The sequence below is a fragment of the Anabrus simplex genome, chromosome 2, assembly GCF_040414725.1.
Source record: "Anabrus simplex isolate iqAnaSimp1 chromosome 2, ASM4041472v1, whole genome shotgun sequence".
Taxonomy (NCBI): domain Eukaryota; kingdom Metazoa; phylum Arthropoda; class Insecta; order Orthoptera; family Tettigoniidae; genus Anabrus; species Anabrus simplex.
Window position 1 is genome coordinate 1,118,538,670 of NC_090266.1, and position 70,925 is coordinate 1,118,609,594.

Sequence of the window (70,925 nt, forward strand, 5' to 3'; positions counted from 1 at the left end):
CCAAGAGTGTCTTAGCATCTCCGAAAGTCACCTTTCTCGGATACGAAGTCTTCGCCACAGGGACACGACCATTGTCGGAAAGCATCACAGCTCTGCAGAATTTTCCTCTGCCAAAAACTGCACGTGATCTCAGACATTTCCTGGGAATGATCAATTTCTATCGCCGATTCCTTCCCCCGGCATCCCAGTACCAGGCTCCACTCCACGCAGCTGTATCCAGTTTACGCGGCTCTCGACAGGTACCCTGGACACCAGAAATGGAGCGCATCTTTGCCACTTGTAAGGAAAGCCTTGCTCAAGCTACCCTCCTAGCGCATCCCGATCCGCAAGCACCATTGGGATTGTTCACAGAAGCATCCAACAGCGCTATTGGAGCTAGCCTCCAGCAATACGTGGACGATGCCTGGCAGCCCCTAGCCTTCTTCTCTAGGAAACTGTCTCCGAAGTAAACCAAATGGCCAGCCTACTACCGAGAGTCGCTTGCAGTTTATGAAGCAGTGCAGTACTTCAGATACATTTTGGAAGCCCAGCAGTTCACAATCTATACAGACTACAAGTCCCTGACTTACGCCTTCCAGCAACGTCGCGACAAGCTTCCACCTGTGCAGCTGAACCACTTATCGTTCATCGCTCAGTTCACAACGGACATTCAACACATTGAAGGCTTCTCCAACGTAATGGCAGATGCACTATCTCGTATCAACAGAATTGCCAGTAGGACCTTGGACTTCAGCGTTTTGGTACGATCATAGGAAGGGGATGCAGAACTCCTTGATCTGTTGAACCGCAAATCAGCACTTCGTTTGCAGCAGGTCCGGATACCAGGAACCAACACCACTTTGTTCTGTGACAATTCAAGGCGTCGACCCAGACCATTTATCACTGCACATTTTCACAGGAAAGTTTTCTCTTCACGGTCTAAGTCATCCTGGTGTCAGAGCGACCGCCCTTTTAGCATTAGAACGCTTCGTATGGCCCCACATGCAAAAAGACTCGCATACATGGGCACGAGCCTGCCGGGCATGTCAACGCTCGAAGGTCACGCGACATAACAACGCTCCAATTGACAACTATACCCCAGCGTATGTTCGCTTCCAGCACGTCCATTTGGATATCATCGACCCACTCCCTCCTGTTGGAAATTACCGGTACTGTCTGACAGCAGTGGACCGATTCACCCGCTGGCCAGAAGTCTGGCCACTGGAACGCATCACGGCCGGAGACGTCGCCGAAGATTTTGTAGCATGCTGGATCTCTCGCTTTGGATCACCACACCGTATCACGACCGACCAAGGCAGACAGTTTGAATCTCAGTTGTTCCGAAACCTGGGGATTCTCACCAGAACCTTACGCTCCCGAACAACCAGCTGGCATCCTTGTGCCAGTGGAATGGTTGAACGTTTCCACCGTCAACTCAAGGCAGCCATCATGTGCCATCCTGATATGTCTTGGCTGCAAGCCTTACCAATTGTCTTACTTGGTATCCGAAGTGCGCATAAAGCACATCTTGCCGCGTCCTCGGCAGAGCTAGTCTAAGGAGAACCAATTCGACTTCCAGGAGAAATGCTTTGTGCCACGACAGACAACCGCCTTGAGGACACTTCAAGCTTCGTAGTCAGACTCCGCCAACAAATGAGTCGACTAGGTTCTATGCCAGCATCACGGAATGATCAACATTCCACCTTCATCTTCAGGGACTTTAACACTTTTACTCAAGTCTACCTACGTGATAACACGGTCCGCGGCGCGCTACACTCGCCATGCACTGGCCCACATCGAGTGTTAGATTGAAGTGATAGGACACTGACTGTGCATATAAGAGGTAAGCCTGTCGCGTCAGTATTGATCGCATAAAACCTGCTTTCCTCCTGGCTGATAACACACCATTACCTGGACAAAATACCACTCAGGATCATTGCATCAGCCCTGAGAACACTCTCCACAGTGACACAGCCGCAGCATCACCGGCACCTAAAAGTGCTCCACTATCCCGCGACTTGGCACCTAGAACTCGCTCCGGCCGAAGAGTTAGATTCCCGGACTATTTTCAGCCGTGACTACTTCGACTCCGTTGGGGGCTGGTGTGGCGAAACTACGGCATTCATCCGCCACAGGAACCTAGAGGGCAGCAGCAGGACTTCGACACAAGATAACGCCATTGAAATCGTGTAGACTGCCCGTCATCTTTATGATTCCCATGGCAGCATTATTGAAACAAGATATAGTAAACAAATACATCGAGTGCCTTTCTACATATTGTCATCTACGGACGGCATTGTAGGAAACGACAATGTAAAGTTCCGACAGAATAAATAGGCAGTTCTATTTAAATGTTGTGTTTACTGTAGCTGGCAAGTCAGTGAGTGTAATGTTCCCCACAAACAGATAGGGAATCTGCCACCTGGGTGACTGTTCTAAATGCAGATCAGTATTGATTGATTGATTGATTGATTGATTGATTGATTGATTGATTGATTGATTGATTGATTGATTGATTGATTGATTGATTGATTGATTGATTGATTGATTGATTGATTGATTGATTGATTGATTGATTGATTGATTGATTGATTGTATTAAATGCAAATTAGAATTTGACAAATTTTTTGTCAAATTTGACAGCCAAAGTCTGTGTATTTTCAAAATGTATATATTTATATTCCAAAAATTGGTACTTCTTGAACGTTAAACAAGGATCTTGATTTTAAAGTCATAAAACATGATATTTCCATGTATGATAACCCCGATATACGTGCATTAGGTGACGGGGGCAAGCTTATATTGGTGGATATATTTGTAAAATAATTATGAAAATTTGTACACGTATAAGTTGTCAAGATATTTTATTGTTAAATAATGATATACACTGACTGACAGAGCAAATGCAACACCAAGAAGGAGTGGTCAGAACTTTATGCCAATTGCAGGGTAGACTGATGTCACTGAGGTATGCTCATGATGTGAAATGCGCCGCTGTGCTGCGCACGTAGCGAACGATAAATTGGGACACGGCGTTGGCGAATGGCCCACTTCGTACCGTGATTTCTCAGCCGACAGTCATTGTAGAACGTGTTGTCGTGTGCCACAGGACACGTGTATAGCTAAGAATGCCAGGCCGCCGTCAACGGAGGCATTTCCAGCAGACAGACGACTTTACGAGGGGTATGGTGATCGGGCTGAGAAGGGCAGGTTGGTCGCTTCGTCAAATCGCAGCCGATACCCATAGGGATGTGTCCACAGTGCAGCGCCTGTGGCGAAGATGGTTGGCGCAGGGACATGTGGCACGTGCGAGGGGTCCAGGCGCAGCCCGAGTGACGTCAGCACGCGAGGATCGGCGCATCCGCCGCCAAGCGGTGGCAGTCCCGCACGCCACGTCAACCGCCATTCTTCAGGATGTGCAAGACACTCTGGCTGTTCCAATATCGACCAGAACAATTTCCCGTCGATTGGTTGAAGGAGGCCTGCACTCCCGGCGTACGCTCAGAAGACTACCATTGACTCCACAGCATAGACGTGCACGCCTGGCATGGTGCCGGGCTAGAGCGACTTGGATGAGGGAATGGCGGAACGTCGTGTTCTTCGATGAGTCACGCTTCTGTTCTGTCAGTGATAGTCACCGCAGACGAGTGTGGCGTCGGCGTGGAGAAAGGTCAAATCCGGCAGTAACTGTGGAGCGCCCTACCACTAGACAACGCGGCATCATGGTTTGGGGCGCTATTGCGTATGATTCCACGTCACCTCTAGTGCGTATTCAAGGTACGTTAAATGCCCACCGCTACGTGCAGCATGTGCTGCGGCCAGTGGCACTCCCGTACCATCAGGGGCTGCCCAATGCTCTGTTTCAGCAGGATAATGCCCGCCCACACACTGCTCGCATCTCCCAACAGGCTCTACGAGGTGTACAGATGCTTCCGTGGCCAGCGTACTCTCCGGATCTCTCACCAATCGAACACGTGTGGGATCTCATTGGACGCCGTTTGCAAACTCTGCCCCAGCCTCGTACGGACGACCAACTGTGGCAAATGGTTGACAGAGAATGGAGAACCATCCCTCAGGACACCATCCGCACCTCTTATTGACACTGTACCTTGACGTGTTTCTGCGTGCATCGCCGCTCGCGGTGGTCCTACATCCTACAGAGTCGATGCCGTGCGCATTGTGTAACCTGCATATCGGTTTGAAATAAACATCAATTATTCGTCCGTGCCGTCTCTGTTTTTTCCCCAACTTTCATCCCTTTCGAACCACTCCTTCTTGGTGTTGCATTTGCTCTGTCAGTCAGTGTATAACGTCAGATGTGTTAAAGCTAGAGGGCAATTATTATTTCAATATAATCGATAGGGGAGCTTTGAAATATCCATCAGATTTTTTGTTAACATTTTTTTCACCACAATTTAAATTATTTAGTGTACTTATAAGTGGCAAATTTGAATCGATGTTTTTACATGGGAATTCTCAGAGAAACATTCTGATTTTGCTTGTCAACAATGTTCTGGAAAATGGAAACGTCTAGTTTGAAGAATTAGTTTTCGTGTGGCTATTTCTAGCCGAGTGCAGCCCTTGTAAGGCAGACCCTCCGATGAAAGTGGGCGGCATCTGCCATGTGTAGGTAACTGCGTGTTATTGTGGTGGAGGATAGTGCTATGTGTGGTGTGTGAGATGCAGGGATGTTGGGGATACGACAAGGGAATTTACCTTTTAAGGTTAAAGTCTGCGACCCTCCCGGGACTCGAACCCGGGACCCTCTGGACCAAAGGCCAGCACGCTAACCGTTTAGCCATGGAGCCGGACAAAAAGACTTCGTTGACAAACTCATGGCTAAGCAGAATAAATGCTCAAAAAAGAATACCCATAAATCGGCAAAGAAAAGTAAAATTGATAAACTGAAACTTGAAGAATTGTTAGATAAGTTGTTTTTTTTTTTTTTTTTTGCTAGTTGTTTTACGTCGCACCGACACAGATAGGTCTTACGGCGACGATGGGAGAGGAAAGGGCTAGGAGTGGGAAGGAAGCGGCCGTGGCCTTAATTAAGGTACAGCCCCAGCATTTGCCTGGTGTGAAAATGGGAAACACGGAAAACCATTTTCAGGGCTGCCGACAGTGGGGTTCGAACCTACTATCTCCCGAATACTGAATACTGGCCGCACTTAAGCGACTGCAGCTATCGAGCTCGGTTAGATAAGTTTTAAGCAGAAGCCTAATTTCTAAGTAAGGTTCCAGACCATTGTTGTGAATTGCTATCATGTATTTGCCTAGTAACATTAAAACTATTTTTTATATTTATTACGGGTTTTAATCTTTTACATGAAACCGTGTTCCATTATAAATGACAGATGCCAGTTTAATATTTCATAAAGAACATAAACTGCCCCGCCACTTTGCCTCCCGCATAAAACTCGTGTAGTACAAGAGCCTACATAAAACCATAATTGAAGGCGTGTTCATTTATATCATTAAGGTTCAATAAGTCCGCCTCTGTGGTTTAGTGGTAAGCGTGACTAGCTGCCACCTCCGGAGGCCCGTGTTCGATTCCAGGCTCTGCCACGAAATTTGAAAAGGGGTACGAGGGCTGGAACGGGGTCCACTCAGCCTCGGGAGGTCAACTAAGTAGAGGTGGGTTCGATTCCCACCTCAGCCATCCTGGAAGTGGTTTTCCGTGGTTTCCCACTTCTCCTCCAGGAAAATGCCTGGTTGTACCTAACTTAAGGCCACGGCCGCTTCCTTCCCTGCCAGCCGGGCTGAGTGGCTCAGATGGTTGAGGCGCTGGCCTTCTGACCCCAACTTGGCAGGTTCGATCCTGGCTCAGTCCTGTGGTATTTGAAGGTGCTCAAATCAGCCTCGTCAGCCTCGTGTCGGTAGATTTACTGGCACGTAGAAGAACTCCTACGGGACAACATTCCGGCACTTCGGCGTCTCCGAAAACCGTTAAAGTAGTTAGTGGGACGTAAAGCAAATAACATTATTATCTTGCTTCCCTCTTCTTTCCCTGTCCCTTCCAATCTTCCCAGCCCCTGTTCAGCATAGCAGGTGAGGCCGCCTGAGCGAGGTGCTGGTCATCATCCCCAGTTGTTTCCCACGACCCAAAGTCTCACGCTCCACGACACTGCCCTTGAGGCGGTAGAGGTGGGATCCCTCGCTGAGTCCGAGGGAAAGACCTACCCTGGATGGTAAGCAGATAAAGAAGAAAAGAAGAATAACAAAGGTTCAATAATGAACAATATCATGGTGGCAGTGAGAGCGAGCCGTACACTGCCATGCTGAACGTGAGCCACTTTTTTGACGTCACGGGCCGAGCCTTGTGGCCTCTCTATCTAGTGCGGTCTTGCTCGGACTCAGCGAGGAATCCCACCTCTCCGCCTCAAGGGCAGTGACCTGGAGCGTGCGACTTTTGGTCGGAGTAATACAACTGGGAAGGAGGACCAGTACCTCGCCCAGTCGGCCACACCTGCTATGCTGAACAGGGGCCTTGTAGGGGAATGGGAAGGAAGAGAGAATGAAGCGGCAGTGGCCTTAAGTTTGGTACCATCCCGGCATTTGCCTGGAGGAGAAATTGGGAATCGAAACCGGGCCTTCGAGGATGGCAGCTAATCACACTAACCACTACAAAAGAGAGGCGGACAATTATTTATTTGTGTCTCCATAATGTGGTGAAGTTTGGCCTTCTCTTACACTTAACCAACCTAACTAACTAACCCCTTGGCACTACAGCCCTTGAAGGGCCTTGGTCTACCAAGCGACCGCTGCTCAGCCTGAAGCCCTGCAGATTACGATTTGTCGTGTGGTCAGCACGACGGATCCTCTCAGCCGTTATTCTTGGCTTTCTAGACCGGGGAAAGAATTATGTAAATAAATTCATTTCACTAGGATTTGAATAAACAAGAAAACGAATAAAGAAACAAGCAATTTTGGGCAGTTTTTATGGAATTGCATTTAGGTTGGAAATGATTTTCGAAATATTATTTTTTAGTTCGATAGAGCTCTCCAAGACTCACAATTTGTCAATTTTCGGCACAAATGGGGAAATTGTTTAATATTACGTTTTTCGTAATGTGGGTACCCCTACTTTGTCTGCTGAGAGATGTTTTCAACATTAGAAATTAAAAAGATGACTAGCGTACAAGTTAAAGAGGGAGGGATAGTCTGACCGCTCGCTGAGCACGTGACGCGCTGCAGTAGCTTGGAGGTCGCTGGCCAGGTCCGACAGTGTGTGCCTGTAGCTCGCCATGTACATCCCGCTGGTGCTGCTACTCCTGGTCAGCGATATCCGCCTCCATGCCACCCCTGTCCAAGAGAAATACGATCAGCGGCAGACGGGCGAGGTCAATGTGCAGCTCGATCTGCGGAACATTGAGGTGCTGGCCATCCTCGGGGACTATGAGGTAAGTCACACTTAATTTTTTTTTTTTTTTTTTTTTTTTGCAAATTGCCTTACGTCGCACCGGCGCAGACGGGTCTTATGGCGATGATGGGACAGGAAAGGCCTAGGAATGGGAAGGGAGCGGGTGTGGCCTTAATTAAAGTACCGTGCCAGCATTTGCGTGGTGTGAAAATTGGAAACCACGAAAAATCATCTTCAGGGCTGCCGACAGTGGGGTTCGAACCCACTATCTCCCGAATGCAAGCAATTCGGCATTTACATTGACTAGTACCGTATCACAGTAGTCTAAAATTGGGATTAATTTTAATTTAAGGATTTGAAGAAAAGCATTCTATTGATATACAGCTGCATAAATCTTTCTACGTCCGCCTCTGTGGTGCAGTTGTTAGTGTGATTAGCTGTCACCCCCGGAGGTCAGCGTTCGATTCCCGGCTCTGCCACGAAATTTGAAAAGTGGTAGAAGGGCTGGAACGGGGTCCGCTCAGCCTCGGGAAGTCAGCTGAGTAGAAGGGGGGGCGGGTTCCATTCCTTCCTCAGTCATCCACGAAGTCATTTTCCGTGGTTCACATATTCCCATCCCCTCGCAAGGCCCGTGTTCAGTATAGCAGGTGAGGTCGCTTGGCGAGGTACTGGCCCACCCACCCCCCCGCCAACAGTTGGATCACAGGACACTGCCCTTGAGGAGGTAGAGGTGCGATCTCTCGCTACGTCTGGCGGGAAAAACCAATCCTGGAGGGTTAATTAAGTAATAATAAATGAATATTTCTAAATACAAATAGTTGCATTCTCGTTGATAGAGATTCCAAGATTAATGACATGTTTACGGTACGGTACAGCAATGGCATTGATGATGATTGGAGGAGGATTGATCTCGCTTATTACGTGTAATAATTTAATTTTACAAGAGAAACATGGAACTGCTACCAGGAAGGTAATCATGAAGTAGTAGAAGTCAAGTCGGACTCTGTGGTGTAGTGATTAGCTGCCATCCCCGGAGCCCGGGTTCGATTCCCGTCTCTGCCACGAAATTTGTAAAGTGGCATGAGGGCTGGAACGGGGTCCATTCAGCCTCGGGAGGTTAACTGAGTATAGGGGGCTCGATTCCCACCTCAGCCATCCTCGAAGTGCTTTTCCGTAGTTTCCCACTTATCCTCCAGGCAAATGCCGGGATGGTACCTAACTTAAGGCCACGGCCGTTTCATTCCCTCTTCCTTGTCTATCCCTTCCAATCTTCCTATCCCCTCCACAAGGCCCCTGTTCAGCATAACAGGTGAGGCCGCCCGGGAGAGGCACTGGTCCTCCCTCCCATTTTCATCACCCTACCCAAATCTCACGTTCCAGGACACTGTCCTAGAGGCGGTAGAGGTGGGATCCCTCACTGAGTCAGAGGAAAAAACCAACACTGGAGGGTAAGCGGATTAAGAAGAATAAGAAGTAAAAGTCCATGCACCAAGGAACTACAGAAAATAAAGTCATTTCCGAACTGGATTTTACGAAATTGTGGAGATACTTCGCACATAATGTGATTTGATCTGCAGAGTACAGAGATAGGATTTTTTTTACATTGAATTAAATTATGGAACTTTATTGAAATTGAAAGGAACCAAGGCTTTTGCAAGAGGTATTGCGTGTTAAAAACATGTGTAAAATGATAGCTTTTCATGTTTAGTGCAGTGCACACCAAATGAGCTCAGTCTGTCCGGTGTTGTCGAAAGTGAGCGATGCCTAATTTGCAGAATATCTAACATAAGAATTTGAAAAACTTTCATTGTATCTAACGTAACAAAATAGTCCGATCATTTCGGTGGTCAACATACGATTTAAAACGACAGTCAAATTTCAAGCCTTACTTACATGAGGAGAAACACGTCTTGCGCAGTATGAGGTCGCAGCATGAAAGAGCGCATGGGACAAGTAAGCTACAAAAACGCATCAAACTCGATTTTGTCCATGGGGGACATAACACGGTTTACTTCGATACTCCATAAATAGTGCCAGCTGAGTGGCTCAGATAGTTGAGGCTCTGGCCTTCTGACCCTAACTTGGCACTTTCGAACCTGGCTTAGTCCGGTGGTATTTGGAGGTGCTCAAATACGTCTCGGTAGATTTATTGGCATGTTCAAGAACTCGTGCGGGATAAAATTCCTGCACCTCGGCGTCTCCGAAAACCCTAGAAATTCTGTGACTTCGTTCTAAATGCGCCAATGTCAAAAACATTTGATGTTATTTACACTCATCCTACTTGAGAACAGAGTGGCTTTAGTGTATAAACCAACAATAATTGTCGAGAGGATTCGTCGCGCTGACCACCTGTCACCTCGTTATCTGCAGGCCTTCAGGATGAGCAGTGGTCGTATGGTAGAGAAAGCCGATCAGGGCTGTTGTACCATGGGGTTTGTTTTTATTAATGTTCTTAACTGACTAAATGACAGTGTTTCAGTCACTTTTTATTGTAATCATTTCACTCTTAAACATGAACAAACCGGATGAGTTAGCTGTGCGGTTAGGGGCGCGCGGCTGTGAGCTTACATCCGGGAGGTAGTGGGTTCGAATCCCACTGTCGGCAGCCATGAATATGGTTTAACGTGGTTTACCATTTTCACACCGGGAAAATGCTGGGGCTGTACCATAATTAAGTCCACGGCGCTTCCTTCCAACTCCTAGGGCTTTCCTATCCCATCGTCGCCATAAGACCTATCTGTGTCGGTGCGACGTAAAGCCACTAGTAAAAAAACTTGAACAAATCAATTATTGCTTATTAATTTATTACATACATACATATCCCCCGTCGTGCCATCTACACGATTGGTCGGCTAACTTATTAATTATAAATGTATTATTGTCATTAATTTCATTCTCTCTCTCTCTCTTAATCTGTTTACCCTCCAAGGTTGGCTTTTCTCTCGGACTCAGTGATGACCGAGCTCGATAGCTGCAGTCGCTTAAGTGCGGCCAGTATCCAGTATTCGGGAGATAGTAGGTTCGAACCCCACTGTCGGCAGCCCTGAAAATGGTTTTCCGTGGTTTCCCCATTTTCACACCAGGCAAATGCTGGGGCTGTACCTTAATTAAGGCCACGGCCGCTTCCTTCCCACTCCTAGCCCTTCCCTTTCCCATCGTCGCCATAAGACCTATCTGTGTCGGTGCGACGTAAAGCAACTAGCCGGCCGGACTCAGTGATGGATCCCACCTCTACCGCTTCAAGGGCAGTGACCTCGAGCGTGAGACATTGGGTCGGGGGATACACCTGCTATGTTGAACAGGGGCCTTGGTGGAGGATGGGGTGATTGGAAGGGACAGACAAGGAAGAGGGAAGGAAGCGGCCGTGGCCTTAAGTTGGGTACCATCCCGCCATTTTCCTGGAGGAGAAGTGGGAAGCACGGAAAAACACTTCCAGGATGGCTGAGGTGGGAATCGAACCCACCTCTACTCAGTTGACCTCCCGAGGCTGAGCGGACCCCGTTCCAGCCCTTGTACCACTTTACAAATTTCTTGGCAGAGCCGGGAATCGAACCCGTGGCCTCCGAGGGTAGCAGCTAAGCACACTAACCACTACACCACAGAGGCGGACATTAATTTCATTCACTATCGCAATCTTCACTTTCTTCATCCCACTGCGATTCTCAATAACGAACTGAACGATTGCATTAACTTCTTTCTGGAACAGGGATGAAACGGGTGATTATTGTTGAGATATAATCTCTGAACTATTGAGCTCGTATATACAAATCCTGGCATTTCTAATAATATATCATCCATTTTTTGTTATTCGAAGTGACAGGATATCCACCTGTATCAAATTTCTTGTGCACGTATTTATTATAAAGGTGATTTTTGTTGAAGCCCTTCTACACTTACAGGCAGTTTTCTAGGAACGATGCGAATTAAATTAGCCCGCTCTCTTGGAAGTTATAGCCTACTTCAACAAATGTTGATTTTTTCGATTGCAGTATGGTACTATCTGTTTCCAAATGGGTAAATCCTGCTTCAAGGAATTGGAGATATATTCGTATTTTGTCCCATGCAAGGATCACTATACAGTTAATTTCGTAAGACTCATCCTGACCACCTCAATCAATAAATCACTACTGATCTGCATTTAGGGCAGTCGCCCATGTGGCAGATTATCTGTGTGTTGTTTTCCTAGCCTTTTCTTAAATGATTGCAAAGAAATTGGAAATTTATTGAACATCTCCCTTGGTAAGTTATTCCAGTCCCTAACTCCCCTTCTTATAAACGAATATTTGCCCCATTTTGTCCTCTTGAATTCCAGCTTTATCTTCATATTGTGATATTTCCTACTTTTAAAGACACCACTCAAACTTATTCGTCTACTAATGTTATTCCACTCCATCTCTCCATTGACAGCTCGGAAGATACCACTTACTCGAGCAGCTCGTCTTCTTTCTCCCAAGTCGTCCCACCTCAAACTTTGCAACATATTTGTAACGCTACAGTTTTGTCGGAAATCACCCAGAACAAATCGATCTGTTTTCTTTAGATTTTTCCAGTTCTTGAATCAAGTAATACTGGTGAGGGTCCCATACACTGGAACCATACTCTAGTTGGGGTCTTACCAGAGACTTATATGCCCTCTCCTTTACATCCTTACTACAACCCCTAAACACCCTCATAACCATGTGCAGAGATTTGTACCCTTTATTTACAATCCCATTTATGTGATTACCCCCATGAAGATCTTTCCGTATATTAACACCCAGATACCTACAATGATCCCCAAAAGGAACTTTCACCCCATCAACGCAGTAATTAAAACTGAGAGGACTTTTCCTATTTGTGAAACTCACAACTTGACTTTTAACCCCGTTTATCAACATACCATTGCCTGCTGTCCATCTCACAACATTTTCGAGGTCACATTGCAGTTGCTCACAATCTTGTAACTTATTTATCACTCTATAGAGAATAACATCATTCGCAAAAAGCCTTACCTCGTATTTACCCCACAAATATAATGGTTCAAAATTGGTATAATCTTGGTTTAAAGGCGAAGCATGTTTGAATATTTATATGTGTGTATTTCGAGATGCTATTCCTACTATTGAACGTTTTTGGTGTATCTATCGAAGCAAGCATTGTGGTACATTTGTGGAGTAATCTTTGTCCAACCTTGTTGCAAAATTAGTGCATATTCTTTCTCATTCACCCCTCAAAATATTGTACAAAATTGGTATAAAATTGGTAACAACAACTATAAAGTCATATTTCTCTGCTGCAGACTGACACCCCCACCCATGGCACTACAGCCCTTGAAGGGTCTTATCCTACCAAACGACCGCTGCTCAGCCCGAAGGCCTGAAGATTACGAGGTGTCGTGTGGTCAGCACGACGAATCCTTTCAGCCGTTATTCTTGGCTTTCTAGACCGGGGCGCTATCTCACCGTCAGACAGCTCCTCAATTCTAATCACGGAGGCTGAGTGGATCTCGAACCAGCCCTCAGGTCAGGTGAAAATCTCCGACCTGGCCGGGAATCGAACCCGGGGCCTCCGGTTAAGAGGCAGGCACGCTACCTGTACACCACGGGGCCGGAAGACTGACACACGCTTTACCTTAAATTGATTTGTCACTTTTTAAACAATAAAAGTTTGTATTCTTAACTGACATTTCACTTTATTTAAACTTTAATTTTTAATTCATGTTTTTGGTTTCGGGCCCCCTGCGGCCGAGACCCTGGGCATTTGCCCCCTTTGCTCCGCCCCCCTTGTCGACGGCCCTGCCTCTCGCTTGGCAGAATTACTCACATTACAAGGAAACTTGTTGATGAGTTCCTCTATTATGTGGAATTCTGTTTGAGTTTACCGCGCCAATCCTCCGTTTCTTCTCCACAATCACCCTTATTTTTTTCTGAGTCAAGCGTTCCTTTGCAGTATTTCTTGACCTCTCAACTTGTTGCTTTTCCTCATATACACTATTTACCAAGAATTGGTTTTCTGCTTCTTTTTTCAAGCACAACTAACCGACTGTAAAGAAACCTCTTTTACCTGCAACTGTCTTGCCATTTTAACTTTGCCCATTGCCGCAAGTGTGATTTCAATTATGGAGCCAAAAACCACAATGTGCATTACTGACAAACTTTAACTCTTCGCTTTATGTTTACGAGAGGCATTGGTCATTTTAATATGTTGTAAGCCGGGATAAACTGCTTTTGTATTCGTTAATAGCTTCATTTCGATTTTAAAATATGGCATGGACCCTATTAGAACCAAGTCACAGATGCCAGAAACTGAAAATTAAAATGAACTTGAATCCATATACTCCACCTCTGTGGTGTAGTCGTTAGCGTGATTAGCTGCCACCCTCGGAGGCCTGGGTTCGATTCCCGGCTCTCACACGAAAATTGAAAAGTGGTACATCGGCTGGATCGAGGTCCACTCAGCCTCGGGAGGTCAACTGAGTAGACGGGGGTTCTATTCCCATCTCAGCCATCCTCGAAGTGGTTTTCCATGGTTTCCCATTGCCATAGAAAGCAAATGACGTGGCTGTCCGTTCCTTAATTAAGGCTACGACCATTTTAGGCTTGTTCTGCCGTGTGGCCACCGAACATTTAAACGAGTTATTGTGGCGGCAAGCACATAATGGCACTCGGTATTACTGTCTTTATACTTGTTTCCTGTGGAGATCCAAGGTGCGAATAGGGTTTCTGAGAATTTTTGTCCACTTAAACTAGGCAAATGCAGGAGTAGTCCCAGTGCAATTAAAACTTACTGTCACACAAATAACCACAGACACTGCACCCTACTGAAGACCAAAGATGCTTGATGATTTCCTCTTGAGCTATTTGCTGAGAGGAGATGGTTCACTGGGAGAAAAATATCTTTCTTTCTTTCTTTCTTTCTTTCTTTCTTTCTTTATTAATTTCTTAATCCGTTTACCCCCCAGGGTTGGTTTTTCCCGCGGACTCAGCGAGGGATCCCACCTCTACCACCTCACGGGCAGTGTCCTGGAGCGTGAGAATTCGGGTCGGGTAAAACTGGGGAGGAGGACCAGTACTTCGCCCAAGCGTCCTCAACTGCTATGCTGATCAGGGGCCTTGTGGGGGATGGGAAGATTGGAGGGGACAGACAAGGAAGAGGGAAGGAAGTGGCGGTGGCCTTGAGTTAGGTACCATCCCGGAATTTGTCTGGAGGAGAAGTGGGAAAACTCGGAAAACCACTTAGAGGATAGCTGAGGTGAAAATCGAACCACCCCTCTACTCAGTTGACCTCCCGAGGCTGAGTGGACCTCGTTCCAGACTTCGTACCACTATCCAAATTTCGTGGCAGAGCAGGGAATCGAACCCGAGCCTCCGGGGGTGGCAGCTAATCATCTTTCTTCCTTTGAGAGTCTTATTTTTCTTTCTCGCTTCTTCCATTACCTCTTTACAGGAAGTGATTGTAATCTGCTGTGCTTTACAGATGTATGAAGATTACGAAGATTACCCCGAAGTCCATGTTCCACCAGATGTTTCTGGAAGTTCACCTACAACTGAAAGAGAGAATGTGACCATTTCGGTGGGTGTACAACAAAATGGTACTTCATCAACAACATCGTCTCCACCCGGCGAACCAAACACTCCTTCCAGCAAGAGACGATGTAGTGAAGGCTTTTTCAGAGACCGTCGTGGCCGCTGTAGGAAGGAGAAACCAGCTCTAAACTTCCCGTAAGTACTCTGCAGTCTCAACTTTCAAGTAACTGTGACGGAGATTTTCTTTTCCAAATTTTTGGCTTTCGGTCTTATCGCCCATGCAGCCAGCTACAATTATGTATTTTTCTTTTATTAATTATGAATTGAGCTTATACAATTGAGTCGTACACCCAGCCCGCGATGCCGACGAGGTTTAAATCCCCGTCCCGACCGGGAATCGAACACGAACCGAAGACCTCTACACCGACCATTCAGCCGAGGAGGCGGATATGCGACGGATGTACTCGGCTAAACACTTCCTAGCGAACCCGTCTTGGTGGTTCAAAATCGCGTATTTCTCTTTCAAAATTAGTTGAGCTGCGTCTGGGCCTTTCTCACACTTCTACATGATTTTTCACTCGCATCAATCAATCAATCAATCAATCAATCAATCAATCAATCAATCAATCAATCAATCAATCAATCAATCAATCAATCAATCAATCAATCAATCAATCAATCAATCAATCAATTAATCAATCAATCACCACTGATCTGCATTTAGGGCAGTCACACAGGTGGCGGATTCCCCATCTGTTGTTTACTTAGTCTTTTCTTAAATAATTGCAAAGAATTTGGAAATGTTTTGAACATCTCCCTTGGTAAATTATTACAATCCCTAAATCAACTTCCTATAAACGAATATTTGCCCCAGTTTGTCCTCTTGAATTCCAACTTTATCTTCATATTGTAATCTTTCCTACTTTTAAAAACACCACTCAAACTTATTCGTCTACTAATGTTATCCACATCATCCCTCCATGGGTAGCTCGAAACATACCACTTAGTCGATCAGCTCGTCTCCTTTCTCCCAAATGTTCACAGCCTAAACTTTGCAACATTTCCGCAACGCTACTCTTTTGTCGGAAATCACTGAATGTTGTTCTTATGCGATACTGGTTCTAGCTTGTGTCCATAGGCTATCTCTTACTTGTCATCAATGGTGGTGAGGTTAGGGCTCACATCGCTTTACAGTGAAAATTATCAACAATATTAAATATAAAATACTCATTTGTAATATATTTACGATATGCTTTAGATAAGTCTTCATTTTTAATATGAAATCGAAATAAATGCAACGTAAGAGCCCTTTTATACTAATATATAGGCTACAAATCATTAGTCAAACTACTAATATGCTCAAATTTATGAAAATAACTATGACGTTTACTCATTCATTCACTCATCACGGTTCACCTCGTTGATTTGTTCATCTAAGAGGTAATTTCTCTGTGACTCTAAGAGTGTTATTTGGAACAGAGTTCCATAATCTAGTTCCTGTCGCAATAAATGAGCGATTCCAGGCAGCTGATCTGCTAAAGGGAATCATCAAACCAAGTAAAGGAAATGTTATCGTAAGTCTAAGATTAATGTTATGATAGGGACGGGTCTATATTCTCACTGTATTATATTGTTAACTAAAATTATATTAATGACTAATGTATAAATTGAAGTCTGTCCCACGGTCTGGAGGTAGCGACCTTCCTATCACCTGGAGGCCTCTGGTTCGATTCCCGGTTATGTCAGGGATTCCTACCTGGATCTGAGCTCTCGTTTGAAGTCCACTCAGATTACGTGGTTACTAAGGTTCAGATGTTAAGGAAAATTATTTCCTTCCTGAGCTCATTTTACCCGAAATTTGAAAAATATCTGTGAATGACGGATCCCTGACACCCCGTTTAAAGCAATTTGATGTTGCATATAAATGCATATTTCGGCCATTCTTATTGCTTTGGTCATATTTTGCTCATTTAGTATTATAAGCTCATATTTAGTTATATTTTGAGCATTTTTGGATTAAATTAAGACGTCGTTTATAACAGGATACATGTTAACTGCGTCGAGTTTCAAGCACAGGATTTCAAAATACTGTAGTACAACATTGTCGTTGGGACGTGTCTACACATCAATATATATTAGACATTTTGAACTTTATCTATACCGCTCAGAAAGCAGCTCACGAAGTACATCTCCTATGGATCGAAGGCCACGCTTGTATAACAATGACCGAGACAAGAGACCAGCTTGTGAAAGAAGACACAACTTGTGAACTCCGCCTTGAAAGGAAATGGCGTATGGCTTTTAGTGCCGGGAGTGTCCGAGGACATGTTCGCCTCGCCAGGTGCAGGTCTTTCGATTTGACGCCCGTAGCCGACCCGCGCGTCGTGATGAGGATGAAATGATGATGAAGACTACATATACACCCAGCCCCCGTGCCAGAGAAATTAACAAATGATCGTTAAAAATTCCCGACCCTGCCGGGAATCTAACCCGGGACCCTTGTGACCAAAGGCCAGCACGCTAACCATTTAGCCATAGTTCGGGCAACTCCACCGTTACAAACGGTTACAATATTGTGATTTCCTGTCCATAATTAAACAAGAGGTCTACAGGGAATGGTCTGAGTACTGGAAAATGTCACTGCTTACAAGACGATGAAAGCACTGTGCTAAAATTAAGCCCACCATTCCAACGAAACAAACAGCCGACTTAAACCACATCATACTGTCATGTAAGAAGTACTCCCAACAACAGAACCATCTGTACTCTTATTTAGTGAAGTTAAATACCCCACTGCCAATTTCAGTTGCCATCCTGTTATCAAAACTAACTCCATAATTATGCGCTGTGATATTAATTAGTAATAATAACAGTAATGTTATTGGCTTTACGTCCCAGTAACTACTTTTACGGCTTTCGGAGACGCCGAGGTGCCGGAATTTAGTCCCGCAGGAGTTCTTTTACGTCCCAGTAAATCTGCCGACACGAGGCTGACGTATTTGAGCACCTTCAAATACCACCGGACTGAGCCCGGATCGAACCTGCCAAGTTGGCGTCAGAAGGCAAGAGCCATTCAGCCCGGCATATAATTTAGTATTAATTTAAAGGATATGACGTTTGTTACAACCTCGAAATGTATAGGTACACACACCATAAATGTATGCTTACTCTGTAAATACTGGCCGCATGGTCTTCCGAGGCCTAACGCCGTTAGTAGTATTTAAAAAATACTGTAATAGATGTATTTTTCTTTTGTTTCGCGAAACATATAGGTAACAAGTTTAGAAGACGTGATGCTGTACGAACTGACGCCGATAGATACCAAAAAGCATGCTAATACTTCGTTTTCTTGGTTACTTTTTAGGAAACCAGAGTGAGAACTGCACCTCAGGGCTATGACATACCTATTTTTTTTTGCTTAGTTGCTTTACGTCGCACCGGCACAGATAGGTCTTATGGCGACGATAGGACAGGAAAGGCCTAGGAGTTGGAAAGAAGTGGCCGTGGCCTTAACTAAGGTACAGCCCCAGCATTTGCCCGGTGTGAAAATGGGAAACCACGGAAAACCATCTTCAGGGCTGCCGACAGTGGCATTCGAACCCACTATCTCCCGGATGCAAGCTCACAGCCACGTGCCCCTAACCGCAAGGCCAACTCGCCCGGTGACATACCTATTGTAGCTCTGTCAGTTTGTGTCAATCGCTAATCACTTTAGGGCACGTTCAGTTATTTAATTATTAGATACAACCTATGGAGGACCATTTTACACTGCTAATAATCTTCTTCTTCTTAAGCTGTTTACCCTCCAGGGTCGGTTTTTCCCTCGGACTCAGCGAGATATCCCACCTCTACGCTTCAAGGGCAGTGTCCTGGAGTTTCAGACTTTTGGGTCGGGGGATACAAATGGGGAGTATGACGAGTACCTCCATCAGGCGGCCTCATCTGCTATGCTGAACAGGGGCCTTGTGGAGGGATGGGAAGATTGAAAAGGATAGACAAGGAATAGGGAAGGAAGCGGCCGTGGCCTTAAGTTAGGTACCATCCCGGCATTTGCCTGGAGGGGAAGTGGGAAACCACGAAAAACCACTTCCAGGATGGCTGAGGTGGGAATCGAACCCACCTCTACTCAGTTGACCTCCCAAGGCTGAGTGGACCGCTTTCCAGCCCTCGTACCACTTTTCCAAATTTCGTGGCAGAGCCGGGAATCGAGCTCGGACCTCCGGGGGTGGCAGTTAATCACACTAACCACTACACTACAGAGGCGGGCACTAATAATTATCACATATTTAAATGATGATGATGATGATGATGATGATGATGATGATGATGATGATGATGATGATGATGCTTGTTGTTTTAAGGGGCCTAACATGGAAGGTCATCGGCCCCTAAATAAGTATAAAAGAAAACAATCGGTACAAATAACAATATCAAGTATCAACAGTAAATTATTAGCAATAACAATGTAACAAGAATGGGAGCGAAAACTGGCAAGAGTCAGTTACAGAGTTAGCAAGAAGATAGGTCGTGGGTTGTATGGACGGAAGAAAACGGAAAAATGGAGAGAACTTCAAGGGAATCTTTTAATTTTGTGTTTGAAGGATGCGGAATGTGTGAACATGTCAGCATCGGGTAGCGAGTTACCAATGGTAGTGAGACCGTGGAAGATAGTGTGTTGTTGTAAGGTTATGCGCGGACGTGACACAAAATGAGTATGCCGGTTGCGTGTTGGGCGTGGGAGTGACGTGCATAGGGAAGTATGTTGGAAGAGTATTGCATTTGGTGTAGCCAATTATTATTTTATGTAGGTAACAGAGATCGGAGAACTGTAAACGACTTCTCAGGCCAAGCATACCCTGGTAGTTCAAAATGTCACATTTAGTTTTGTACTTAAAAACAGGACCGCGAGTCTTAACAATGAAGGTGAACAAATTTAAAATTGGATGTTCTGTTAGGGGCGCGCAGCTGTGAGCTTGCATCCGGGAGATAGTGCGTTCGAATCCCACTGTCGACAGCCCTGAAGATTGTTTCCGTGGTTTCCCATTTTCAAACCAGGTAAATGCTGGGGCTGTACATTAATTAAGGCCACGGCCGCTTCCTTCCCCCTCCTAGCCTTTTCATATCCCATCGTCGCCATAAGACCTGTCTGTGTCGGTGCGACGTAAAGCCAATAGCAAAAAGAAGTTAAAATTACTAATTAGTTGAAATATGTTTGTGATAGCAGATGAGGACCAGATAGGGGAGCAAAAGTCAAAAAAGGGGAGACCATAGGAGACAAAGTGTAGTTTTAAAGGCGTTAATATTATATCATAATAATGTTGGTAGTACTCTAATATTTACAACATATCACTAAATTTCATCTTCGGCTCCATGACTAAATGGTTAGCGTGCTGGCCTTTGGTCACATTGGTCCCGGGTTCGATTCCCGGCATGGTCGAGAATTTGAACCATAATTGGTTAATTCCCCTGGCACGGGGACTGGGTGTATGTGTCGTCTTCATCATCATTTCATCCTCATGACGACGCGCAGATCGCCTGCGGGCGTCAGATCAAAATACCTGTAGCTGGCCTCGCCATTAATTGTTACTAAATTTAATTTTTAGGTCACATTTAGCTAGTTTTTAGAGCATATTTGCTTGCATATTTTGTACTTCTCCAGGTACCCTAGTGATTACAATTGAGGAGCTATCTGACGGTGTGATAGCGTCCCCGTCTAGAAAGCCAAGATAACGGTCGAGAGGATTCGTTTTACTGACCTTGCATCACCTCGTAATGTGCAAGCCTTCGAGCCAAACAGCGGTCGTTTGGTGACCAAGATCCATCAATGCTGTGTGAGGGTTTGTTGCATAAACCTTATTTTGCAGTTTTCCCCGATAAATACAAATCGCAAACCGTAAGATCTTGGAATATTGCGGGCCACAATGGTTTACTAATTACCCTGTTGTCGAAAATTTCCTCAATTAAACTTAAAAACTCGTTAGCCGTATGCGTGGTTGCCGAGTCTTGCTGGAAATATCCAGATTGGCATTGACTGTCCGTCAATTGTTAAAAAATGGTACGAGAATGTCATTCCTATATCTCTTCCCAGTGATGATGGTTTCAAAAACTATAGGCCCTTTATCCTGTCTGCAGTTACTGCCGCCAACACTCCCGTTTTCACACTCTAGATGAACTCAAACAGAATATCACGAGAGAAATCGAGGCTATGTCGGTAGATGAACTAATGCGTATGAATGAAAATTTCCTTAGTTGAAGCCACAAATGTGTAGATGCAGGTGGAGCACATTTTCAACATCTTCTGTGACGAGATGAGAATTTATTGTAGTTTGATTATGCGTTGTAGTGTGTGCTTGTTATTTACATGCGATTCATACGGGCGCTCTCCCGGCCCCAAGCTCAGCGAGTTGCCGTGTGCTCGTCTGACCTTCAGCTCGCCAATCTACCCGCAGCGCTGGGCCGGCCCTACTTTGAGTTAAAGACCCAGTATTATGAAGTCGTTTTCTTCTACGCGATTCAAAATAGGTTTTTTTCATTTTTTTGAGCTTTGATATTCACATGAGTAATAGGAGGGTGAACTTTATTTTTAAAATTGGCATAGATGGCAGAACTTTCCTCCTTGCAACATAAAAGCCTTTTCTTATGTTGTTAATATAATGTAAATGAAGGCAGGAGCGAATTCATTTTAGACTGCCTTCACACGTTCCGGTACTACACACTGCAGTCAAGTTAAACGACTGTCGCAATCTGTGGGCGATATCACCCGCAGAAACGTCTCTGGCAGTGGTCGAACGCAATTCACACGTACCACTTTGCAGCCACACGCCAGTGATAGCGCTGCGAACCTCGCGCACGCCCACTCACACTGAGCCCGTCGCTTAAGTGCAGCCAGTATCCAGTAATCAGATAGAGGGTTTGAATCCCACTATCGGCAGCCCTGAAGATGGTTTTCCGTGGTTTCCCATTTTCACACCCGGCGAATGCTGGGGCTGTACCTTAATTAAGGCCACGGCCGCTTCCTTCCCACTCATAGCCTTTCACTATCTCATCGTCACCATAAGACCTATCTGTGTCGGTGCGACGTACAGCAAATTGTAAAAAAATGCTGCCCACTTACTTCAGTCGTTCCCTTTGTTTCCAGCCGGTGATACGTATTTCCGCTCTATTAATGAATTATTACTATTATTAAATAATTAAAAACTTGTCATCGTACATTCTGAAAGACTGACACACTAAATGAAAGTGACTTTCGCTCCTGTTTTCTATAATAGGATAGATCCAATAAAATCTATTTCGATGACGCCGTCATTGTACCCGCGCGATACAAGTAGGTGAATATTGATAAGTGGCATCCACACTACAGGAACAGAGAAATCCTACGCTTGTATTACAATAAAACAAATTAACATTTCTCACGGAATTGTTAACCAGTAAAAGGTTTTTCTTACGGCTAGTTGTTTTGTGTAAGGTATTAACAGCTTCGTGAACGTCAGATGACGTTCTGGGAAATGGCGTTAATAAAGATTAGTTACATTTTTGGACGTTGCGTCGAATGCAAGTGATGTCGCTGATATTTGAGGGGAGTTCTCCCGCATGCTGCCCGTTTCCCTTATTATCGCTATTGATGGTATTTCGAGCAAAATTGAAGTGTTTCCTAATATTTTTCTACTGGGCGAATTGGCCATGCGGTTAGGGTCGCGCAGCTGTGAGCTTGCATTCGGGACATACAGGTTTCGAATCTCACCGTCGACAGCTCTGAAGATGGTTTTCCGTAGCTTCTCATTTTCACGCCATGCAAATGCTGGGGCCGTAGTGTTAAGCACTGGAAATACTTAAGTTTTATGTGATTTTTTTTATATGATGCTGGATTTGTAATGTTAAACTAGTAGTATTTCTTGCAATATTTTCCTTCCATGGAATTGCATGTTGTACTCTTGTTTGTTTGTTTGTTTGTTTGTTTGTTTGTTTGTTTGTTGTTGTTGGGTAATTATGTTAACTTTCCCTTATTATTACACTACTGTAAGTGATCATTCCCACCGGGTATTTCCCATTTGCTATGCATAGTTAATAATAATAATTAAGGGCACGGTCCGTTCCCTCCGTACTTCTAGCCTTTTCCTATCCCATCGTTGCCATAAGATCTACAGCATCTGTGTCGGTGCGACGTAAAGCAAATTGTAAAAAAATAGATATACTTTTGATCCATTTCACACTATTTAACGATTCATATATAAATCTCGTTCATGATTATATTCCAAAGTATGAATGATGGTTTGAGGTGCCACTTTACTGCTCGAGCCACTCTTTTCTTCATGTTTTCGAAAAATCAATCATTTCCAGAAGGTTTCCATTTTGACTGGCCTACAGGGATAAATCAGGCGGCCCCGTGGTGTAGGGGTATCGTGCCTGCCTCTTACGCGGAGGCCCAGGGTTCAATTCCCGGTCAGGTCAGGGATTTTACCTGGACCTGAGGGCTGGTTTGAGGTCCACCACTCAGCCTACGTGATTAGAATTGAGGGGCTACCTGACGGTCAGATAGCGGCCGCGGTCTAGAAAGCCAAGAATAACGGCCGAGAGGATTCGTCGTGCTGACCACAGGACACCTCGTAATCTGCAGACCTTCGGGCTGAGCAGCGTTCGCTTGGTAGGCCAAGGCCCTTTAAGGTCTGTAGTGCCATGTTTTTTGTTTTGTTTTTGTTTAATTGTAGTCTGCAGATACTAATTACCGCTGAGATACTAATTACCGCTGAGAGTGTGGAGCTGGAGACGTCGGAGACATTGGGCAGATAGCAAGCAGGTTGTTTATGTATGGTTCTGTGGAGAGACAGAGGACCTCCCATCATTGGAGAGTAGTACCTGGATGCACCCATGGCGGACTTCACCTAACGCAAGAGTTTCCTTACTGAACTCATTACGTAGTTTACCAATCGAACATTTTAAGAACATAAATAGAAACTCACCGCACAGGGGTTTATTGTGAGTCTTAAGCATATATTAAAACATGACCTGAAATTTCCAAAAGAAAAAGGTTGGACGTTTATAAGAGACTAAAGGAGTTAGGGAGGGTTGCAAATTTGTAACTAAAATAGGTAGCTTGTAACTTCCCAGAATGTGACATTGCATATTCGATGAAAAATAACAGTAAAACTGTTGACATGATATGGACTTTTGTCGTGTCAAGAAAACCAGCTGAAACTCTTTACTTTTCGCAGAGAACTTTGCTCCGCGTCTTCAGAAGAAAATCTCGACTGTTCACGAGGAAGTCTTCTACAATAACGAGGGTTTGAATTTAAGATAGTTTTACCGTTGAGCTGTAGTGGTACGCTCGTTCGTCACCAGGTGGCTCTCTGTATGCTGGCACAGCGCTTCAAGCGGGAGCTGTCGAAAACATTAAGCTCCAATGAAGATGTTATATCACACCGTGCGTGCGTGAGGAGTATCAGAGAGGACATCAGACGAATCACAGACATATGTGGTAGAAGAAATAAATAGGAACTAATAAACTAAATAAAATGCAACAAAAGACGCCGGGATAGAATAGAACTGAGTTGAAGAATGGAAAGAAAGTATGTGGAGAAAACCATAGGATGATAAGGATGTGAGACGGTGTGGAAGGACGGAGGTGTGTGTGTGTGTGTGTGTGTGTGTGTGTGTGTGTGTGTGTGTGTGTGTGTGTGTGTGTGTGTGTGTAACCGGTGCACACACTTTATGAAAGCATGACACTAAATACATAGCTTGGAATGAACTATGAATGTTAACAATAATAAAACGGTTTTGCAATGGATATAAAATGTAAAAAAAAGTTCATGTGAATAATTATTGGTGGCATCCATCATCGTAGGGAACCTGGACGTTAAAATCACCAAGCATGCACGTTTGGAGTAAACTTTCCTGATTCTAAATGTATCTTCCTGCAGCAACACTCCCTCTCACCTAACAGTACATTGCTGTACCTTAAGGTACACTTGTATCATGAGCATTTCATTCCTTTAATTGCCTGAAAGCTTACAAGGAATATTTGCAAAAGTCTGCTTCTTCCTGCCCGCATTAGCAATCTCCAATTTTTTTTTTTTTTTTTTTTTTTTTTTTTTGCGGGGCTAAGTATTTTCTTTTGGAGATTCCATTCTAATAAGGTAAATTACTTTTAGTATTATTGGTGGTGGAGATATGAATTGTTAAATGTGATTTATTTCTTTTAGCACCCCTCTCGTTGACATTCCACTACCCTCCTCTTCAATCACTCAGACATGGTACAGCCATTCCACGTACAGTATTTTGTTTCTCATTTGCTTGCTTCAGTTCGTTGTGTTTTACTTCATCTTCCGTTAGTACGTAGGTTTTCAAACAAATCATAATTTCGTGTGGCTATTCTCCAACGAGGGTAGATGGTGTTCTGAGAAATGCGTGTTATTGTGGGGGAGGATAGTGTTGTATGTGGTTTTCGAGTTTCTGAGATGTTGGAGACGGCACAAATTCCCAGTCTCCGAGTCATAGAAATTAACCATTTAAGATTAAAATCCGTGAAACGGCCGGTAATCAAACTCGGAGTTCTCTGAACTGAAGAAAATACGCAGACCATTCCGCAAAGGATTAGAACAATTTTCAAAGTTGGGGATGCAGCAAATTTCTCTGGGGATAAAAAATGAATTAGATTAGAAATGCACAAGATACATTACATGTTTTGACGAACTTAATTGTGTTGGAAATACTCCTGGGCCAGCATATCTGAATGTGAGCATGAACAACTCCATTTAAAATAATTTAGGGAATGTTCTTGTCGCAGTTCTGCATTGCAATTTCTAACTTTGAGCCAAAAAGCGTTGAACAGCCAGGTTCCTTTCGATAGAACCTACTAATTCATTTAATTTCGTGTGGCTATTTCTAGCCGAGTACAGCCCTTGTAAGGCAGACCCTCCGATGAGGGTGGGCGGCATCTGCTATGTGTAGGTAACTACGTGTTGTTGTGGTGGAGGATAGTGTTATGTGTGGTGTGTGAGTTGCAGGGATGTTGGGGACAGAACAAACACCCAGCCCCCAGGCCATTGGAATTAACCAATGAAGGTTAAAATCCCCGACCCGGCCGGGAATCGAACCCGGGACCCTCTGAACCGAAGGCCAGTACGCTGACCATTCAGCCAACGAGTCGGACAGAACCTACTTATAAGATACATGCGTGTCTGGTATGTAAACAATTAATTCAAAAGTAAATATTTCAAAATAACTTCGTTTTGCTATTTCTGATATTTCATCAGGTTTTGATAAACCTTCAGAAAGCAGGCCTTTCCGGGACAATGAACTTAAACAATGAAATATTTCACTTTCTGCACATCATAGATAAATATCTCAATACATTTATATTGGTTTAAACTTTTTTAGTTTTACAGGTATTATTGGAAAAATTGAATCTTGAACAAAAGCTGCTACGTAGTATGGACAAATATACAGAGCGAAGTGAATAAGAACTGAAGCTATGGCTATTATTTTAATGCGTGGGAGGGCTGACAAGGTCGACCAGAGGACCATTGCACTATTCCTCATAAGCACCGAGCCTAAATAAACTAGGCTGTGGACAAGGTCGACCAGATAGCCGACGGGATGGTGGTGGTGTTGGTGGTTACTGTTTTAAGAGGAAGGACAACTGCGCAACCATCCTCTATGGCTTGATAGTGTATTATTTGTTAGAACACAGAACCAATTGATGAGTTCGCTGCAAGTGCCCTGTAACCCTGATTAGGGGGGTCTTCCACTTTCCGTATCACTGGCGTCCTCTTATCTCCATTTATATGAGTACAAAATTAGAAAACTCTACAATTTTGTACAGTGTCTAACAATAATATATGTCCAAATTTTCAGGATTCGTTCCCCACACGTACGAGAAGAAAATGTGTTGTATGAATGTGGGTCCAGACACGCTTTATTTCAATGTTAGAATTCACTTTTTAAAACTCTACGTAGGAAACACGCAGGAACAGAAAATACCAGCATATCATGTGAAATGTTTGCTTTGATAAGTGCATTCATCCCAAATGCGCTGATGTGTATCTTTGGTCTCTTGGTTACGTCTGGTTGCGCTGTAATTGTTATATTCACCGCCAGTGTTTTGTGTTTAATTTGATCGAAGGTAATGTTGCCATGCGACTCACATCATTGACTTCCTACACGTAGCATCAACACTTTAGTAGTCCGGCTCCTTGGCTGAATGGTCAGCGTAGTGTTCTTCGGTTCAGAGGACCCCGGATTAGATTTCCGGCTAGTTCGGTGATGGTTAATTCCCTTGGCTCGCAGACCGGATGTTTGTGCTATTCCCAACATCCCTGCAACCCACACACCGCACACAACACTACCCTCCACCACAATAACACGCAGTTTCTAGTGCATGGCAGATGCCACCCATCTCCATCGGAGGGTCTGCCTACAAAGGCTGCACGCGGCTAGAAATAGCCACGCGAAATTATTATGAATTCTTTAGTGTTAATTAGAGACTTGGCAGCAGTGTTCATCTCGGGTTGGTTTCCGGTGTACAATGTGCAATGTAAGTGTACACAAATGCTGAGTTGGCCAATGCCCACTTGATGTTAGTAGTGATCTTAGAGGAATACCAGATCAAGCGCTGATTGGTTGTGGCCAATAACGTGACTGATGACGTCACACCGTGAGCTGAGTCCTGATTGGCCGGGGGTGTGGGGAAATTTGAAATTTTGGCGCGGCTGTGTCTGACAGCTCTCATGCCACGTGGGGGCGTGTGCTGCATTCTGGAGGGTGATTTTAAAAACTAGAATACTGCAGGTTAAGGTGTGCTAACCTGACAGAGGAATTGCCAACTTTTACATACCCAAATTCAATGCCGATAAGACTCCAGACTTACCTTAACTGACTTACTAAGCAACATGTCGGCTATACATGGGGACAAATGATGACAGTTCTGGCAGCTTCTTCTCCTTAACCGGCTGCCCGTCCTGACACTAACTTAGGCTTTTGGTACAAGGGCTACTATGCAAGATGGTTGCTGTACATTACACATATGGAAAGTTCCATGCTGTCTTATGAACGAACCATTCCTTTACGTTGCTGCTGTTGATTTTATTAGGAGCTGTGTAACATCGCGGTTATCAGCCTTGGGCACTTATAGGTATGTAGAAATTTTATGATAACCTGTGTTATATTACTAACTGTAGTAGTGTGTTAAAAAATTTTAAGGTTGATTCTAAGTCGGGTCGAGGAGCGAAGTATTTAAAATGAAAACGCAAAGCATCAAAACAAGCTTTTTGCATTTGCACTATAAGCTTATAGCTACTGCAATTCCCCACATGATGTTAAAAATCGACCACTCACACCAGCTTCGTCCAATCTACCCCAGAAGCGCTTAAACAAAGTGCCAATACGATGTCTTCTAACACCCTATAATGTCCGATCATGCCCAAAGGAAGTCGTATCATGTAAAAAAATAGGTACCAAAAGAAGCTCTATAGCACCTAAAACAGGTTCTATTATACACAAAAGGTACCTTGTAGCACTCAACAAAGTCCTACGGGTCTGCGAGGTTAGCCTGGAGTGTCGAACTCGAAGTAACAAGTTGTAAGCCCCTAAGTCATCTCTCCACCTTCCACAAAATAAATAAATAAATAAATAAATAAATAAATAAATAAATAAATAAATAAATAAATAAATAAATAAATAAATAAATAAATAAATAAATAAATAAATAAATATGTGTAGTCACTCTCTTGTTCCAAATTCCAAACTCAGCTCCAAGTCCTTGATATCATCCTCCAAAGTTATTCAATGCATAAGTATTAAATGTTACACCACCTCCCTAGTTCCATACAAACCGTGTATAGTTTCCATTTTGGAACTCAGATTCGAGTCCCTCAGGTTCCCTCCATCGTTTTCCTTTTCAAGCAATGAATACATACACAACCTCCCTATTCCAGGTATAGTCATCATCTTAGAACTCAGCTCCGAATCCCTTAGGTTGCCTCCAAAGTTATTCCTATATAAGCAGTGTATACGTATTAATCCTTTTTAACACTCTACTACAGTTACTTCTGTAACATAGGTTATCAACCAAATTCTGCAGACCTGTAAGTGCCCAAGGCTGATAAACGCAATGGTATACGGCTCCTAATAAAATCAACAATAACAACAACTTAAAAAATGGTTCCTTCATAAGAGAGCAAGAAACTTTCCATACAGGTAATGTATAGCAGCCATCTTCCCTTGCACCAAAAGCCTACAAGCTAGTGTAAGGAAGAGCAGCCGGTTAAGAAGAAGAAGAAGAAGATGAAGAAGAAGAAGAAGAAGAAGAAGAAGAAGAAGAAGAAGAAGAAGAAGCTAGAACATTCATCATTTGTCCCCGTGTATCTTGCTCAGTAAGTCAGTTAAGGTAAGTCTGGAGTCTTAGCGGCATCGAAATTGGGTCTGTAAAAGTTGGCAGTCCCTCTGCCAGGTTAGCACAACTGCACCTGTAGCTTCCTAGTTTTTAAAATCACCCACCAGAGTACAACACGCCTCCCCACATGGCATGACAGCTGTCAAATACAACCGCGTCCAATTTTCATGTCACCCACCAGCACAATTTCAAATTTCGCGCGCTTTTAAGCCCCCGCAGAGCCTATGAGGAGCCAGCTTGCGCTGTGACGTCATCAGTTACGTGACTGTCAACAGCCAATCAGCGTTTGATCTGTTATTCCTCTCAGATCACTACTGATATTGAGCATTTCGTGTAAGAAAGAGTTTCATGTTGTATGCTGACACGTTCTCTTCCAGCGTGTTTCTCATTATTAATGTACGATGTAGACTTGTAGAAAATGATGTCTAACTTGGAAATAAATCGTTTCCGGACCCATGTCCACATACTTTCTTCTTCTACATACCTTATTGGTACACACTGTAGACCGCGGGATGGAACATCGCATGCAGCCGGTAGGATGCTTTAGCGAGAGATGTTATCGAATCACTTCTTCAGTACGTAACGTGATGTCTGTAACCAGTCCTCAGCTGAAGAGGAATCTGTTTCGGAACATGAAAAGAAAAGAAAAACGGAACACACTCACTAGAAGAGAATTGATAAGAAAATAAAATATAACCTTGTGTGATGCATTGAGTATTGAAATCAATGCAGCTTGAATCATACTGCTTAATTATTTTAGACATTACATTCAATTTTTGTTTGAAGAACATTATGCGAAGTAGTTTGGAACATTTTTTTAAGAATAAAATTGCAATTTTCGTTCATTGGTATTAACTGAAATAGCCTGGAACCATTTTAATAAAATTATTTTAAATAATAAATCTCATTTGTATTTATCATCATCACCATCGATTTTACTCTCCTTCAAACCGGGTGCGGGTGTTTACTAGCCTCATCCAGTTCATCCTGTCCATCCGCAGCTGATGTTATACCTTTTAATGCCAATTTACATCACGTTTGGCAAGGTCTTTGAAATTTTGTTTTTCCCAATTATCACGAGGCCTCCCTCTGGGCCTCTTACCAACAACATTCCTTTCATAGTATGCTCTTGGGGTCCTAATTGGAGTCATCCTTCTCATATGTCCATACCATCGTGATCTGCTTAATTCTAAGGTTTCCAACAGGCTCCTGTCCAATTCAAGTTGTTGCCGAATACTTTCATTCCTTATTTTGTAAAATCATTTTTAAACAAAGAAACATTCCCTTTTCTCCCTTCCAAATATTAAATAAAATGTAAGAATATTTTTCTTATATTTAAAATTGGTTTAAGGTATCGTTGTCCAATAAACTTTAAATTTAAAAATAAAGTTTTGTTTATAATGATTGCTTGATTTCTGTAAACTCTCCCGTCCTCATTAGTTAGTGTCTTTTAGAAATGAAACAACAGTTAATCTGTGTCATTATCTTCTCGGTTAATTTGTTACTAATTTTAATCGTCAATATATCTACTCCATATTAAAAGGGATTAGCGCAGACTCTTCAATTACTTTCTTCATTGCAGATTTGGTCTTCGACTGGCTCCTAGAGTTCGACCTACGGAGTGACCCAGCCTGGAGACCAGACCATATGGAGTACTACCTTCAGTAAGAGCACAACTTCACGAACTGTACGTTGCAAGACGAGATGGATGTTCTCCAACCTCTATTAATAAGTGCCGTTCATCCGTGACAAGTGACTTACAACTGTTTAACTTAAAGACAGTAGGCCCTAATGTAAATACGTTGGCTGCCATGTGCTACATTTCTATTGTACAATATAGGACAGGCATTCCCCTCTGTCCCCAACATTTTATGTCTGATTCCGTAATGCACCGCTTTGGCGTAATATATTCTTTTCATAAAATACGATATTAATTTTGAAAGAAAGACATAGATCGTCCCTTCAGTCTTCAATAATAATAGTTTTACGTCGCATTCACTAATTTTAAGGTTTTCGGGACACGCCGGGGTGCCTGAATATTGTCCCGCAGGATTTCTTTTCCTACCAGTGAATCTACCGACACGAGGGTGAACCAGGAACTAAATTTATCACATTGATCGTTGGCGTCATCTCACTTGCTCGCAGTTTTTAAGAGTAAAGTGCCTGCAGTTTCGAAGTGGGTTTTATTCTATTCGGTTTTAAAGCGAATACGAGGAAAAGATGAAAAAAGCTTTTTGTACAACTCTATTCGTCCTTGTCTTAAAAGTTAATGAATCTCGACGTATTGACAGCTGTGTAATAAATAACTATTTATTTACCGGTAGAACTGTGTATTTTCCAAAGTTGGGAAGTCATTGAATAAAAGTAACAGGATTACTTGTAAGGATAACATTCTTAATAAGTTTTATTTGTAATCGTTACTTTTTACAAGAGGAAATCTGTACTTGTAATTTACTTCATAAAATAAAATTGTAATCGTTACATTCTAATAATCGTTACTTCCTAGTAATTGCTAAACATCGAACGGAGATAGAAACGAGGAGAATAAATGATGATGAAGATAACTCTTTCATCTCTTGTGCAGCAGAAATAATAGCTTCACCAGTACTGACTTACCCCAATGATGTTATTAAAACTGAACACGGGTATTCCTTCAAGTGCCCATGTAGGGCGACTTTTCAGTAAATGCAAAGATGTACTTTCCGCCACAGAGCTCGAGGCGTAGTAGTGAAAATTTTAGGAACCTACTATTTTAGACGTTAACTAAGATAAAAATGATGGGGAAAGGTAATTTTACAAGTTCCAATCTGTCAACGTTTAGTCCCACCTAGGGGTGTTAGATAACAACACCCATAAAATAATCCATTTTCCTTGCAAACTTTTGTATTTTTCCAGCCCCGTGCTAAAAACTCAATGATTTCCTTAAGACTAGCGTTCTGTAAAGTATTTACTGATTACTTGTTGAAAAGTAATTTGCAATTTTGAGTCAAATATTTCTAAGGTAACTTTAATTCAGCCCGATTACCTTCTTATTTTACAGTACTCTTCCCATCGCGTGCATCAGGAGATTATAGCAAAACACTGTCAAGTGTATCACTATGATTCTCCCATTCGTAACTGAATTGGATAAAATGGAAAAACTATTTGTTGTAACCTATAACTAGGCAAAACCTCCACAAAAAAGGAGAAAATAATGGAGAGGTCTGGAAGAGTGTTTCATGGTAGTACAAATGGCAGTCAATGTGTTGATATCATATTCTTTGTTAGGGGCCGATGACCCAGATGTTACGCCCCTTTAAACAAAAAGCACCATCACCATCATCTATTCTTCGTTAAATTCTACATCAGTTTAATCCAACACATCTTAGTACACATTCTAAGAGCTTCCGAGAACTTGAGGACTTTAATCGACGCTTTCTGTGATACGACGTATTACGACAGACAATGGGCAGTTGTTTAATGTTATGTAATCAACTCTTACGGATAAATTGTATCTTTTCAAGATGGATGTAGAATTCAACAAGGTAACTTTTCCCAATCACCTGACGTCGGCACTATTGCGTGTTCCTGTGGTGCTTGGTAGATGAAGAGAAGAATGAACTATATTGAGTTCAAAATTCCCAGTCTGGCCAGGAATCGAACAAGAGTCTCCCTGAACCTGTATTCTGTGTACACAGTCTTCCATACATCAAATTTGTAAAATAAACCAGTTATACCAAATTTTTTGTACTTCATTGTAATCTTCTGTTGCATCCAATTCGCCATGTGATCCTAGGCCTAGATAACATGGTAAACTCTATTCTGGAATTCCGCCATGTGATCCTAGGCCTAGATAACATGGTAAACTCCATTCTGAAATTCCGCCATGTGATCCTAGGCCTAGATAACATGGTAAACTCTATTCTAGAATTCCGCCATGTGATCCTAGGCCTAGATAACATGGTAAACTCTATTCTGGAATTCCGCCATGTGATCCTAGGCCTAGATAACATGGTAAACTCCATTCTGAAATTCCGCCATGTGATCCTAGGCCTAGATAACACGGTCAACTTTATTCTGGAATTCCACTATATGATCCTAGGCCTAGGTAACATGGTCAGCTCTATTCTGGAATTCCGCCATGTGATCCTAGGCCCAAATAACATGGTAAACTCTATTCTGGAATTCCACCATGTTATCCTAGGCCTAGATAACATGGCAAAATCTATTCTGGAATTCTTTCATGTGATACTAGGCCAGATAACATGGTAAATTCTATTCTGGAATTCCACCATATGATCTTAGGCCTAGATAACATGGTAAACTCTATTCTGGAATTCCGTCATGTGATCCTAGGCCTAGATAACATAGTGAATTCTATTCTGGATATCCACCATGTGTTCCTAGGCCTCGATACCTTGGTACACTGTATTTTGGTATGCCGCCACGTGATCCTAGACCTGTAAACTGTACCTGGAATTCTGTCATCCACTACACTATACATTATCCTTCACCAATTCCCTTTCCAAGAATGAAAAGTGTTAAGGTATTTAAAAAACTGGCTTCTCATTGCAGCAGTGGTTAAAGTAGAAGTAAAGTGTAAAGCTAAAATACCACGTAAGGTATTTGTTGGAAACAGATTTGGGCTTATCCTTCTGTTTGCAAAAAAAACCTTTACAAATCATCCAAAATCTTTGGATATTCCCCGATTCAGATATGTTTCTTATGTTCTCAAGGTGTTCAGTGTTTTTACACCGATGATCCCATCCACTATCCTGTCAGAAATGTTCACGGAGAAAGATATGTAAGATTTCAAGTTGCTATTATACAAAAATGATGTTCTAAGAAGTCTGTGTGTGACACAGCTATGTACTGTGCCATGCTAGACATAAGCTCAACTCATTCGGTATAGTACACCAGCTTTGTGGTGGCTTTCGTTCACGATTGGCCACGAGCCTGTGACCATACCTTTAAGGTCAATCTTTACTTTCTCCCAGTATTCCCGCATTAAGTTCCTGCCTCGTTTCAGTCCATGTTTCGCCAGTTTTTAATTTCTGCTTTCCTTGGAAACCTTGTTGCTCTTGGAGTTTCTTCTCGAGTGGAATACGTTTCTGGATGTCTTCCTGTGTTATCCCTACTTCTTGCAAGTCTTTCTCTGCCTCGGTGAACCAGGCCTCCTTGGTTTTTTTGTTGAGAAAGTAAGTAAAGATACTACTGCTAAGCCTTGTAGGATTCATACGGGCAATGTGGCTATAGAAAACCATTTTCTTCCTGCGAACGGTATCTGTGATCTTTTCTACATGTGTGCAGAGTTATGATTATGTCGTCTTCTAAATTCACCATTGCTTTTGATTGGCCCTAGGATTTTCCTTAATATCTGCCTTTCTTTTATTTCTAATTTCTCGATCAGACCTTTCCTATTCAGAGTAAGGCATTCTGCATCATATAAATTCTCCGGTCGTATTACTGTGCAGTAGTGTCGTATTTTGGCGTTAATGGATATAGATTTCTCCATGCAGACATTCTTGTTAGTTGATATACCGTTCCCATTTTCCTGATCGGTGAAATTAAAAGTATTGGTTAAGCAAAATATACTAAATAACATTGAAAATATTAGATGCATCTAGCTAGATGAAAATGAAAAGAAAGTTACATTAATTAATATGTACATTATTCCAGATCACAGTTGTTCAAAAGAATGTAGAACGCAGTTTGAAATGTCTAATAAATATTTCATTAAGAGTTGGAATCTCTTCTTCTTGAGCCAAATTGCTCATCAAAATAATTTAAAAATTCTGTCAATTAATATTTAACTCATGCATGACTAGCAAAACGAATGTCATTCTGTGCTGTACTTAATATTTTGTGTCCATACACAACTGAAAATCACATGGAAAATCATTTGCAATCTTCTAATAACTTCAGTTCATTAATATATGCGTAAGTGGTCTTTGCATCATCCTGTTTCTTAGTATTTGACCTCAGCATAAGCAAAGTCATGTTCGCTCTAAGTCGTAATTGATCTTAAAATAATATAGTCATATGGCTTATGTGGTAAATCCTAGAAATTATTACCTTAATCCAAGGTTAAGAATTAATTTAAGTGCGTATCTGGCTATAAGTAGCATTATCAAGTGTATTTTGCTAATTTTCTAACAAATCATACCACAGGTAGAAAATCTGGCATGTTAGAAGACTCTATCTTCAACAAAAAAATCCTTATATGAGTAACTAGATCTCCAGTGATATGTCAACTTGCTTAAACAAAATCAGAAATTAGGTTATCATGTGTGAGAGTTCTCTAAAATTGTCATAAATAATTCAGTGAAGGACAAATTATTATCATCGTTAGACTCATGGCTCGTTTGATGACCCTTAATACTTAAAATAACATTGCACTGATGGTAATGATATCGTATCGTAAGCTACCTTGAGTGTACCTAGGATTAGAATTAACAATTGAAGGTAGTAAGTTTTCAATATATATCTCAGAATGCATAACTTGGAAATAACATCATCTCACATAAGACTACTATGACCAATCTCTCGAAGAAAAACAAATATTACTATCACTAATCATCATCAGCCTATATCATCATTCTTATTCATCAATTATCGTTCCATACTTCACGTAATAAACATCTCCATACATTATAAGCACATCATTTCATTAAACACGATGCATATGTGCCACAATCTTCTCATATTATAACATTATTCCTACCGTCATAGTGTCAAAGAAAAATGTATCATAACTCTAAGCTGTACTACTTCATATTTCACCGTAGACATTTCCTAAATACGATCTCTTAACTCACTAGCCTGATGAAATCATCGCACATGTGTATTAACATCTATCTCGCATTTTATACACTTCACTGATAATGATAAAAATACGAGTTACCTTCTCTCGCACCACATTGATAATATTACGAACGGTTATCACTGGTTGACTATGCCTACATGTGGATTTGACATTAATAGCAGATGAATACCTACATCCTAATACCTCATTTCGATGTATATGTACGCACACACTCATACTGTCACAAAACATATTATCACATAGCCAAATAAAGAAAGATTTTTACTTACGAAAACGACTCATAGAGGACCTAACTTTACTTATTGAATCCTTATGCCATCTCGCATCTGGTCATCGGAAAGGTAGACCTCGCTCCATGGTTCTCTTTTAGCCGTATGGGTACATCTCAGCTCCTCCCAGCTGATCTCTAATCATCCTGGAGTATCAACATCGGATCGCGCTGCCATAGCCCGAGTAGTATCGCCTTCGTCCTTTTACAGCATCATAGTAGAATCTCGTGCGTTTGGAACAGAATAATAAAATATGTTACTTAGTGTCGTCATCTTACAATTAATATCTGTTTTGGAATGCTTATGATATGTAAGTTCTGCTTTGGGACGATTAATCACAATATAGTAGTTTCAAATAAGGTGAGATAGGTAATAACTATCTATCTTGCTTGGAAAGCGAATGTGATTTCTCTATGTTATCTTTATTATAAATGTACTTGACAGCTGGTCAGTCTCTGCTGTCTGTAATAAGCAGTATCGGACAAATATAGATCTTCTAAGTCAAGTCGTGACGTATCGTTGTATCAATCTTGATAATTCTTTTCGCTGGTCGTTTAATTTCGCGCTGCAATTTAATTTCTGCAGCTGATGTCGTGCGTGCTGCCGCGAATTATACTCTCCGTCAATATTACTGTAGATGTTTAATTCCAATAAACAGGTTTCTTTACTTGTACTCGTCTACGTCTTGCTTGCTGAAGTTCAGATTAAAGAATGAATGTCCTAGGAAAAATCTTCTTTCTAATAATTGGTTTAAATAATCTCCATTTGTCATTCTTTTTTCACCGCCTTCTACATACGGTTCTTTTGGTAACTACCTGATGAAAAGATCATCATTTTAGTTCGTATTGACGTTAGCTGTCTTCACATTGACATTTTAGTAACGTGAACTCCATTTTTGTTCCGACTAGTGCATATATAGAACTGTGAAATGGCACAAGGTTAAAAAGAATTGGAAAAACTGTTTTTTTAATGAGTACTGGTATATCTACATTACATGTCAAAAACTTAATATGTTAGAGACAAGAGATGTGGTATTTGGAAAGTCCTTTAAAATTACAGGAATGTGTACCTTTTCGTTTTCGGAGAAGGCACTTAACGGGGGTGAAAGGAAGTGAAAAGTATTCGGGAGATAGTAGGTTCGAACCCCACTGTCGGCAGCCCTGAAAATGGTTTTCCGTGGTTTCCCATTTTCACACCAGGCAAATGCTGGGGCTGTACCTTCATTAAGGCCACGGCCGCTTCCTTCCCACTCCTAGCCCTTTCCTGTCCCATCGTCGCCATAAGACCTATCTGTGTCGGTGCGACGTAAAGCAACTAGCAAAAAAAAAAGGAAGTGAAAAATAGCTGAATTATTTTTTATGAGGATACTTATATCTTAAAAACTGAAGATGTTACAGACGTGAAAATTGGTATTTGGAATATTCTTTAAAAATTAAGAAACATGTATTTTTTGCTTTCGGAAAGCCCATTTAAGGCGGGGGACGGGTGGAAACAAGTGAAGAAGAAGTTGAATTATTTTTATGAGTATACATTTATCTCAAAAACTGAAGGTGTTACAGGCATACAGACATGAAAACTGGTATTTGGAATCTCCTTTAAAAATAATGAAACACGTATTTTTTTGTTTCCGGAAAATACACTTAGATGGGGGTGGGGTGATGGAAGGACTGATCAAGGGGTTGAATTCTTTTTATGGGGATACTTATGTATATCTCAAAAACTGAATGTATTAAAGATGTGGGAATAGGTATTTGGAATTTCTTTTAAAAATAAAGAAACATGTATTTATTTTTTCGACATGAGAGAAGACTGTTTCTCACAAATACAGGTCTATGTCGCATGGTCGTCTTAGCCCCAAAAGGTAATACCACAAACATGGTTTACAAACGATTTCTTGGGTAAAAGAAACTCAATTTTTGGGTGAGTTTTTATACTTTAGGAATTTCCAGATAATGCCGAGTACAATGCCGAGGAACGATTACTTTAATCAAATTACGAAATCCACGCGAGCGAAGCCGCGGGTAATCGCTAGTTATATATAGGTAGATAGATAGATAGATAGATAGATAGATAGATAGGTATGAGTAAAGAAGTGGAATCAGAGATAAGGCTATTTCCGGATGATGTCATTCTGTATAAAGTAATACATAATTTACAAAATTGTGAGCAACAGCAAAATGACTTCGATAATGTTGTGAGATGGACAGCAGGCAATGGTATGATGATAAACGGGGTTGAAAGTCAGGTTGTGAATTTCACAAATATGAAAATTCCTCTCAGTTTTAATTACTGCGTTAATAGGGTGAAAGTTCCTTATGGGGATCACTGAAAGTACCTAGGTGTTAATATAAGGGAAGAACTTCATTGGGGTAATCACATAAATGGAATTGTAAATAAAGGGTGCAGATCTTTGCACATGGTTATGAGGGTGTTTAGGGGTTTTAGTAAGGATGTAAAGGAGAGGGCATATAAGTCTCTGGTAAGACCCCAACTAGAGTATGGTTCCAGTGTATGGGACCCTCACCAGGATTACTTGATTCAAGAACTGGAAAAAATCCAAAGAAAATCAACTCGATTTGTTCTGGGTGATTTCCGACAAATGTTTAGCATTAAAAAAATGTTGCAAAGATTGGGTTGGGAAGACTTAGGAGAAAGGAGACAAGCTGCTAGACTAAGTGGTATGTTCCGAGCTGTCAGTGGAGAGAAGGCGTGGAATGACATTAGTAGACGAATAAGTTTGAGTGGTGTCTTTAAAAGTAGGAAAGATCACAATATGAAGGAAAAGTTGGAATTCAAGAGGACAAATTGGGGCAAATATGCGTTTATAGGAAGGGGAGTTAGGGATTGGAATAACTTACCCAGGGAGATGTTCAATAAATTTTCAATTTCATTGAAATCATTTAAGAAAAGGCTAGGAAGTCAACAGGTAGAGAATCTGCCACCTGGGCGACTGCCGTAAATGAAGATCAGTAGTAACTGATTGATTGATTGATTGATTGATTGATTGATTGATTGATTGATTGATTGATTGATTGATTGATTGATTGATTGATTGATTGATTGATTGATTGATTTCTAGACCTATAATGTCGCTAAACAAGCTGACTGCTCTCTGCCAGGGCCTTCGTCGAGGGGCGTGGTGGGAGGGGCAGAGGGAACAAATGCCCAGGAAATGATGAATAAAAAATTGAAGTTTAAATAAATTTAAATGCCAATAAGAATACAAACTTTCGTTGTTTAAAAAGTGAAAAAGCAAATCAAGGCAGAGCGTGTGTCAATGTGCAGCAGAGAAGTATGACGTTAGCGTTGTTGTTACAAATCTTATTCCAATTTTGTACTATAATTGTCGTGTAAATTCGAAGAATATGCCCTAATTTTTCAGCAAAGCGTAACAACGAACACGCCGCAAATGTTCCACAATGCTTGCTTAGAACGATAGACCAAAAATACGCCGAATATACACCCAGATTACACCAATTTTGAAGCATAATTTTTGTGGGGAAAATACGAAGAAAACTGAACGAAGTTTGCACTAAAACGACACCAAGGTCATTCCACGAATGCCCCTAAGTCCTTGGTGTAACTTTGGAGCATTTCTGAAGTAAATTTGGATAAATAGTGGTGCTGACAATAAAGAAGGTTGAAAGGGAAACTTTGGTGCCTTTTTTTTATCGCGAAATTGCTGCAGGAATTGTCAGATTAATGAACTACATTTCTGGTGCAACAATATTATAAAATGTCACGTTCCTTTCACCAACGTTGTTGGTATAAAAATAGTGTAAATTTATGTGAGAACATATGTGGTGTAATAATGGTGCAGTTTTGGTGCATTTTTCATTGGTGTTAAATCGGTGGATCCTTTGTCGATTTTGCACCAAATTAGGACCACAAGTACACTACGTTTGCACCTATAAAAATGTTGCATCAATTTTACACCATTATTGCACCAATTGAACAGCCCAGCGCAAGAACCAGGCAGCTCCAAAATATAAACATTTTCAAGAGACACAAAAACTTCATAAAATAATTACATACTAAAAAGGTAGCTGGCTAGAATCAGTAGTAACATACATATTGAATTGGAGATGATACGGGTTGTGTTACTGGACTCCTCTCAGTTTATTCACACAACCACTGGAGCTGTCTTGTTTCATGACCCTGTAATCTATGTTTACTATAGAGAATGCAATAACCAGTGCTATTTACCTGAGTTATCAATGTGAGATGCTTCATTATACAGGAAACTTACTGTGAGAGTAAATATCGTTACAATGCAACAAGGAAATGAGGTTCACAGGAAGTTCATCATTATTCAGCACCAACATCAACACCGGGTGCATCATCACTCCCAGATGAAACTATCTGGTTGTAGAACCACAAACAGTCAGGTGGAATTTCATTTGCCTTATTTGCATTGACCTTTCAGACTCTGCGACATAGAACACTTGATGCGTCTAGTAAGGAAGGAGTAGCTCCTGCTTTCTCCAAAACAAAGACATCCCTTACCATGGTGCTCGCATTGACACGGTCAACGTTACACCTTTACGAGGACGGACCTTTGTTTTGAAGAAGGTTTCGAAGTGAGTTGTGTAGTCCAAAAACGTTGTTCGTATTACATAATGAACAGTGAACTTGCGACTCGGATTCTGCACCAGGGTTTTCGTTCTTTGTTTTTCCTTCTCGAGAACACCAAAGGTCCGGTCGCAGTGGTCGAACATTGAACTATAGCCGCTGCAAGAAACAGATAGCTCCAAGAGCACCAAATCAGTGAATCAGTACAGTTCTTGCACCGATAGATGGTAGCTTACAGGAAAAGAACGAAATTGGCAAAAAGTGGAGCTGTCTCGTTCTTGCGCCGGTACAAACTCCGACACCAGGGGCTGATAATAAGGTAAGTCTTGGTTGTAAAATAACCTGTAAGTTCGCAGTTCTGGTCGAAATTAAGTGAGAGTGGTGGTGGCGGGGTGTTTGGGTCCCGAACCACTCAGTTGCCCAGAGACCCAAGAATCCTATCGCCAGACCTGCTCTCTGCTGAGGACTGTCCGTTAATGCTGTTCAGGAGCGTCGGTACTTCTTTGCATTTCGTCACGGAGACTGCCGAGTGGTTTATGACTTCATTGTTGCTTGAAGTCCATATTACCCTTAAGCTACTCGGCCACGCCTACATTGCTTGCTTTAGCCGGTACAGCCCCTCGGCTTTTCCCATCCCACAAATATAGACTACTTATTATAATTATGGTTGTCGTGATACGATTCCACGACAAAGAGAGAAATAACATGACGCAGGCAGAAAGGAAAGAATATAAATGGACTTGGCCGGATATGTCATACTCGGTTATATTTTACAACACTGCTTCACAGGAACGATTGGTGGCTTGCCGAAAGACTCTGACTCCATGGCTAAGTGGCCTGTATCTCGGTCCTCGGGGCACAGATTGGATGTCGGCTGAGGTCGGTGACATTTGGGGGCGTTTGTATGTGGCAACTTCTCTTCGCTGACTTCCCACACGTTCAAGAACTCAAGAGGAACAAAATTCCGGCACCTAGAAGTCTCTTAAAATGTATGGCAATTTAAGTGACGTTATAATTGAAACCAATCAAATGCACTGATGTTGACAATTGGGCTGCAGTGAGAGTTGATGGTAGAATGGTAGAATGAGTTCTTGGTTCAAGGTACTTACAGGGGTTAGACAAGGCTGTAATCTTTCATCTTCGTTTTTCATAGTATACATGCGACATCTTCTGAAAGCTAGTAAGTGGCAGGGAGGGATTCAGTTAGGTGAAAATGTAGTAAGCAGTCTGGCCTATGCTGACGACTTGGGTCTTAATGGCAGATTGTGCCGAAAGCGTGCAGTCTAATATCTTGGAACATGAATATTGGTGCAGTGAGTATGGTATAAAAATTAGCCTTTCAAAGACTAAATTGGGGCCGATGACCTTAAATGTTAGGCCCCTTTAAACAAAAGCATCGTTATCATCAAGACTAAATTTCTGTCAGTAAATAAGAAATCCAAGAGAATTTAATGCCAGATTGGTGATAGAAAGCTGGAACAGGTAGATAATTTCAAGTATTTAGGATGTGTGTTCTCCCAAGCTGGTAGTATAGTAAGTGAGATTGAATCAAGGTGCAGTAAAGCAAATGCGGTGAGCTCGCAGTTGCGATCAACATTATTCTGTAAGAAGGAAGTCAGCTCCCGGACGAAACTATCTTTACATAGGTCTGTTTTCAGACCAACATTGCTCTATGGGAATGAAAGCTGGGTGGACTCAGGATAAGCTGTCTTATTCATAAGTTAAAAGTAGCGAGAATGACTGCTGGTAAAAATACGTGGGAACAATGGCAGGAGGGTACTCCGAATTAGGAGATATATGCTAAGTTAAGAATGAACTCGATGGATGAAGCTGTACGCATAAACCGGCTTCGGTAGTGTGGTCATGTGAGACGAGCGGAGGAGGATAGGTTACCTAGGAGAGTAAGGGACTCTTGCTGTGTAGGGTAAAAGAAGTAGAGGGAAACCAAGACGACGATGGTTAGACTCAGTTTCTAACGATTTAAAGATAAGAAGTATAGAACTAAATGAGACCACAGCACTGGTTACAAATAGAGGATTATGGCGGCGTCTGGTAAATTCACAGAGGCTTGCAGACTGAACGCTGAAAGACATAACGGTCTATAGCGATGGATGTATGTATGTATGTACTGTATGTATGTATGTATGTATGTATGTATGTATGTATGTATGTATGTATGTATGTATGTATGTATGTATGTATGTATGTATGTATGTATGTATGTATGTATGTATGTGTGTATGTATGTATGTATGTATGTATGTATGCATAATTCAAGTTGGCGATAGATTATGTTGTTTTTCTGGTGTAGAGGAACCCTGGCTGGGTGGCTTGGTGAGTTAAGACACAAACAAAACATCACACCACCAGCATGCACGGGGCATCCGGCCGTACAACACGAACTACAGGAGATGCAAAACATGGCACTATCCGCATACTGGAAGAAGACATATGTTTCAGTGTCCATCATTCCCCTGTTGAAATGAAATGAAATGTCGTATGGCTTTTAGTGCCGGGATATCCCAGGACGGGTCCGGCTCGCCAGTTGCAGGTCTTTCTATTTGACGCCAGTAGGCGACCTGCGCGTCGTGATGAGGATGAAATGATGATGAAGACAACACATACACCCAGCCCCGTGCCGTAGGAATTAACCAATCCCCTGTTGATTTAAGCACTACCGGGCGAGTTGGCCGTGCGGTTAGGGGTGCGCAGCTGTGAGATAGCATCCGGGAGATAGTGGGTTCGAACCCCACTGTCGGCAGTCCTGAAGATGGTTTCCCGTGCTTTCCCATTTTCACACCAGGCAAATGCTGGGACTGTACGTTAAACCAGGCCTCGGCCGCTTCTTTCCCACCCCTAGACCTTTCCTACTCCATCGTCGCCATAAGACCTATCTGTGTCGGTGAGACGTAAATCAAATTGTAAATTGGTTTGAACACTGGGTCGCTAAAAATGAACGAAATAAATCTGTTATATAATCTAACATCATAAATATGCTAGAACACCACTAATACGCATAAGTATAATTAGAAGTTAGAAGTTAGAGGGCTCGGCTAAATGCAGCTTATTGCTCCACTCAGAGGATGTTGTTGAAGGAAAGAAAAATACTGTAGGTGGATTTCAATTTTTTAAAATCTGAAAATGTTATAAACTCTGCCCGTTCGTCACGTTGATGGAGATGATGACGATCATTAATAATAATAATAATAATAATAATAATAATAATAATAATAATAATAATAATAATATGAAAGTCCATGGTATAACAGCCCATTAATATCCTCAGCCTATCAAGTCACTGCCAGGCGGTCTGAAAAGATCGGGATTCACGTACGACGATCCTGCAGGGTCATGAGACTGAGTGAACTCCGTTTCAGGCCGCGAATCGAACCAGGGTTCTTCGAGTAAGAGACAGACACACTATGACTGGATAATATCGGGGCATGAAGAATGATAATGCGTCACGCACGTAACTAGGAAGTAGAGAGAGAACAGGTTCTTTGAACTGGAGAGATGCTGGCACATTCCACCACGTTGAGAGCCAAGTTGTTTGGCAAGTGTCACGGCCAGGGCCACGTCCAGGCAGTGAGATGAAGGTTCAGTAAATTGGTCAGCTGCTCTCATCAAAGTACTGGGGTTGAATCTCGACATAGTCCTCAATCTTCAAGCTATGCGACCTTGTAGTACTGCATCATCTGCTCCAGTGGCGTATGCTGGAATCAAGACCTGGGGTACCACTACACTTATGTGACCACTTTCCTATGGCTGGTTTAGTGAACGTCAAGCCTTGAGCGTTTTAACTGCAGCCAATAGCTACCGGAGAAGCCTGCTGTGTTGTCAAGGCTGCTTCACAAGCTACCGCCCTGACGTCTGCTACTGCCAATGCTCAACCCCTGATCAGTGAAGGTGGTAGCCTAAGGCTTATCAAATCAAAGTCCGGCTTTGTGACTAAATGGATAGAATGCTTGCCTTTGGTCCGATGGTCCCGTTTCAATTCTCAAAATTAACCCCCTCGGACTCTTCATTCCCCTGGCTTGCGGATTGAGTGTTTATGACGTCTTCGCCATTCATTTCACACTCATTAAGTCATTAGGTCATATTATTATTATTGTTTTATTATTATTAAATTATAATTTTGAATTTTACAACATTATCAGCGGTCATACCCATCATTCTCTGGTTTATTAGCTTCTTCTGGAGATCCGTAGTGGTGTCCGGCCCATGATCACGGGTTCGGATCCAACCAACAAGAGAACATTAAACCTGAAAGATTGCATATTGTTTTTGCAGATATGCCTATAAAAATTAAACTATATTACTTCTAAAACAGCAGCCCTTCAGTGTCTTCTTACAAGGATGTAGAAGTAAACGGGAGTGAAATACCAGCACACTCAGAAGTATGACGTGGGGGAGTATATACGATGAGTAACGCTAGCAGTGGCGATCTGACGGTGCGAAGCCCAGCACACCTATCCCCCCGGTCCCCGCACCTATCGGACATACAACAGCAAGCCGAGCGAGCTGCGATGAGAGGAGAGGGACGCAAAGCCTGGGATGCAAAATCAGTCTTCGATGCCTTGATCTCAGAAATATGTGCGACTTATTTTTCATTGCTTTCAAGTATTGTAAATGGAACAATGTGTCAGATGGGTACATTATAATCCGCTTTAGATTTTCATTGTTCTCATCTGAGGTTTGGGCTTCGCCGAAAGCCTTGGTAGCGCTCACTATACGCCACAGATCTGCTCCTCTTACTCCATGTCACTTAACATAACTTTTGTTGTAATGGTACAGCAGCAATTTGTTCTTAGTACTCTTGGTATTAAGGGTCCGTCTCCTTGGCTTCAGACGACCGGGCGTTAGATTCCCGGATTTTAACAGTGTACTTATGGCTCGAGGACTAGGAGTTTCATTCGCACAAAATATTCAAAAGTCTCTTCTCGGTGGGTTGGCGTCAGGAAGGGTATCCGGTCGTAATACTGGGCCAAATCTACACACGTACTGAACCCAAGAATTTGGAGAAAAAGGCCAGGGCGAAGAAGAGGAAGGTTTTTAGTAAAATTCGATGCAACGTGCAAAACTGTCATGTTGTACAGTGTTGCATAAACTGCAGGCGAACTGGCTAGTTTACGAACTGCAAGGGATTGTGCGCCAGACAAGCCTTAAATGTGCTGATGTCTAAATTTCTCCATGCACCACCATCGTCGGCTGCAAGCTCAGCTCATGGGAGAATTTTCACAAAAGGAAGGGATGGAATTTCTCCTCCGACAACTGAAAAGTTACTTTTAAGTAATGTTATTTTTTATAATGTTATTTGCTTTACGTCCCACTAACTACTCTTTCACGGTTTTCGGAGAAGCCGAGGTGCCGGAATTTAGTCCCGCAGGAGTTCTCTTACGTGCCAGTAAATCTACCGACACGAGGCTGACGTATTTGAGCACCTTCAAATACCACCGGACTGAGCCAGGATCGAACCTGCCATGTTAGGGTCAGAAGGCCAGCGCCTCAACCGTCTGAGCCAATCAGCCCGGCAAAAGTTAGTTTCGGTGCAATGGAACTCCGATATAGGGATATTCAAGGATCACTTAGCGCAATCATCTTCTGATTTAAAGACAAAAAAATCTGAAAACCTTGACATGCTACGGACTATTTGGAAAGACATTAATTTCATTCTAAGACACATTAAGTTGCTATATCGACTGCAATGGTTACGACATTTTGTTCAAGTAAATAGCATGTATCGTTTTCTGAAATAACCACTGATAGTCATTCAAATATTCGAAAATATTCACTAATTTATGCGCAATTATTAGATTATTACCACTTAGTACATCCTGTTAATAAGCGAATGATTGTAGCCACAAGAAGTTGTTGAAGCACGAGAAACAGCCCTTGGCGTGGTATCAGTCGTCTGCTATACAACACTAGGTTCTTCAGGGATCTTCAGGATTTAGTTAATGGCACATGTCTGTGAAGAACACAGAAAAGTAGCAGACAATCACAATATTTGCCATCATAATTTGGACAGAAATACTTATTATTATTATAGGTGGACAAAAATTCTCATGTGCAGTGAATGAACATTGTAGATTATTAGCACATTAGTTACAGGTTATAATTCATGGTTCATTTTTATGGCAGTTTATTCCTTGCAATTTTCTTTAAGGCTACAAATTCACTCCAAATTGTCGGAATGGTAAACTCGGAAACTACTCATGTGACATGAACGATGATTTTACAGATAGTTCCTACATCATGTAGCTACAAAGCAGACTACAATCATGATATTTAGTACAATAGATTTTTTGTCAACAAACGTTCAAATATTGTACGCAAATTTCCATAAATTTTGTTTAAAATTTATTGCCCCCTTTTTTTTATCAATTAAGAGATACATTCAAAAGTATAGTCCGCTTTTAAGGCAATTCCACACAAAATCTGTGTGCCGAATATCATGTGTCTGTGATTAATGGTTACAGAAATAGTAAAATTAATATTCTAAAATTACACTGTTACAGGAAAGCAAAACTAAGTAAAAATATAAGTCCAGTATCTCAGTAACTATTCATGATAGACCATTGTAATTTGTCACGCAGTTTTAGTGTGTAATTATATTAATCGTGAACTACAATCATGAATGTAGCTCTCTATTTAATAAAAATAGGCCATAAAATATTCGACACAATTCGGCAATATTTAAAATTTTCCTACAAGAAACGATTTTACCAAATATCATGATTGAAGTTTACCTTGTACCTACATGCTGTGCGTAGTAGCTGTAAAAATATAATTCATGTCACATGAGTAGTTTCCAAGTTTACCCTTCCGACAGCTTGGAGTGAATTTGCAGCCTTAAAAATCATCGCAAGAAATAAGCTGCATAAAAAAACAGCCATGAAGTAAAACCAGTAACTAATAAGCTAATACCTAATTACAATGTTCATTCATTGCCCATGATCATTTTTGTCCACCTAGAGTAAGTATTTCTGTCCAAGTTATGATGGCAAAAATTGTGATCTTCCACTACTTCACTGTGGTCTTCACAGACATATGCCCTTAAATAAATCTGAAATACCTATATTTCCTAAAATTTCTTTATTACTTGAGACGAATTTTGAAAGGGTTCTCTCCGTGAAACAGAGGAGTTCATGTTCTAAGTAAGATGTAGATTCGCTTTACCTACGTCGCACCGACACAGATAGGTCTTATGGCAACAATGGGATAGGAAAGGGCCGGAGTGGGAAGGAAGCGGCCGTGGCCTTAATTAAGGTAGAGCGCCAGCATTTGTCTGGTGTGAAAATGGGAAACCACGGAAAACCATCTTCAGGGCTGCCGACAGTGGGGTTCGAATACACTATTTCCCGGATATATGTAGATTCAAAGAACGCTGTGTCTGAGAATGGGCTGAGAACAGTGAATAAGGGTCATCGCTGTCTCGCTTCGTACAGCGACACAAGTTAGCAATCGTATTTCAAGTAACTGCAATATGTTGAGAGACGAATTAAAGACAATAGAATAGAAAGCGTCTCATCTGAAGACAGGTGGCTCCGAATTCTAGGGGTAGCGAGGCCCAGGGTTTGACTCCTGACCTGGTCAGAGATTTTCACCTGGGGGTCTTGTGAGCCTACGTGACGAGAGTAGACGAGCTATCTGACGTTGTCATAGTGGCTCCGGTCTAGACATCTGAGAGGATCCTTTACGCTGATCACGCGTCACTTTCTAATCTGTAGGCCTTCGAACTGAGCAGCTGTCACTTGTAGCACACTTTTTTAATAAAAGGACTTTCACTACTTCTTTATTTACAATTTTATTTTTTGTCGCACCGACACAGAGAGGTCTTAACGGCGACAATGGGATAGGAAAAACCTAGGAGTGGGAAGGAATCGGCCGTGGCCTTAATCAAGGTACAGCCACAGCATTTGCCATCTTCAGGACTGCCAACAGTGGGGTTCGAACCCCATATCTCCCGGATGCAAGTTCACAGCTGCGCGCCCCAAACCGCACGGCCAACTCGCCTGATATCTTCACTACTAGGTGGTTAGTTGATTGTACGTGGATCTCAGGCCTCGCTGAAAATATTTCGGGTCTAGACGAGTAATGAGGGGAGCGATTCGAGCGACATGCATTCTGTAGAGTTCTTGGCATCTGTAGTCCTTCTGCGCTTGGTCTGGACATTATCAGCTCCCACAACAATTAACAGTGGAGCCTAAAAAAGCTCAATTATTTTAACAATTTTATAATAATTTGTAACAATAATAATTATTAACCCTACCTGAACACTAAAAATCACGTCTTAAAATGTCAAGGGAATTTGTTGCATTCTACAATATTCCACAAAGTTTCTTACATCTTATATACAGGTTCAATATACACTGATAAGCTTTTAAGCGTTCAGCCTGAAAACCCCTGTGAATTTACAAAACGCCCCTACAATCTCCATATTCAACTAGATCTGTGGCCTCGTTTAGTTCCATACCACTTATCTTTAAAATATTACAGACTGCGTCTAAGCATCAACTTGATTTACCTCTACTCCTCTTACCCTCTACGGGAGAGTCCATTTCTCCTAGGTAACCTATTCTTCTTCATTCGCTTCACATGACCCCACTACCGAACCCGGTTTATGCGTACAGTTTCATCAGTTATCTCCCTGTCCGAGCACCCTCCTGCGATCCTCCACATCCTGAGTCCACACCTTCTTCATTCCCGTACAGCACACGTGCCGGTGTAAAATAGCTTCGTCCGGAACTGCAAACTCACTGCACCTTCATTCAATCTCACTTACTATACTACCAGCCTGAGAAAATTCACATCCTATACACTTCAAAATGATTCACATTTTCCAGCTTTGTATTCCTAACGTGACATTCAATACCTTTAGGTTTCTTACCTACTCTACTAATAAACTTTAGCCTTGGAAAGGATAATTTTCATATCATACTCACTGTACCTACTTTCAAGTTTCAAAATATTAGACTGCAGGCTTTCAGCACAGTCTGCTGTTAACATGAAGTCATCGGCATAGGCCAAACAGCTAAGTACATTTCCACCTAACCTCCTCAGTCCCTGTGTAGCATATATGCTACATGAGTTCTTTATTTTTTTCCCGGTCGGGCAATGGCTCTAACGCGCGGTTGCCGGGTGTAGCGTATAGTCTACTGTGTGTGCTTCGCGCTCATCACTTGTTTTTGTTTATCGCACAAGTGTATAGGTGGCAGTACTAGTGAGAATATACAAGTTTGTTGACATCAAGACATGGGGACGATACGTGCAGGTATTTGTTATGTATTTGTATATTTAATTAATGTGAATGTTTTTAAGATAGCTTATAATAGGTCAATAAGTATTATGCTAGTGATCAGAACTCATTTGATATTGTATACTGCCGACAGCATGACCCTTTTGATGATGTAGCGTATACTCTACATTAGGCAATAACCTAGAAAATTTGTGCATGCAGTAGAAAATTACTGTTCTTTTCTTAACTCGTTTTCTCGCTGCAGTTGTTAATATTAAACCATAGTTGCCTTCAATATTAAGCACGTACTTGAATATCATTATATACTGCAGTATTTAAATGAATACATGGTACTAAGAATGCGACAATTTATATTTTACCTTTCATTATTTTAGCCTTGAAGGAAACAGATATTGCGAATCTTATTGACACTATTAACCTTGATGTGTCAGATATTGAACTGGATGGAGATGATGATGATGATATTGATGAAGATGACTTGAGAATCAACGCTGCAACTCCACCTATCGATGAAAGCAGTTCTGAATCGGAAGAAGATGCATTGCTGAAACGCCGCAGGGTTCCCGCAGCTATGCCACCACTTCAGTCCAGGAATTACCATGCTTTGCACCTACCAGAAATGATGAACAGAACACAGAAAAGTAGGTCAAGATGTAGGCTACCAGGTTGTAAGGGTTTCACTTTTGTACAGTGCACTCAGTGCAAAATAAATCTGTGTTTTACAGAAAAACGAAACTGTTTCTTGGCATTTCATAGAAAATAATAGGTATATTATTGCACCATGTTTTTGTGTTTGTTTACAAAAAAAGGGCAATACTTACATTTAATTCGTTGTAAATATGCTTTATAATTTGTGTCACAATTTGTATTGAACATGGTGAGAGAGAATAAAAGTGTGTGATGTTGTTATTTATTAATGTATTTTAAGTGTTTAGTGCACTTACAATCATAAAATACAATATAAGAAAAAAATAAGAATTGTAGGAAAGTCACTTCTCAGTCCCGATGTAGCATATACGCTACATGCCATAACGGCTTAACGAAACATACTAATTTTTTTTGGTTAGCATTTTCAAGTTATTTTAGCCTCTTATAACACGCTGAATGAAAAAACAGAAATTTTCATGACTAAAACTTGCTCCGGGACTGAGGAGGCTAACTGAATCCCTCCCTGCCACTTTATTATTTTCAGTAGGTGATCCAAGTAAACCATGAACAACAAAGGTGAGAGATTACAGCCTTCTCTAACTCCTGTAGATACCTTGAACCAAGAAATTGTTCTACCATCAAATCTCCCTGTATTTCAATTGTCAACATAAATGCCTTTCATTGCTCTTAATAAACTACCCTTAATCCCACAATCGCTCAGAACAGCAAACATCCTAAAATAAACATAGATGTCTATTCATCTCTCTAGTTACTTATGTCTAGTTACCTGGCGCATACTGATAATCTGAACCTGACAACCCCTCTGAGGTCTGAATCCACACTGGTTTTCATCCATCTTACTCTCCACCCGATCGCACCCTATCTTCCAAAATGCCAGCGAACAGCTTGCCTGGTATACTGATCAATGAAATACCTGAATAATTGTTGCAATTCTTCCTGTTCCATTTCTTATAGATGTGCACAACTACTGTTTGAGTCCAATCAGAACATCCCATGCTAATGTTATCACTCTGTGAGCCATTTCATCCCAGCCATCCCACTGTAGTTCACCGTTTTGGATCTAATTTTACCTACTTTTGCTGCTTTATGACAGTGGATTTATCTACAATACTTTCCAGTTCTACAAGTTTAATTTCACTAACGTCATTGTCCTCCTCCACATGAGCTCGGTTATTCGTGACGTCAACCGAAGTATTTCCTTTTACGTTGAAAAGATTTTCAAAATAATCATTCCACCTGTCCACTAATTCCCTGAGACATACTATGTGCTACCAGATTTACCTAAAACACTACTCATATCCTTTTTCTCTCCCTTTCTAAGAATCTTTATCACTGTCCAGAAAGATTTCCCTGACGCTTGACCAAGCCTCTCCAGGTTATTACTGAAATCTTCCCACGACTTCTTCTTGGATTCAACAAAAGAATTTGCTCTCTTTCATTAATTTACGTAAAATTCCCTGCCTAATCAGTCAGTCTTTGTTTGGAGCCATTTATGATACGCTTTCTCGTTACGTATAGGCCTACAAGTTGTCCTCACTTCATCATCTGGCCAAGATGTTCGCTTTTCCCCGTCATTCCACACAGCATTCCCTTGCTGTTTTCTACTAGAGCACCCCTGCATGACACCCTTGTATCTATATATCCAGAACCTGCTTAATGTCTGTTATTGGAACTTTTCACTAATTACAGCCATTTACTTCTGTCTAAATCCCTCGACCTAGAGATTCTCTACGCGTAATCGTCTGCAGACAGGTCTAGAGATATTTAGTTAACTACAGATCATACATTGGTCTGTAACATCGAAATGTCTACGGAATACGCGCATATAACTAACAGATTCGCAGAATTCAACATCGGTTATGATATAGCCTATTACGGGTCTGGTGCCCCCACTGTCCGATGTGTAGCGGTGAATAACCTTATGCTTGAAGAATGTATTCGTAACTGCTAATCCCATACTAGCACAGAAATCAAGTGAAGGCTTCCCATTCCTATAACCTTCCATATCCTACCCACAATTAACCATCACCTTTTCATATTCTTCTGTTCTTTTTCCAACTCTTGCATCGAAATCGTCCATTAGATCAATCCAATCCCTGCTGTTGACCCTGACTACGATGTTACACAATGCTTCAGACAATTCTTGTCCCAGTTCTACCAACAGCTAAATCTACCCATATCATTCGCTCATTTACGTACCTAACAGAAACTATGTTGTATGCAATTGTATTTCTGATGAACTGAGGAACCCTACACTCTGCACTCCTCTTTATAACATCTGTTAAGAACACTTTATAATCTCCCATATCTTTCTCGTTATCTCCCCTTACCCGCATATAATTAACTCCTAACACACCCATATGCAGCGTCATTGCTGACTAGGCCAATTCTACTCCCTTTCTTCCGTAAATCCCAGTAATATTTATTGCTCCCAATCAAATTCCATTTCGTTCATCAAGCTGTTTCCAAGGAGTCCCCCGCCTGTCAAGCGGAAGTGCGATCCCGTTAATCCCATAGGTTCGACGCTTGCCTAAAATGTTCTGAGCTCTGTAAATTATGTGAAGCAGGATGCTGCCTTACATACACATAGTCCCAGTGAGGATCTCTCCCCTGATTTGTTAGGGACTACTGGTGGATGGAATAGTCCTAGCGGCCTAAGCACAAGGAGGACCATGACTCAGAATATATCCAAGACACCCATTCCTATTCCATAGCAGCTGGTATCGCAACTGCATGGTACACTTACTAGGCCACGCAGCCGTAACCCATGGTTCACGAATTAGGATGTGACTACAGTAACCCACACCACGAACCACTTCTTACACATGCAATAAAAACATGCAGGACCAACTTAAGGTGTTCAAGAATTATCTCTTCACCTTCAAGCAGCTTCAGATCGACTCATTGAGCAGCTGTACAGCGCATTAAGCTCCCAAGAGGACAGCAAGGACAAGAAGGATGATCACAACATGCACATAAACAATTTCCTCGTCTGTATCAATGACGTTACGAATATGCAGCTCACCTTCATTGGGGGTGTGCCTGATAAGAGATGCACCACCTCGGGATGAGGACACGAGTTTACTTTTACGTTACGAATAAGACACTGTCAGTTTGATCGATATCATTTATTTATGGCCTGGTTGGTAGGCACAAACGCGTACACACACACACACACACACACACACACACACACACACACACACACACACACACACACACACACACACACACTTATATTGAACCACGAATGACCAAACTCCATCAATTGCTGTTTATTTACAAATCTTTAAGAGCAGGACTCACGCTGAGTAGTCTTTACCTGGGACGGGTTGTAAGCCTTATTGAGAGGCTTCACCTTTCACTTTCACTTCAGGTCCGTACGGTAAGTCGCGCAGACAGGTTTGAACACAGGGCAGCTGACCATCACAAGACACAACTGTTCATTCGCTCAACTCCAGAGAAAGTCCGCCAGTCGCACAGACACCCCCAAGTGGCCGCTCCACACAGTAAACTACTCAACACTGAAAAGTAAACAACAACACATCAATAGTGCTAACGAGCACTGTTAACACGGTCTCCTGCTCCGATGGGACACTGACGACAGCTAGCACTACTGCCGTCCCACTCCAACTGTTCGCGGCGAGCCACCTTTTATATCGCCGAGAATGAAGTATTTGAATATTTGAGATTCGGCTAGAGACGGAACATTCTCCTTTCGTCTTCGAGAAGGCACACAGCGAAACCCGATGAAAGCACAATAGAAAGAGAGCTGGGAGCTCCCCAATCTGGTTTACTCATCCCTTCCAGAAAATACCGAAGGGGGCTACGAAAGTGCAGGCACGATTACCATTTGAGTCCCGACACTTTGTTTGGATCAAGATTTCATAACGCATAATGCCTTAGCTTCTATTATAAACGATAAAGAAGTACTGAAACTCTAATATTTTGATACAGAGTAAGTCCTCTTAATGGACATTATCCGGTAAATAAATACAGATAACGAAAATAACTTTAAAGCATTAATTATGAGATGGATAACAATCAGGAACGATTCCAAATTCAGATAAAATTGCTAATATTCGTGATATTTAGTGTACACTCGTAATTGTTCGCGTGCGCCAGTGGCGGCTCGTACATGAAGGGCTTTTGGGCACCACCCCACCGCCTTTTCAAAAACATTTAACGTTATTTCACTCTGTAATTTATTACATAAAGAGATGGACAAATGTATCGAAGTCGAACTTACGTGGTGTGCTATTCAGTTATACAACGTTATCTTTATTATTTCGGCTGTAAACATTTCGCTTTTCTGTTTTCAGGGAAATGGCAAAAACTTTCAGACCATGGCTGCTGTCCAGCAAGCACAATGTTTCTTCTTTAGTTTTGAGGCGCTCGGACTGTGGTAGGAGAGCCTTCAGTAGGTCCCTAGACGTAACAAGTGTGCGGGGTGCGGGAGGAGCCTGTAAGGACAATATGGGTTTGTCAGGCGAAGGAAGAGTGCAAGCGGGTGTATGGTCAATCCGGCAGAGCCCTCAGTAGGTCCCTACACGTAACAAGTGTGCGGGGTGCGGGAGGAGCCTGGAAGGACAATATGGACTTGTCAGGCGAAGGAAGAGTGCAAGCGGGTGTATGGTCTATCCGGCAGAGCCCTCAGTAGGTCCCCAGACGTAACAAGTGTGCGGGGTGCGGGAGGAGCCTGGAAGGACAATATCGTCTTGTCATGCGAAGGAAGAGTGCAGGAGGCTGTAAGCGCTGAACGGTGGAGCCCTCAGCAATATCGCCAACCACTTTACAATATACCAGGCTTTTTTTCCCACGTCTTACATTAACTGTTTGTTATAGATTAATTCCAAAACATTTCACAAAACAATGAATTTCATTATACTGACTATTTAAACAATTCAGTTGTACAAGGAAGCTTAAATAAAAGATGCAAAATGTAACCATAACGTGACGGCTCTATTTGTAGGGTGGTCAAATTGTTCAATACGTTTTCATGCTTTGAAATTTGAGCAAGGAGAGAGAAATTCTGGAGGGCACTGTTTTTTTTTTTTCATGAAGGTCGTTATTATCACTTGCAATTGTGATCAGTGAAACAGTGCAGTGCCGTAATAGTCGGGATTGCATTATCTGTTAGCCTGTTAATGTGTGTGCATAAATGCCGTCGTAGTGTAGTTAATTAATTTTGTAGTGCAAGCAGATTTACATTCAGTCAGTGTCATCGGATGATTATTATTATTATAATTATTGAAAATGAAAACCTACAACCTGTTTTCCAGTCATTGACCGGGTCAGGAATGTAATGAATGAAGCATATATTGGCTGTTAGTACGATGGAGTCGCCACTCCCAAAGTGATATATTAATGACTAATAGATGCTATGAAATGAGAATGGAGAGTGTTGCTGGAATGAATGATGACGTGGAAAACCGGAGTACCCGGAGAAAAACCTGTCCCGCCTCCGCTTTGTCCAGCACAAATCTTACATGGAGTGACCGGGATATGAACCACGGTATCCAGCGGTGAGAGGCCGACGCGCTGCCGTCCGAGCCACGGAGGCTGTTATTATAATTATTATTCGTATTATTATTATTATTATTATTATTATTATTATTATTATTATTATTATTATTATTATTATTATTATTATTATTATTATTCATCTAAAAGTATCGTGGTGCTGGTCAGTGAAAACTGGACTGATTGGGGAGGGGGGAAGATATGGCGGTACAGCCCTACCAGACTAAAAGATTACGAGCCGCCATAGGCGTGCACCATCTTTAATTTTTCAACCATCCGATGTGGGTGAAGTAACAACATTTACTAACGACTGGACATAGTTATTGAAAGCAATTTAACCAGAATACGATTGTAGGGGTTTCAAAATGTCTGACTTTCGTGAAACAGGTTGATATCACGAAGGTGACCCAGGCTCCCAACTTCCAAGCCAGGAAGAGATTGCTGAAGATGTTGTACGGGATGATCAGGAATCAGAAGAAGCGGATCCAAATTATCAGTGGTTAGAGAACGCATACGTGCCCCGTCACATTCACAGGTAACTGCTTATTACGAACATATTCTGCAATTTGGACCCACGAATGTCAAGAAATAGTATAGAAGAGGAAAGCATCTGAAACTTGAGTAGCCTATCTGCAAACCCGGCCTTCTCCAAACAACTTGAAATCCACTTTTGTGCTGAATGTGTTCTCTGTCCACTTTTACAAAAAACAGTAAACTATTAGCTGAAAATTAGGCCTCTAACCAACTTATTTTCTGTATAGAAAATTGGAGTTTGGCAAAATATGTTGAATCTCTATTGACTAAACTTTCTGGGACTCAGTGGTGAAATGTAGAAGTGCTGAAGTTTTACAAAGAACTCATTGAAAATAATAACCTTCCACCACATTATTTTAATACCTTCGGGTTTGAAAACTAAATTATGTAACGTATTATTATTATTATTATTATTATTATTATCATCTGTGTAGGTGCGACGTAAAGCAAATAGCAAATAAAGCTTTATCAATTTGTAAAATCACTCTTCAGCTACTGAAGTAAGAAACAGTCATGGATCCCTCACAAGCCATAGGCCCCGCGAGGTCTGCGGGGTCCATAACGCCGCCATTGTAAGAGAAGTATAGAAAACAATTCACCCCTTAAGGGTGAAATGGGGGTTAATACCCGAAAAAATATATTCCTTTCTCTGAAACACTTTAACTTAGTGTACTGTGATGCTAATACTCCGGACTTACCTTGCATATCCCCGCTAATTCATTTCAAAACTACCTTCTTCAAATAATGGCCGCTATCTTGCTCCAACAGCTGACTCTCTCGCTCCCGTGACGTCAATTCTACTTCTTGTAACTTCGAGAATTAACTCAGATTCATATAAATACTCGCCGCGGGGCCTAACCCACCAGGTTGAACGGGAGCCTGATCCCTGGTGGATGTACGAGCACATGACCTTAGACAGAGCTGCTTCTCTGTCCATGGACTGCGACAATTTTCCAGGTGCGACATAGAGAGCAAGTAATGTGAGATATCTTCTTTATGTATAATATTCGTCGTTCCTGACGGAGTTGGGGGAGTCATGGAAGTACAGGCCAGTATCTTCCTTTTTGTGTCAACGAGGCAATGGACTTTGAATGGCTCTAGGGGTCACTCGAACTGTTCTAACCTTGAATCTATCCTCGTGTATCTTGGACTCATTGCTTCATCTACCTAACAACTAAATTTTCTAATCGTGGCTCTCGGTTTCCCTCACCTCCTCCATTCCCTAGCCTGTCCTATATTTTGCAAAAATTGTTAGTATCAATCACAGTACTGTATATATATCCTTAAGACATTTTGCATAAGAATTTAAGAACTTTAGCTTCTATTTCATAGAGAGAGAGAGATGCATTTATTTCTGCTTCCCCCATTTGAAGGCTGCCAAAAAGACAAAGCTTGCATGAAAATTTGATTCATAATTACAACGTTCGTTTAAAGTATCTCCATAAATGATAGGTATACTATAGTAAAGTCTACTTAATAATTTAAAAAAATGTGTATCAGTCAATAATTTTGAAATCCATGAGGAATTCCTCATAGGACAAAGATATAGTTAAGAGTATAGATGTTTTTTTTTTACTATTGCTAACGATCCTTTCGGAGCTGCTAATCCAGTGTCCTTAATACAGTGGCTATGCAAATGAAATTTCTTACAAAAGTTGTGAAATGTATGAGTAATGGTGCCCCGTGCTCCTATCATCAATCCTAAAATATCGATGGAGTCCAGATGATATTTCTCGGCATAGTATGGAATTGGATGGAATATCACATTTTTCCTTGTGTACATCATGTGTTTGAGTGGATGTTGCTTCGGTTCTAATTGTGGTGTCTATTATGAACCCTTTACTTGAGTCCGGTGGTATACCTATCATGTAAATCCGTCGGCTTGACCCTGTCTGAGACAATCCATGTACCTCCTGGTAGACTGTATAATGCTTTTCTCTCAGGGCTTCAGCAATCATAGATCGTATACGATGATGTCGTGAATTACGTAGGGTGTCATTAAATGGACAGGAACCCAAGACGTGACCAAGTGTTTCATTCTCACTTGGGACCTGCCAAGTAATGCACGAACTGGAACTACATTTGCTGTCAGTTTTGTAGCATTTCTCCATTCGCTACTGGTTATACCTTCGGGTTTTCTTACCCACCGATTGGCGGGTGTCTATTCCTTATACAGTATAACACTCCTACCCTTTTGTGATAAGACATACTAGGCATCGAATTCTTTCTCACGGGGTTGTTGTTATAGGAGCGAGACCTTGACTGATTCGTATTCAGTATTCAGGAGTACGCCAAGTTTTTCGAAGCACTTCTCTGTTTCTGTGTGGAGATCTCTGGTGTGGTTAATGTGTATATTGTTGGATCGTTGGAGAACCTGGCATACATTTATGTGCTGTAGATAAGCCTCCCAACCACACTCGTATTTATTTGTTTTCAGAAAATCCCATTAAAGGGATATATGGAAACTCGTATCTCAAAACCTGAAGATGTTACTGACATGAAAATTGAAATTTGGAATCTCCTTTGAAAATAATAGAAACACGTATTTTTGTGTTTTTGGATAGTCCGAAGAATAGGGGGTGAACAGGAGTGACAAACTTTTTGAAAAGACTATATCTGCAAATTATCTGAGACAAGTAACATATTACAGATTTGAAATCTGGTATTTGGAATTTCCTATAAAAGTAAAGAAGAAAATCTTCTTAAGGGGAACTGAAAAAGGGGTGAATTTTTAAAATTAGCGTATATACAGTATATCTCAAAAACTTAACATGTTGCGGACGTACAAATTGGTATTTGGAATCTCCTTTAAAAATAAGGAAACACGCATTTTTTGGTTGTCGGAAAAAAACATGTACGGGGGAGGGGGTGAAAGAATTGAAAAATTAGTTGAATTACTTGTATGAGAATGTATAAATATACCAAAAATCTAAAGATGTTACAAACGTGAAAACTGGTATTTGGAATTTCCTTTAAAATAAAGAAACATGCATTTGTTGGGGGAACCAAATTGGTAGGGGGGGGGGGGATGAAAAAGGAGATGAATTCCTTTTACGAGCATACATATATCACTAAAACTGAAGATGTTACAGTCGTTGTAATTGGTGTTTGGCTGCTCTTTCAAAGAAACGGGTACTGTTTGTTTGTGGAAAGTTCACTTGAGTGGGGAGTGTGAAAGGGAGTAAAAAACTTGAATTCTTTTTCTGGAGAAACTTAGATATCAAAACTGAAGGTTACAGACGTGGAAATTGATATTTGGAATCTCCTTTGAAAATAAACACACATGCTTTTTTTGGGTGGGGGAAACCAACTTAACGGGCGGCGGTGGAGTGAAAAAGGAGTTGAATTCTTTTCATGAGGATACTTATATTTCAAAAACTTAAGATGTTACAGACATGAAAAATTTGTATTTGGAATTTTCTTTCAAATTAAAGAAACACGTTATCTTTTGTTCTGGAAAATCCGTTTAAGGGGGATGTATGAATTGAAAAATTAGTTGAATTGTTTGTATGAGGATACTTATATCTCAAAACTAAAAATGTTAAAGATGTGAAAATTGGTATTTGGAATTTCCTTTCAAAATAAAGAAACACGTGTGTATGTATGTTGAGTCATTAGTCCATAGACTGGTTTGATGCAGCTCTCCATGTCACCCTATCCTGTGGTAAACTTTTCATTTCTACGTAACTACTGCATCCTACATCTGCTCTAATCTGCTTGTCATATTCATACCTTGGTCTACCCCTACCGTTCTTACCACCTACACTTCCTTCAAAAACCAACTGAACAAGTTCTGGGTGTCTTAAGATGTGTCCTATCATTCTATCTCTTCTTCTCGTCAAATTTAGCAAAATGGATCTCCTCTCGCCAATTCGATTCAGTATCTCTTCATTTGTGATTCGATCTATCCATCTCACCTCCAGCATTCTTCTGTAACACCACATTTCAAAAGCTTATATTCTCTTTCTTTCTGAGCTAGTTATTGTCCATGTTTCACTTCCATACAAAGCCACGCTCCACACGAAAGTCTTCAAAAACATCTTTCTAATTCATATATCAATGTTTGAAGTGAGCAAATTTCTTTTCTTAAGAAAGCTCTTCCTTGCTTGTGCTAATCTTCATTTTATGTCCTCCTTACTTCTGCCATCGTTAGTTATTTTACTACCCAAGTAACAATATTCATCTACTTCCTTTAAGACTTCATTTCCTAATTTAATATTTCCTGCATCACCTGCCTTCGTTCGACTGCACTCCATTAATTTTGTTTTGGGCTTATTTATTTTCATCTTGTACTCCTTACCCAAGACTTCGTCCATACCATTCAGCAGCTTCTCAAGATCTTCTGCAGTCTCAGATAAAAATAACAATATCATCGGTAAATCTCGAGGTTTTGATTTCCTCTCCTTGGATTGATATTCCCTTTCCAAATTCCTCTGTGATTTCCTTTACTGCCTGTTCTAAGTAAACACTGAAAAGGAGGGGGGACAAACTGCAGCCTTGTCTCACTCCTTTCTGGATTGCTGCTTCTTTTTCAAAGCCCTCGATTCTTATCACTGCAGACTGATTTTTGTACAGATTGTAGATAATTCGTCGTTCTCGGTATCTGATCACAATCACCTTCAGAATCTTAAATAGCTTGGTCCAATCAACATTATCGAATGCCTTTTCTAGATATACGAATGCCATGTACCTGGGCTTGTTCTTCTTGATTCAGTCCTCTAAGATCAGTCGTAAAGTCAGGATTTCTTCACGTGTTCCTACATTTCTTCTGAAGCCAAACTGATCTTCTCCCAACTCAGCTTAAATTTTTTCCATTCTTCTGTAAATAATACGTGTTAAAATTTTGCAGGCATGAGATACTAAACTAATGGTGCGATAGTTTTCACACCTGTCAGCACCGGCTTTCTTGGGAATAGGTATAACAACATTCTGCCGAAAATCGGATGGGACTTCTCCTGTCTCATACATCTTACACAGTAGATGGAATAACCTTGCCATGCTGGTTTCTCCTAAGACATTCAGTAATTCAGAGGGAATGTCATCAATTCCAGGTGCCTTGTTCCTATTTAGGTCGCTCTCAACTATGTCAAACTCTGACCTCAAAATTGGCTCTCCCGTTTCCTCAGCATCAACAATCTCTTCTTGTACCAGAACCAATTTATCTACATCTTCACCTTGATACAACTGTTGGATATGTTCCTGCCATCTTTCTGCTTTGTCTTCTTTCCCTAGAAGTGGCTTTCCATCGGAGCTCTTAATATTCATACACCTAGATTTCCTTTCTCCAAAGGTTTACTTGATTTTCCTGTATGCAGCATCTACCTTTCCTAGGACCATACAACCTTCGACACCCTTGCACTTCTCCTTCAGCCAGTCTTCCTTAGCTACCTTGCACTTTCTATCCACTTTATTCTTTAACCGCCTGTATTCTTTTCTGCCCTCTTCATTTCTAGCATTCTTGTATTTTCGTCGTTCATCAATCAGGTCTAGTATTTCCTGAGTTATCCACTGATTCTTAGTTGATCTTTTCTTCCTTCCTAACATTTCTTCAGCAGCCCTGATGACTTCATTTTCCATGACTGTCCACACTTCTTCTATTGTGTTTCCTTAAACCTCTTCATTTAGTCCTTTTGTAACATGTTCCTTGAAACAATCCCTCACACTCTTTTCTTTCAACTTCTCTAGATCCCATCTTTTTGCTTTCTTCCCTTTCTTCAATTTCTTCAGCTTCAGATGGCATTTCATGACCAACAAGTTGTGGTCAGAGCCCACGTCTGCTCCTGGGAAAAATAAACACGTATTTTTTGTTTTTGGAAAGTCCACTTAAGGCGAGAGAGGGATGGAAAGAAGTGAGAAGAAGAAGAAGTTGAATTAATTTTATACATATACATTTATTTAAAAAACTGAACGTTTTCCAGGCATACAGACGTGAAAACTGGTATTTGGAATCTCCTTTAAAAATAATGAAACACGTGTTTTTTCGTTTTCGGAAAATCCAGTTAAGGGGCTGAAAGGAATTGGAAAAGCGGGTGAGTTTTTAAAATGAGTACCGGTATATCTACATTATTAGTCAAAAATTTAACATGTTAGGGACAACAAACTTGGTATTTGGAAAGTCCTTTAAAAATACAGGATTATGCATCTCTATGTTTTCGGAGGAGGCAGTTAAGGGGGGGGGGGTGAAATTTGTGAAAGGTAGTTGAAATATTTCTTACTTACCCACGGCTTCGCTCGCGTGGATTTCGTAATTTGATCAAAGTAGTCGTTCCTCGGCGTTGTACTAAGAGATTATCTGAAAATTCTTAAGTATAAAAACTCATCCAAAAATTGAGTTTCATTTACCACAGAAATTATTTGTAAACCCTGTTTGTGGCATTACCTTTTTGGGCTAAGATGACCAAGCGACATAGAACTCTACATGTGAGAAACAGTCTTCTCTCAAGTCGAAAAAGTAAATACATATTTCTTTATTTTTAAAGGAGATTCCAAATACCTATTCCCACATCTGTAACATCCTCAGTTTTTGAGATATACATAAGTATCCCCGTAAAAGGAATTCACCCCCTTGATCATGCTTTCCCCACCCCTACACCATATCAATGTATTTTCCGAAAACAAACATACATGTTCCTTTATTTTAAAAGGAGATCCCTAATACCAATTTTCACGTCTGTAACATCTTCAGTTTTTAAGATATAAGTATCCTCATAAGAAATATTTCAAGGACTTTCCAAATACCAAGTTTGTTGTCTCTAACATGTTAAGTTTTTGACATATAATGTAGATATACCGGTATTCATTTTAAAACCTCACCTGCTTTTCCAATTCCTTTCAGCCCCTTAACTGGATTTTCAGAAGAAAATACGTGTTTCATTATTTTTAAAGGAGATTCCAAATATCAGTTTTCACGTCTGTATGTCTGTAAAACCTTCAGTTTTCGGGATAAATGTATATTCATAAAAATACTTCAATTTCTTCTTCTTCTTCTCACTTCTTTCAATCCCTCTCCGCCTTAAGTGGACTTACCAAAAAAGTGTTTCTTTATTTTGAAGGGAGATTCCAAATACCAATTTTCACGTCTTTAACATCTTTAGATTTGAGACATAAGTATCCTCATACAAACAATTCAACTAATTTTTCATTTCATTCATCCCCCTTAAGTGGATTTTCCAAAACAAAAGATTACGTGTTTCTTTACTTTGAAGGAATATTCCAAATACAAATTTTCATATCTGTAACATCTTCTTTCAAACACCAATGATCACGACTGCAACATCTTCAGTTTTTGAGGTATATGTATGCTCGTAAAAGAAATCATCTTCGTTTCCATCCCCTCCCCCTACCAAGTTAATTCCCCCACCAAATGCGTGTTTCTTTATTTTTAAAGGAGATTCCAAATACTAATTTTTACGTCTGTAACATCTTCAGTTTTTGAGATATAAGTATCCTCATAAAAGTAATTCTACTCCATTTTCACGCCTCCCCCAATTCCTACCCATTAAGTTGATTCAACCCTCCCCAAAAATGCGTGTTTCTTTATTTTTAAAGGAGATTCCAAATACCAGTGTCCACGTCTGTAATCTTCAGTTTTGATATATAAGTTTCTCCAGAAAAAGAATTCAATTTTTACTTCCTTCCACACTCCCCACTCAAGTGATTTTTCCAAAAACAAACAGTACCCGTTTGTTTGAAAGAGCTTCCAAACACCAATGATCACGACTGTAACATCTTCAGCTTTTGTGATATATGTATGTTCGTAAGAGGAATTCATCTCCGTACTGTTCCCCCCTCCTACCAAGTTGATTCCTCCACTAAATGCGTGTTTTTATTTTTAAGGAGATTCCAAATACCAGTTTTCACGTTTGTAACATCTTTAGAATTTTTGGTATATTTATACATTCTCATACAAATAATTCAACTAATTTTTTAATTCTTTCACCTCCACCCCCGTTCATGTGTTTTCCGAAAACCAAAGAATACGTGTTTCCTTATTTTTAAAGGAGATTCCAAATACCAATTTTTACGTCTGCAACATGTTAAGTTTTTGAGACATACTTTAGATACGCTAATTTTAATAATTCACCCCTTTTTCAGTTCTCCTTAAGTGGATGTTCTGAAAAAATTATTTGTGTTTCTTTACATTTCCAGGAAATTCCAAATACCAGATTTCTAATCTGTAATATGTTACGTGTCTGAGATAATTTGCAGATATAGCCTTTTTTTAAATCTCCCCGTTTGTCACTCCTGTTCACCCCTATTCATCGGATTATCCAGAAACACAAAAATACGTGTTTCTTTGTTTTCAAAGGGGATTCCATATTTCAATTTTCATGTCTGTAACATCTTCAGTTTTTGAGATATAAGTTCCTCATAAAATGTGTTCAAACGCTTTTCCCCCGTTTCTCACCCCCTTTCATGGGATTTTCTGAAAACAAAAAATTAAGTGTTTCTTTATTTTCAAAGGAGATACCAAATACCAATTTTTATGACTGTAAAGTTTTAAGTTTTTGAGATATAGATATCCTCATTTTGAAAAATCGCCCACCTTTTCCCCCCCTTACCGACGGAATATCTAAAAATCCTTCCTTAGCGAGCACCTACATATTAATATGAATCGATCTCCAAAATTTAATTTCTTTATGTCGAGTAGTTTTCTCTCGGCGATGATGAATCCGTCAGTCAGGACAAGTTATTTTATATATTGTACCAGGAAATTATAGTGGGTTTTGGGCATGAGAAGGATCTCAGGTAGTTTACGGTGTTTTTGGAGCCGATACAGAGAAGGATAGAATCGCAGGGCGAATAATAGATGGTTATATTTTTTTTTCTATAAAATTTATTAATAATATCAGTAGATAGATCACCCTGCAATCTTACTGTAGAACTCAAATCTATCATCAATATTTGTCAAAATCAAAGATTTATATCGTGACCTTCTTGAAGTCAGTTTGGAAATAAATATCACTCCTTCGTGGGACATTATATCCTACAATCTTTTTAAATCTCGTGAGAACATAAGATATCAATTTTGCACCTAGAGTCTTTCTAAGTTTTCAATCACACAAAAATTGAATAAAATATTTAAACTCTTGTGGAGTGTGTCTCAGTTTGGATTGCAATAAATGATAATAAAGCACTTGAAAACCCTAAAGTCTATCTAGGTAACGTGAATTTGAATAAATTATTAACGTTGAAATAAATTTGTCACAGAATGTGAACTTCTTTGATATGACGAGAAAATATTTCACACGAAGCACTGATAATATCACTGTATTGGATTAACTGTTTGGTAAAAGTCAGTCAGTTTGTAATTACTCACTCAGAACAGAAATAAATGTTGAAGTTGGAGACTCGGCGTCTGGAACATTCCGCGGAGTGCGGAAGAAGACTCGAACTCGGTGATGTTCCGTGAAGAGACCACGTCGACGTCCCTCGATGGGTACCATAGAAGAAGGAATGATGTTCGATGTACCAGGATGTAATATTTCGCCAAGGTTTCCGTCACTCTTGGAGGTGATATTAGCACACGGAAAGTTCAATTGGCACTATTTAATTCAGTAATCGCGGAGATTATTACCACTCACTGTCGTGATACACAGTTCTGTTTTAACTCTAATTTTACGATATTAAATGAATATTTACAGTCCTTGTGACACAAAACACAGTTCATAATCGTCACTGATTACGTCTGAAATTATGATTGCGAAGTAATAAGCACAGTTCAAACACTTGAAAATGTAATTTGCAATAGTTTTTATCACAGTCTTTGAACAATTGTTGTTGGCAGATTAAGGTGATTTTATAGTTACGTTTATATAACACTAGTCTGAATTATTTGATATAACTATAAAAGTTCTTAATGTTCTCTGAGTTTATTATAGTGTTGATCGAAAGATCGAGAAAGTTCACTGGGAAAATAACAAAGTTTTGTCCTGTTATGGAGCAAATGCTAAGAAAATAAGGTTACACACAGTTCACTGTTATACTGTCTTAAAAGAATATGCCCTAGAATGGTTAAAATATTGTCGTAAATTATGATTTCCGTTTTTCCACACACGATAATTTAAGATATCGTCATAGTCCACAATTACACGAAATTAGTAAAGTGTACCAGTCCGTAAAATATCAGTAACTTGAATTCTCACTCCGAATTATGGTCTTATTCAGTTAATAATTTCACAAATGTTATATTATTGAAACGTCTAGAATTTTACCGTCATCGCGGCGTGTTGGAACTTGACGTACGGTACTAGTTCAACGGCGTTCGATCATGGCCATAACCACGTCCTCGCGAATCGCGACGGAGCATACTTTCTTCACTGACGAGACTGCACTGACAGACTGTACTCGCCACACAGGTCATCAGACTGCTCTCTCCCTTGCCTTGGCCCAGTGGCATATATATACACGCCAGGTGGGCGGCGCTATGAATCAGCTGACGGAGGGGTGTTCATTCTTCCCAAACTTTAAATCGTTATATTTCGAAAACTACTGGATGGATTGACTTGAAATTTGCAGGGCATTACTTCTATAATGTTAGCTATAGTTTAGTGTTGGTCTCATTTTAATCGGTCCAGGCGTTAAAATGTTAATGAAAAAACGTCTAGAAATATCTGTAGGAGAAATATGCAGTAAGCGGCGGAGACGTCACTTGACCTTGCTTGACTTGCTCGCGAAGTGTAGTAGGTACTAGAACATTCTTTCACACCGCTGCTCACGTATCGGAATGGAATTGTGTGCTGAAAATAAAGTATGTGCCAGGACCTAGGCCTTCCTGGTACAATATATGTAGATATATAAACGTCCTGACTGACTGACTGACTGACTGACTCACTGACTGACTCACTGATTCATCGCCACAACTACTGGACATAAAGAAATGAAATTTCGGGATTACATTCATATTACAGTGTAAGTTCTCAGTAAGGAAGGATTTTTGGATATTCCGTCGCTAAGGGGGGGAAATTTTAAAATGAGTACTCGTACAACTACATCTACAAATCTGAACAGTTTAAAGACGTGAAAATTGGTATTTGGAATCTCCTTTAAAAATAAACATACACGTATTTTTTGTTTGCAGAAAATTCACTTAAGGGGGTAAAAAGTGAAAAGCGGGTTGAATTATTTTAATGAGGATGCTTATATCTCAAAAACTGAAGATGTTACAGACGTGAAAATTGGTCCATGGAATCTCTTTTAAAAATAAACACCTACTTTTTCGTTTTGCAAAAATCCACTTAAGGGGGGTGAAAAGAAGTGAAAATGGAGTGAATTTAAAAAAAATGAGTAGGCCTATATCTCATAGACTTGACATGTTACAAACGTAAAATTGGTATTTGGGATCTCCTTTAAAATAAAGAAACGATCTGTTTTCGGAAAATACACAAAAAGGGGGCAGGTGACAAGGACTAAAAAAGCGAATTAATCCTTTAATTGGGATGCTTATGTCTAAAAAACTGAATATGATACAGAGGTGAAAATTGGTGTTTCAAATTCTCTTTAAAAAGAAAGAAAGATGTGTTTCTTTGTTTTCGGAAAATCCATTTAAGGGGGTTAAAAGAACCGCCTAAGGTGTTGAATTGTTTTTATAAGGATACATATACCTCTAAATCTGAAGATGTTACGGACATGAAAATTGGCATTTGGAATCTCCTTAAAAAATAAAGAAACACAAATGTTTGTTTCCAGAAAATCCACTCAATGAGGGTGGTGACGGTGAAAAGACGTGTGGAAGTAATTGAATTTTTAATGAGAATACTTATATCTCAACACTGATGATGTTACAGATGTGAAAACTGGAATCTTCTTTAAAGAGAAAGAAACATGTATTTTAGTTTTCGAAAAGTCCACTTAATGTGGTGAAAATAAGTGAAGGAGTTGAATTCCTTTTATGAGGATACACAAATCTCAAAAACTGAAGATGCTACAGACGTGAAAATAGGTATTTGGAGTCTACTTTGAAAATAAAGAAGCACATAATTTTGTTTTCGGAAAATCGACTTATGGTGGGGGTGAAAGGATTAATTGGATTCTGATTATGAGAATAATTATATCTCAAAAACTATGATATTACAGATGTGAAAGTTGGTATTTGGAAGCTCCTTTAAAAATAAAGGAACACCTACTTTTTGTTTAAAGGTGGGGGGAGGGAAGTTGAATTCTTTTTTATGAGGATACTTAAATCTCAAAAACTGAAGATGTCACAGAAGTTAAAATTTGTATTTGAAATCTCCTTTAAAAATAATGGAATACGTATTTCTTTGTTTAGGAGTGAAAATAAGTGAGGAAGGAGTTGAAGTCTTTTTTTTTTTTTTTTTTTTTTTTTTTTACAATTTGCTTTATGTCGCACCTACAAAGATAGGTCTTATGACAATGATAGGATAGGAAAGGCCTAGGAGTGGGAAAGAAGCGGCCTTCTGTGAATACGGAAACGCACGGAAAATCATCTTGAGTGGGGTTCGAACCAACCATTTCCCGAATGCAAGGTCACAGTTACCGCGCAGCCAACTCGCTCGAATTTCCTGTCACCTATCTGATATTCACTCTGCATTGGTTTCTTCTCAACTGACAAAGGCTCAATTTTGGAAATTCTAATTTTCATAGCGTGTCGTACTCCTTGCACCACTATTCTAGCGCCAGTCCTCCGTCATCAGTTCGTGGTGCGAGTCGATTATCAAAAACCATGCCTACTACTACATATAATAATAATAATAATAATAATAATAATAATAATAATAATAATAATAATAATAATAATAATAATAATAATAATAGTTAAGTGGTTCACATGGCAGAGCACTGGCTTTCTCAGTCCAAGTTTTGCGGTCTCGATCCTGGCTCAGTCCGTGGTATTTACTGATACTCAAATACGGCAGCCTCATGTCGGTAGATTTACTGGCACATCAAAGAACTCCTCCAGGACATAATTTCCGCCACAGCGGCGTCTCTAGAAGTCTTAAAGTACGATAGTTTAAGGGTCGGAGAAGCATTATTATTATTATTATTATTATTATTATTATTATTATTACTGTCAGAAAGGCTTCGGCAGCCGGCACGATTCATATCCTCGCCGCTAGATGGCGGTTTCATTCATTCCATTCCTGAACCGGTCGAAAGACTGGAAACAGGCTGTGGATTTTCATTATTATTGTCAGAATTAGTACGTTGTGAAACACATACAAGTTCTCTTACCGAAACTTACGGGGAAGAAAAGTCTGGGTTTTGTGGTTTTTCTCATTTTCCTTCTTTTCCAGTTGGTCCGTTCACAGGGGCGTAGCAATGGGGTTTAATGGGGCTAGAACACCACCCCAAGGAATTTTGACAATACTAAAATAAACGGAAACTGACAATAAACACTAAACTAAGTAAACATTCAAACCTATATATTTGTAAAATGAACAGATCTGTTGAATCTCTTTTCTGAAGCATCGAGAGTTGGATTTTAGATGGTAATTTGAACATACCATTCGCTGTAAAACTGTTGACCTGGATCAAATTGTTCTTTTTTTAATGTAAGATTTTGTCCTGTACTGCGATCTGAATATCAACATAATTCACTTTTATCAGTGTCTTTATAATGACAGCCATGCATTTATTATGTGCTACCATAATTTTGTAACTGTACCCAACCCCCATCGGCCAATCCTGGCTACACTACTGTCCGTTAAGGTTTTCTTTTTATGTTGCAACCTAATCCGTTGGCACCAAATGATATAAGGCTAAATAATAATAATAATAATAATAATAATAATAATAATAATAATAATAATAATAATAATAATAATAATAATTGTAAAAAATGGCGAGTTCCAGAGGAGTGTGACAGGCTTCGGTAGCCGGCACAATTCCTATCCTCGCCGCTAGATGGGGGTATTCATTCATTCCATTCCTGACCCAGTCGAATAACTGGAAACAGGGTGTGGATCTTCATCGGGCGAGTTGGCCATGCGGTTAAGGCCGCGTAGCTGTGAGCTTGCATCCGGTAAATAGTGGGTTTGAACCCAACTATTGGCAGCCCTGAAGATGGTTTTCCGTAGTTTTCCATTTTCACACCAGGCAAATGCT

General features: G+C 41.0%; 1 protein-coding gene across 1 annotated transcript; it reads left to right on the forward strand.

The window, feature by feature from the left end:
- Positions 1-7,216: 7,216 nt before the first annotated feature.
- LOC136863325 (uncharacterized) lies at positions 7,217-32,940 on the forward strand. The gene is made up of 3 exons (XM_067139712.2): positions 7,217-7,379; positions 14,795-15,039; positions 30,813-32,940. Exons 1-3 carry the CDS (start codon positions 7,224-7,226, stop codon positions 30,853-30,855), a joined length of 444 nt encoding a protein of 147 aa, XP_066995813.2. The 5' UTR covers positions 7,217-7,223; the 3' UTR covers positions 30,856-32,940.
- The last annotated feature ends 37,985 nt before the right edge of the window (positions 32,941-70,925 follow it).

Coding starts and splice junctions, on each gene's coding strand:
- LOC136863325 (XM_067139712.2), top strand. CDS start 7,224: ATGTACATCCCGCTGGTGCTGCTACTCCTGGTCAGCGATATCCGCCTC. Junction 7,380..14,794: donor CCATCCTCGGGGACTATGAG/GTAAGTCACACT, acceptor TGTGCTTTACAG/ATGTATGAAGATTACGAAGA. Junction 15,040..30,812: donor AAACCAGCTCTAAACTTCCC/GTAAGTACTCTG, acceptor TCTTCATTGCAG/ATTTGGTCTTCGACTGGCTC.